Genomic DNA, 72089 nt, shown 5'->3' with positions numbered 1-72089 from the left:
TACTGGCATGTCCAAACACAGACCAGAACAACAGAACAGACAGGTCCGATGGGTCACCATGACATCAATTCTAACATTGTATGTCAATCAAGTCAGAAATGATCACTGGTATATGTGAAATAGTTATTCTGGTTGATTTTGTTATGTTAGTTTAGAGAACAGGGATACCAGCTGACTGTCCCCATATGTTTGGTATATTTGATTGATCTAATAATAGTTTGGCGATATGGGTGTGACATTTTATCACTGCTACTCTCATGAAAACTATTTAATTCTGAAATGACTTACTGCTTGCAACAGAAATATTACATCTCATTCATATCAATAGTCAACAAATAGTTGATAAATATGTTGATTAAATAAATGATATATTGTTTTTTGTGCTGACCTGCCTAAAGATGACTGATATTTCTAGCCCCTGGGCTAGGGGCGTGAGATGGAGCATCTGTGCGGCAAGACAGAGGTAATGAGACATTTGGCTGAATGGTGACCTCAGGGGGAATGGGATGAGAGGCAGCACAGCAGGCAGATGATGTCATCACTAACAATAGATTTTTATAAGTGTGGTCATTTTTTTGATGTATTTGGAGCTGCCATGATTTTCATTCAGTGTGCAAGACATTGTTGAATCCATTTAGCCTCTCTTCACACCCTCTCTCTCTCTACCCTAATGACCAGACAGGAATTCCACTCTCTCCATCGCGGCTGCTTCCCTGCTGCTGCCCTCAAATGGGAGGTCCTTTGCAGAGTGTCTTCCAAGGTTGCTTTGGCTCACATTTCGGCTTTATTTCTACTTAAATGATACAATCAGTAACTGCATGCAATCACCTGCAAGACAAAGTACCTTATATAACTGGAGACTCCACTGCCGGGAAGTAGCGTTGTCTGTCTGTTGTTTTTGGGTCATTGGGGTGTGTGTTATTGACTTGCACTCAGCTGTAGAGAGACTGGACATAAGGAGAGTTCAAAGTTTAGAGGACTTAGAGGCCTGACCACTTAGTATGATTAAGCACATTTAGAAAATAACCTCTGCCAAAACTGAAACATATTTGTCCCTTTTAATGCATTCGAGATATTTTTCTGTCTACTATACTACGGGTGTTTAAAAAAATATGCTGCATACTGCTATGACAACCAAACTATATCCCAGGAAGGCTATTTTAGATGGTTGTTGTATTGATATAAAATCCAGTATGTCATTTCCAGATTTTGTATGTGGCCATTGTCCAATCTCTAGGGCCAATACTTCTGCAGCAGTGATGAAATAGGCTTCATTCTGTTGCTCAGACCCATTGACAGAAACTGAATTACAGGTTAATCCTCACTCCTCCAGGCATATTCTAAGATGAATGTGTTTACATCTAAATGTAAACGATTTCTCCAACAGTAATCATATGTTAATAGTCATAGACCAGCGTACAGCCCTCCAACACTCTAAAACAACAATGTAAAAGCCCATGTTTACTGAACTGGGAGCCAGCTCCTGACAAGAATAATATATTCTGCTGGTGGACGTGCTGTTGGGACGTTGCCTAACACTTACGTCCTCTATCATGGGCAGCACAAGACCCTCTGCCTCGTGGACAATGGAAATGAGGGCACCATGTTGAAAGAAAAACAGTGAGTGCGAGCAAAAAGGAAAATGTCCACTTGACGTTTCTTTTCCTTGCTTGTAGATAATAGACATTTCTTTGTGAAACTAGGAAGGGAGATAATGCAGTGATCTTCATGGCATCAGTCTCTTCTCCCACTGATGAAATCCTCTAATTTGATTGGGCGACAGAGATTGTTGCGCCATCTGAACCAGTTTTCATTGTGCCAACTCTGGGAGGCCCCTAAAAATAGAACTGCCAGTCAGAATTCCCAATGACAGGATTGGGAAAAGAACCCAAGGTGGTGTAATATATTTTGCTAACAAGCTTCCAATCAAATTTGGTATCTGTGCCAAATGGGAGTGTGGGGGCTGATGTCAACTGCTCTGCCTGACGCACATCGCCTGGCTGCTGATGTCGTTTGCAATAGACTCATCAGAATACCCCTCCTTATCCTAGATTTGGAACAATATGCACAATGGGTTTAAAGTGCATTGTCACAGATCCCTCTGGAACTTTCATTGCGCACACCTGGCCCCTATCCCCACTGATTGTTTTTGTAAATATGTGCCCTTTGTTCACCATGGTGCTGTCGATTATTGTTACTATGTCCGTTGGTGTGTGTGTACCTGTGCTGTGTGTTTAGGGCTTTTGTGCCCTTGTGTATTGCGCAGATGATTATGGGTCTCGTCCCGTGTGTTAATCATTGTGAGCGTGTGTATTTATTTGAGGTTCTCCTCGCTCTTTTGTTTGGGTTTCAACCCTGTGTTTTGTACATGTTTGTTTGGTCTTCATCCCCGTGCCTTTACATGGAATGCTGTAATTTGGGGCTTAATTTTAAAAAACTATTCTGCATTCCTGCGTCTGCCTCCCGAATCATATATACCAGAGTGACATGCATTGTATTTTGAATATTCAGATTGTACAGCTGTTGTCTACATATTTTAGGTTGAAATTGTTCCTTTGGATTTTGACATATACAATAGGCAAATGAGCAAGTTCTTCAGTTTTGTCTTCTAGATTGGATACTTAGTATCATCATAGCATATTTAAGCAATAAGGCCCAAGGAGGTGTAGTATATGGCCAATATACCACGGCTTAGGGCTGCTCTTAGGTAGAATGCAACACAGAATATCTGGTCACAGCCCTTAGCCATAGTATATTGGCCATATCTCACAAACCCCCAAGGTGCCTTATTGCTATTACAAACTGGTTACCAACGTAAATAGAGCAGTAAAAATACATGTTTTGTCATACCCATGGTATATGGTCTGATATAACACGGCTGTCAGCCAATCAGTATTCAGGGATCGACCCACCCAGTTTATAATGAATAGTAAACACCATGAAGCAATCCCAAGTCATGCTGTTGTTTTGGCTGGACCAGACAGGCAGCTAATGGAAACCCTGCTCTATGTTGTCCACCAGCCACAACACTTCACCCCGCAGCCCTTCTGATGAAGCGCCAGTCAACGTCTAACTGGTTCCATTAATATATTAGTAGCAGTGAGGTTTTCTGTAACCTCAGAGCAATGATGTTATCCAGCCCCCACCCTCGTGCTTCTTGTTTGCCATGGCAACATTTCACTCAAGACAGATTTGTTTCCTAGCATGCTTTTGGATATGACTACGTGCTCGCCATTCAACATTCATTCTACGTTCATGAAAACCCCTGAGGAATAGAGATTAGGGCCTAATGTCACTGCACTCCAAAAACAAAGTGCTATCTAGAACCTAAAAGGGGTTTTCGGCTGTCCCCATTGGATAACCCTTTGAAGAACCCTTTTTGGTTCCAGGTAGAACCATTTTGGTTCCTTTCTACTGAGGGAACCCAAAATGGTTCTACCTGGAAGGAAAAAAGGGTGCTCCTATAGAGCCAGCTGAAGGGCCCTTTCAGGATCCTTTTTTCTAAGAGTGTGGAATTAATATTGCTAGCTGCAGGTGAAAGACTCCCTCTAATCCTCTATGTAGTCTATTTTCCTGTGCTCTATTTTCTCTCCAGACTTCTTCCCACTATTTCCTGTTTATATTTCCTCCGGCTCAAGATCACAGGGAAACATGAACCCCTTTAACAATACCCTCATGCTGGGAGATATGGGTAATGCATTATCTGAATCACAAAGTGCTTTGTTCATACAGAAGATTTTAGTTCCATGCTGAATTACTGTGGTTCCATGAACTATGATTCATTCTTAAGAATTACTTCAATCACGTTACAGAAACTGTGTGGAGTACATACACTACCAGTCAAAAGTTTTAGAACCCCTACTCATTCAAGAGTTTCTCTTTATTTTTTACTATTTTCTACATTGTAGAGTAATAGTGAAAATATCACAACTATGAAATAGCACGTGGAATCATGTAGAAACCAAAAAAGTGTTAAACAAATCTAAATATATTTTATATTTGAGATTCTTCAAAGAAGAACACTGGCATTTTCTCAACCAGCTTCATGAGGTAGTCACCTGGAATGCATTTCAATTAACAGGTGTGCCTTGTTAAAAGTTCATTTGTGGAATTTCTTTCCCTCTTAATGCATTTGAGCCAATCACTTGTGTTGTGACAAGGTAGGGGAGTATACAGAAGAGTTCCCTATTTGGTAAAAGACCAAGTCCATATTATGGCAAGAACAGCTCAAATAAGCAAAGAGAAATGATAGTCCATCATTACTTTAAGACATGAAGGTCAGTCAATACGTAACATGTCAAGAACATTGAAAGTTTCTTCAAGTGCAGTCGCAAAAACCATAAAGCGCTATGATGAAACTGGCTCTCATGAAGCCTGCCACAGGAATTGGAAGACCCAGAGTTACCTCTGCTGCAGAGAATAAGTTCATTAGTGACCAACCTCAGAAATTACAGCCGAAGTAAATGCTTTACAGAGTTCAAGTAACAGACACATCTCTACATCAACTGTTCAGAGGAGACTGTGAATCAGGCCTTGCTTTGGCTAAGTAACACAAGCAATGGACATTAGATAGGTGGAAATTTGACCTTTGTTCTGGAGTCCAAATTGGAGATTTTTGGTTCCAACCTCCATGTCTTTGTGAGATACAGGGTAGGTGAATGGATGATCTCTGCATGTGTGGTTCCCACTGTGAAGCATGGAGGAGGTGGTGTGATGGTGTGGGGGTGCTTTGCTGGTGACACTGTCAGTATTTAGAATTTAGAAGTATTTAGTATTTATTTAAAATGCAAGGCACACTTAACCAGCATGGCAAGCACAACATTCTGCAGGGATACACCATCCCATCTGGTTTGATATTAGGGGGACTATCATTTGTTTTTCAACAGGACAATGACCCAACACACCTCCAGGCTGTGTAAGGGCTAATTTACCAGGAAGGAGAGTGATGTAGTGCTATATCAGATGACCTGGCCTCCACATTCGCCCGACCCCAGTCAAATTGAGATGGTTTGGGATGAGTCGGACCGGAGAGTGAAGGAAAAGCAGCCAACAAGTGCTCAGCATATGTGGGAACTCCTTCAAGACTGTTGGAAAAGCATTCAATGTGAAGCTGGTTGAGAGAATGCCAAGAGTGTAAAAAGCTGGCATCAAGGCAAAGGGGGGATAGTCTCCACTGATGTGTCTGTTTCTTGAAATCTGTGAAGCATTTATTTGGGCTGCAATTTCTGAGGCTGGAAACTCAACCTCTGCAGCAGAGGTAACTCTGGGTCTTCCAATTCCTGTGGCAGTCCTCATTAGAGCCAGTTTCATCATAGCGCTTGATGGTTTTTGCGACTGCACTTGAAGAAACTTGAAAAGTTCTTGACATGTTCCGTATTGACTGACCTTCTGTAACGGTCGCCGTATGAAGGAGAAGAGGAGGACCAAGGTGCAGCGTGGTATGTGTCCATATTTATTCAAATGAACGGAAATAAAAATAATAATAAAGAGGAACAACCGAAAACAGTCCTGGCTGGTGCAGACACACAACAGAAAACAATCACCCACGAAACACAATAGAAAACCGGCTACCTAAATGCGGTTCTCAATCAGGGACAACGATAGACAGCTGCCTCTGATTGAGAACCATACCAGGCCAAACAACGAAATAGCAAATCATAGAAAAACTAACATAGACAACCCACCCAACTCACGCCCTGACCATACTAAAACAAAGACATAACAAAAGAACTAAGGTCAGAATGTGACACCTTCATGTCTTAAAGTAATGATTGACTGTAATTTCTCTTTGCTTATTTGAGCTGTTCTTGCCATAATATGAACTTGGTCTTTTACCAAATAGGGCAATCATCTGTATACCACCCCTACCTTGTCACAACACGACTGAATGGCTCAAACGCATTAAGAGGGAATGAAATTCCACAAATGAACTTTTAACAAGGCACGCCTGTTAATTGAAATGCATTCCAGGTGACTACCTCATGAAGCTGGTTGAGAGATGCCAAATGTGTGCAAAGCTGTCATCAAGGCAAAGGGTGGCTTCTTTGAAGAATCTCAAATATAAAATATATTTTGATTTGTTTAACACTTTTTTGGTCACTACATGATTCCATATGTTTTATTTTATAGTTTTGATGTCTTCACTATTTTTGTACAATGTAGAAAATAGTAAAAATAAAGAAATACACTTGAATGAGTAGGTGTTCTAAAACCTTTGACCGGTAGTGTACATATAATATAATGTTTACTCTGATAGGTCAATTGCAGACATAGCCAGTGTACATACGTATTAGATCTGATGAAATGGAACAGCGCAGTAGTTTTACTACAACTCTGCATTCTGTTTTTTTTCCTCATTATTAACAGTTGGGATAGTTTGGTGGGTTTCAGCACCATAGACAGCTCCACCCATGTCATTTTCCATGGGAGTGATTTCAGCACAGTTCCTCCAATACAGCTTTTCATGACAGAGGTCAATGGTCCATGTTTTCTTCATGCATCATATGCATCAAAGTCTTTTTCACTTGTAGCAACATACTTTACTGAATATAGAGTCATCAATCATTTTGTGTTTGTTCATATTGGAGTTTTGTTATACAGTCATTTGGTCTAATGTAATTTTGAGTCTTCGTCTGAAACCATATGTACACAATCATCGGTTAAGCCTGTTAAGACACAGCAAATGGATTAGCTTGTTAATCTACACCTTAACAAATTTGTTAAAACAAATCAGGGTGGCAGGTAGCCTAGCTTTTAAGAGCGTGGAGCCAATAACTGAAAAGTTGCTGGTTCGAATCCACCAGCCAACGAAGTGAAAAATATGCCGCTGAGTCATTGAGCAAGGCACTTAACCCTGAATGCTCCTGTAAATTACTCTGGATAAGAGCATCTGATAAATGACTCAAATGTAAAATGACAATTAGTCAGTCAGCAATCCATACCAAGTAATGCGGACAGGGCTGGATTAATTCGTATCTTGGAAGTATCGTAGTAGATCCACGTGAAAATGGAAAGGCCATTTCCGTTTGGGCATACAGTGGGGCAAAAAAGTATTTAGTCAGCCACCAATTGTGCAAGTTCTCCCACTTAAAAAGATGAGAGAGGCCTGTAATTTACATCATAGGTACACTTCAACTATGACAGACAAAATGAGAAAAAAAATCCTGGATTTTTTATGAATTTGCACAATTGGTGGCTGACTAAATACTTTTTTTGCCCCACTGTGCAATTTAAATTGTCATTGCATTTAAATTTCAATCAAGCTATAACGTGGACCTTCCGCGATACTTCTGCAATATGAATTGAATCCAGCCCAAGGCACAATAATATAGATACATTTAAAATCCATAATAACTTGTGTAACAGAAAATCTGTCAGATGTATCTGTAAAGCCTCATAATGACGGTCTTCCCAGCAGCAAGCCAATGTTCCACCCAAAGCAAATGACTTATTCCACAGAGGAGCTTATTTTGTCATATGTCAGGAAGATTCAGCCTGCTTGTCAATACAGCCTAGCAGCTTCAAAGCTCATGATTATGATGAAAAAATATGTAATGAATGTGTAATTGATGGATAGTATTTTGCCAGTCTATTTTTTTTCCCAAAGTGAAATAATCAGTGCTGTAAATGTCATAGGTGTGTGTATAGGTGGCAAGGAAGTCAGGCGCAGGAGAATGTATCTTGGTAAAATGGAGTAGTTTAATGACGTAAAAACATAACTCCAAGACCATGAAAAAATACACACAAAGTGGGTATGAGGACCCGACGCGCACCAATACAAAAACAACATGAAAATAATAACAAACAATCTCTGAAAAAGACATGATGGGAAACAGAGGGTTAAATACATAACAGGTAACGAATGGGATTGGAACCAGGTGTGTAGGAAGACAAGACAAAACCAATGGAAAATTAAAAATGGATCAATGATGGCTAGAAGACCGGTGACGTCGACCGCCGAGCACCGCCCGAACAAGGAGAGACATCGACTTCGGCGGAAGTCGTGACAGTAAAGTACTTAAGATTAAATACTTTAAAGTACTACTTAAGTCATTTTTGGGGGTATCTGTACTTTACTTTGCTATTAATATTTTTGACTACTTTTACTTTTATTCATTACATTCCAAAAGAAAATATTTTACTTTTTACTCCATACATTTTTCCCAACAACCCAAAGTACATTTTGAATGCTTAGCAGAACATGAATATTTTGAAATATACACACTTATCAAGAGAATACATGGTCATCCCTACTGCCTACAGTCTGGCAGACTCACTAATCATAAATGCATCCTTTGTAAATAATGTCTGAGTGTTGGAGTGGACCCATGGCTATCTGTACATTTTAAAAACAAGAAAAGGGTGCTGTTTGCTTTGCTTAATATAAGGAATTAAAAATGATTTATACTTTTACTTTTGATACTTACATATATTTTATCAATTACATTTACTGTTGATACATAAGTATATTTAAAATCAAATATTTTTTTACTTTACCAAAGTAGTATTTTACTGTGTGATTTTCACTTTTACTTGAGTAACTTTCTATTAAGGTATCTATACTTTTACTCAAGTATGACAATCGGGTACTTTTTCCACCACTGGAAATAATGGCTAACTAGTTCTGTTATGTAGTAGTTCTCACTCATCTCTGATGACTACCCTTCCTAAAAAAATGTTTGATAGCATCTAAAATTATTATTTATATTTAAACAATAAGGCCCGTGGTGGTGTGGTATATGGCCAATATACCACCTCTAAGGACTGTTCTTATGCACAACGCAAAGCGGAGTGCTTGGATACAGCCCTTAGCCGAGATATATTGGCCATATACCACAAACCCCGGAGGTTCCTTATTGCTATTATAAATTGGGTACCAACGTAATTAGAGCAATAAAAATAAATGTTTTCTCATACCTGTGGTATACGGTCTGATATACCACAGCTGTCAGCCAATCAGCATTCAGGGCTCAAACCACCCAATTTATAATTAGACATATTACATAGTATCTGTTGAACCTGTGTCTAGGTCATCGGCAGCAGTTGACTTCAGAAAACATGTACCTTTGCATGGTTTACATGGTCCTTACAATCAATCACTATTTCATTATGTATTTTCATGTTTCCTCATGAACTTGCAAGAACTTAGAGATAACTAATTCACTGGCTTCACCCCTGCAACTGTAAACCTAAAGAAAGAGGTCTCCGTCCCCCGTCCCAGGAAGACTGCAAATGTATTTGGGAGACAAAGATGTACTGACCCAGATTTGCCCTTTTGGATTTATTGAGCGGAATCCCGTAACAGCAATCGTGTCATCTTTAAGGTGGTGGGGTGGCTTGGTAGTATCAAATGCAGAACATGACATATTTAAAGTCTTACAAAGTAGTTGAGATTAAAGGCTGGTGGTGTGAATATGTTCCTGTGGCGTTGGAGGGCCAGGAGAGAAGAGGAAGCTCTGCTGATTGGATAACTAGCACGGTTAATCTTTCCCCCTCAAGTACTCAGAGCCAAACCTATTCTTCCACACTGAGAATGGATGATTAAGCCCAGTCCATGGACCTCAAGCTGGCCAGAAGGGCAAGAAGCTGAGCTCAATCAGATGAGATAATGTTAAATCACTTTTTAAATTATAGGAGTTGAAAGTGCTTCTCTCCCTCTCTTCATTGACACTGTTTTAAAGACATACTCCAGAGGAATGAAAACAACCTTGTTATTGTTTAAACCTCCCGTTGCATCAATATGTTTTGACCATGTCAGTTTACAATGTATGGCTCATACATGCATAACAAATCCATTTACAGTCCTTTCCCAGCAGGAAATGGCACAGAATCTTAACATTCTAACCTGCCATCATTTAGATCATGAGATCTACAAACTCGTTCCTGTCATGGAGTAAATGCGCACTCTGAGTGGCTGCATGCGCTCACAATTTTTTACTTTGACAATAGTGAAAATACACTGAATATATCAATCAAATCCATGCATCATAAATTAGAAAACATCCACAATTAGAAGTTGTATTATCTATTAGACCTCGGTAGTAGTGTAACTTGTCTCTTTCAATGCATTTCTCTGCAAACTAGAACATTTTGTGTGCTAAAGATGGTGTTTCTAATCCGATTAGAAACACTGTACTGACAATCTTTCGCTCCTAAATGGTGTCGCAGGTGAATTTTGGAATATATTGCACACACAGGAGGTTGGTGGCATCTTAATTGGGGAGGATGGGCTGGAGTGGAATCAGTGGAATGGTATAAAATACACCTGGTTTCCGTTCCAGCCATTATTATGAGCCGTCCTCCCCTCAGCAGCCTCCACTGATTGCACAATAGGCTGAAAGGTTTTTTCAAGGCATGCGTCCATTCATTTGTCCCGTTCGCCAATCACGACAATATTGACGTGCTCGAGAAATGCATGCAAACTTTCACCCACTTTTTAGACAATAAATTACTACTAAATTACTACTTTTCTGTTGTGTCAACCATCCCTCAAATAAAAATAATTCCATGTGTCCACCTTTTGTGCTTATAAACATTCACACATTATTTGTATTTTACTTTTTCGGATCCTCATTAGCTGCTGCCAAGCAGTCCACACAGGAATAAAACAATGACATCGTAATAAAACAATACATCATACTCTATTATTAGTGTGTGTGTGTGTGTGTGTGTGTGTGTGTGTGTGTGTGTGTGTGTGTGTGTGTGTGTGTGTGTGTGTGTGTGTGTGTGTGTGTGTGTGTGTGTGTGTGTGTGTGTGTGTGTGTGTGTGTGTCTTCACAATCTGCGTTGTGCCGTGAGGATGTTTTATCCGTTTTTTTATCTGATTTTACTGCTAGCTTGAGTTACCTGATGTGGAAGAGAGTTCCATGTACTACTGTGCATGTTCTGAGAAAGGAAGGCTATTCCATGTGAGAAATTGCCAAGAAACTGAAGATCTCATACAACGCCCTTCACAGAACAGCACAAACTAGCTCTAACCAAAATTGAAAGAGGAGTGGGAGGCACGGGTGCACAACTGCTCAAGAGGACAAGTACATTAGAGTGACAGATGCCTCACAAGTTCTCAACTGGCAGCTTCATTATATAGTACCCGCAAAACACCAGTCTCAGCCTCAACAGTGAAGAGGCGACTCCGGAATGCTGGCCTTCTACGCAGAGTTGCAAAGAAAAAGCTATTTCTCAGACTGGCCAATAAAAAGAAAAGATTAAGATGGGCACAAGAGCACAGACACTGGACAGAGGAACTTTGCCTAGAAGGCCAGCATCCCGGAGTCTCCTCTTCACTGTTGACGTTGGTGTTTTGTTTTCTTGAGAAAGGCAGCTCCAAAATCCAGGGGGATATGTATACAGTACCTAAGAAAGTAATACTAAGTGTAAGATGTTAGTAGCCCATGTGCTTCAACCTAATAATTTGGTCAATTTATCCCTCTTAATTTTGCCTAATGTTCTGACTTGGTGGTGCACATGTAGCATATAACCTGTTTTATAGAAATGTAATCATAAAATATTGTAAGAGCTTACATTGTCTGCTTTATATGCCCCCTTTATTTATTTATCCTACAGTTCTGACTTGGTGTACATGGAGAACACTGTAAGAATGGCCCATATTTTGAATTCTGTCACTGTACATTTCAAAAGTGCTAAACAAATAGTTATATTGACTACGTCCATCCTAGCTCACTCATTAATGTCTTAATTAATTGAAATGAAGGATTTCCTCTTATCTGCTTGTTGTCGCCTTGTGCCATAGTTTGTACATCTCAATTGTCATTAGAAACCACATTTGTTTAAGCAAGTCAGCCATGTCAACTATGTTTTTTTGAAAGACAGTAAATGAGGCTGAATTAACTCTTTCGCTGACAGAAAGGCTCTGCTGATAGCCAGGTTTAGCAGTGGTAAGATGTTGAGACAGCTTTTTGTGGGCACCGTTTGTCACCGTTATAATGGAATTAATGTGTTGTGTTGTGTCGTGGCTTTGCTGGCATGCATCCCACTTTATTTTTTTTTGCCCCACCAAGATTTACATGCTAAAATTGCCAATGGGACAGATCTTTCCCCATCTTACCAACCATTGCATCAATATGTTTTGACCATGTCAGTTTACAATCCAGGGTTACACCAAGCAGTTCATTTTCCTCAACTTGCTCAATTGCAACAGTATTCATTGCAACATGTATAGGAGGTTTAGGATTAAGCAAATTATTTGTCCCAAATACAATGCCTACAATTCCTATAGTTTATATATATACAGTGCCTTGCGAAAGTATTCGGCCCCCTTGAACTTTGCGACCTTTTGCCACATTTCAGGCTTCAAACATAAAGATATAAAACTGTATTTTTTTGTGAAGAATCAACAACAAGTGGGACACAATCATGAAGTGGACCGACATTTATTGGATATTTTAAACTTTTTTAACAAATCAAAAACTGAAATATTGGGCGCGCAAAATTATTCAGCCCCTTTACTTTCAGTGCAGCAAACTCTCTCCAGAAGTTCAGTGAGGATCTCTGAATGATCCAATGTTGACCTAAATGACTAATGATGATAAATACAATCCACCTGTGTGTAATCAAGTCTGCGTATAAATGCACCTGCACTGTGATAGTCTCAGAGGTCCGTTAAAAGCGCAGAGAGCATCATGAAGAACAAGGAACACACCAGGCAGGTCCGAGATACTGTTGTGAAGAAGTTTAAAGCCGGATTTGGATACAAAAAGATTTCCCAAGCTTTAAACATCCCAAGGAGCACTGTGCAAGCGATAATATTGAAATGGAAGGAGTATCAGACCACTGCAAATCTACCAAGACCTGGCCGTCCCTCTAAACTTTCAGCTCATACAAGGAAAAGACTGATCAGAGATGCAGCCAAGAGGCCCATGATCACTCTGGATGAACTGCAGAGATCTACAGCTGAGGTGGGAGACTCTGTCCATAGGACAACAATCAGTCGTATATTGCACAAATCTGGCCTTTATGGAAGAGTGGCAAGAAGAAAGACATTTCTTAAAGATATCCATAAAAAGTGTTGTTTAAAGTTTGCCACAAGCCACCTGGGAGACACACCAAACATGTGGAAGAAGGTGCTCTGGTCAGATGAAACCAAAATAGAACTTTTTGGCAACAATGCAAAACGTTATGTTTGGCGTAAAAGCAACACAGCTCATCACCCTGAACACACCATCCCCACTGTCAAACATGGTGGTGGCAGCATCATGGTTTGGGCCTGCTTTTCTTCAGCAGGGACAGGGAAGATGGTTAAAATTGATGGGAAGATGGATGGAGCCAAATACAGGACCATTCTGGAAGAAAACCTGATGGAGTCTGCAAAAGACCTGAGACTGGGACGGAGATTTGTCTTCCAACAAGACAATGATCCAAAACATAAAGCAAAATCTACAATGGAATGGTTCAAAAATAAATGAATGGCCAAGTCAAAGTCCAGACCTGAATCCAATCGAGAATCTGTGGAAAGAACTGAAAACTGCTGTTCACAAATGCTCTCCATCCAACCTCACTGAGCTCGAGCTGTTTTGCAAGGAGGAATGGGAAAAAATTTCAGTCTCTCGATGTGCAAAACTGATAGAGACCCCAAGCGACTTACAGCTGTAATCGCAGTAAAAGGTGGCGCTACAAAGTATTAACTTAAGGGGGCTGAATAATTTTGCACGCCCAATTTTTCCGTTTTTGATTTGTTAAAAAAGTTTGAAATATCCAATAAATGTCGTTCCACTTCATGATTGTGTCCCACTTGTTGTTGATTCTTCACAAAAAAATACAGTTTTATATCTTTATGTTTGAAGCCTGAAATGTGGCAAAAGGTCGCAAAGTTCAAGGGAGCTGAATACTTTCGCAAGGCACTGTATACTAGCCACCCGTTTTAAGACTGAAGCTCTCCGTTAAGATAGATTTTACTTGCTGTTGCAGCTGACATGCATAATCCTGAGTCATCAGGCTACACCGCCTTCAGTGCCAGGTGTTTTGTCATTATTGATAGACAGACATATTTGTTTTTATACAGGTATGGGGTAATAATCCAACATTGCAATTGATTTCCAGCGATCATCATTCATCATGTAGGCAAATGCTATATATAATCAATACACAACTTTCAAGGAATAGGAAATGTAATGCAAACATATAACTATAACTTTTCCATTGTATAAAAATACATAATCACATTCACTTGCTTGTTTTCCGTACTAGTCTGATGAGACCATACTTGCAACTACGTAAAGTCAGGAACTGGCCTGCAACAATCAAACGTGATAGACAATATTGATTGGCAAGTGGAATGATGTCCAATGAGTTTGCCAGGTTAAAGTGGAAGGCGGGGATCAGGTCGGCCCAGTGTTGTCCAATGAGGTTGCATGGGGTGAGACTAACATACACACCCAACATCCACACCACAGGAACACCATAGAGTTTTTTAATCTCTTTGGGCACACGCTACAGAGGCTTGAGAGCAATGACGTGATGGGGTTGTACACAATTGTGCAACATTTTCGGGGAGCCGTTTTGGCTCTTGAGCTGTACTTTCAAAACTACTGGCTGAAATTATACGAAACTTCCAGAAAATCTCTTTAATGTGCTTGGGTTTCTCACAGAGTGTCTCTCTTTGTGCAGTTTTTATTGGTCCCTCAGGGCCCACTGTATATATTTTGATAGAAGATCGAAACAGAAGATGACAAATGGTTCAAAGTTTGTTGTTTGTTTGCTTTCTTGCTATACAACATTTCCCCAATTATTTTGCAGCCTGAGACTTAGGCCCCAATCAGTGTTGAATCATTATTGGCTGGATTGAGGCTATAACTGCTACAATGAACTCTCTGACTCTCCTCCCCATCAGGGTATCTCTGTGTTCACACCCGCTCTCATTTATGGCTAAATTTCTCTCATAAAAGCAGTGTCTTCTTTTTCATTTAACTCTCCTCCCTGTTGGGTCAGAGAGCTACCATGGTGATTTTATAAAGGGAGAAAGGGAGGCCCTATGCAGTATAACCATCCCACTGAATATGGGATGTTGGATGTGGTAATGAAATGTAAACAAGTAGCCTCCTCGCTGCGTATGTTCTTTATCTTGAGATTGTAATGTTTTAATACTTTGCATTTCAGACAGCCAAGGGCACTTTAACAAGTCATGATATATACTGTAAAAATGGGTAAGACCTCCTTTGACAACATACAGTGTCTATGAAATCTGTTGTTATGATATGTAAACAAGTTTGTAAGCAAGCTATTGCAGCTGGCCTCCATGATAGTGCCTCCACCATGGATCAGCTGTGGAGTGGAAGCCTTCTATGTCCCGCAGACAGGATGGTGGTCCCTCGTGGAGCAAATGGATTCACAGCTGTGCAATGTCCTTGGGGAGGAGAGAGTTTGAGAGAGAAAGAGAGGTTTATTTCAAATTCAAATAGCATCAATAGCACTTAATGCTGAATTATTTGACACAGCATACATAAATACACAATACACATGAACACCATCAACACAATAAAATATACAACTTATGAGAGGGGGGAGGGGCGTGAAGAGAGAGAGCAAGAGAGAGAGGGGGGGACGGACAGAGAGAGAGAGCAAGAGAGAGAGGGGGGGACGGACAGAGAGAGAAGGGGAATCATTGAGACAGAGATAGGGCCAGGGAGATGAACAGAGGGACAAGAGAGAGAGGGGGGGGGGCAGAAAGGGGGAGTGCAGAGAGAGCAAGAAAGTTGGATTTAAAGTGGAAGAATGGGGGAAAAACATTCAAATGCTTAACTGAGCAGAGGTATTTTTGACTGCTTTGCTGATCACTCATTTCTTATATGGCCACCCTCACTGCTTCTTGACACAGTGCTCGCTTAACTAGCGACTGTGGCAGTGCGCATGAGCCCAGCCCGCCATAGGAGTCACTAGAGCGCGATGGGGCAAGGACATCCTTGCCGGCCAAACCCTCCCCTAACCCGGACGACGCTGTGCGCAACCTCATGGGTCTCCCGGTCGCGGCCGGCTGCGGGATCGAACCCGGGTCTGTAGTGACGCCTCAAGGGATGCAATGCAGTGCCTTAGACCGCTGCGCCACTCTGGAGGCCCAGTGAAATTCCCTTCAAATAATGGCAGTCTTCTGGGTGTGTGTTGTATTGTCTGTGTACTTGTAGTCTGTCCAGTATCCCCCTCCTTCCCCATCCTCCTCATCCCCCATATCCCCCTCGGGAGCTGCACGGATGAACGAGTTCATTCTACTCGCTGGCTGTTCCCCATGCATGACTGATGTTCGGTTGGATATCCTTGACTGATTCCTGTTCTGCGGTGAGGAAGTGTGTCAGAGCACAGCCATCCCCCCAGCACCCCATAGATTTAAGCACCATCATGACCACCATAATCCTCAAGACTCTCCAGATACTGGGGGGGCTTGTCCACTTGGCAGCATCCCCTCCCTTGAGGCCCAGCTGTAGACACATACCCTGCTAAGATGGTGTGTCTATCCTCCTCTGCCCTCTGCATAGGGAATACTGTTTGGATACTGTATGTGGTATAATCTATTTTTCACTATTTATTTCTCACTGGGATCCTTGAGGAGTTTCATTCAAGGTGCTGGTAGAAATGAACCTCTTTACAGTCTGTTAGAGCTCCAGTGTCTCATGTCAGTTTTTCTGTTACTGTTTTCACTCAGTTTGAAAAACAGACCATTGCTGTGCCTATTACAACCATTTTCACCTGAAATCACACAGGATTAGATCTTTCTCTGAGCACTCCTCTGACACGGAGCATAAAAACAACCGCAGTCTCAGTGGCCAATGAACCTCAGAAAACTAAAGATCAATAAATGGGCAAGAAGAGGAAGAGGGGAATGTCTGGCTATTTTCATGTTCTCTTTTCATATTTCCCCCTTTACATGAAAAACCGGAAGACGGAATATACTGTAGGCGCTGGTTAGGTGTGTGTTTGGACCAAGAGCAACATCTTCTGGTGAGATTTGATAGTGGTGAGCGGATGATACCATTCTGATGAACAAATCTCCCAAAAAGAACATGAGAGAAAAATTTGCCAACACTTTATTTTAAGGGTATCTAATAAACCTTTAAAAAAGAATGTACAAATTCTGTGTTCACCATTTATTACTCATTACTCCCACATTACACATTACTCCCACATAAACCATTTACTAATCATTAGTAAAGTCTTTTTGCAGTCCCTAATCTAAAGTGAGCCCTAGATATACTTAATAAATACTTTATAAATGTTGTGAGTGACCAGTGTAATTTCTCACAATAAGATGGTTATGCCTTTGGTAGACAATCCATTAGTACCACAACCTGGAAAAAGAATAAGCAACAACACAGGATCTTTAAGGAAATATACCATTTATAAATGCCTTCTAAATGGTTTATTAGGTACCCTTAAAATAAAGTGTTACCAAAAATTCCCACTTGCAAATCCTATCCATATGTTTTACATCATTCAACATGAAAAAACAAGCAAGTGATGTTTCTTGAAAAGCAAGCGTTGTTTTTTAAAATACCATCTGTTTGTTGGACATAATAACCGTTGTATGAGCTATGGCCAGCAATAAGAGCAAGACTTTTTCATCAAAACTGAAAAATGAGCTGTCATCAGTAGGGGTCATACTATTAGTTATAGCCGGCACACAGCTCTGCTTCAAATGACCCCTCACCATGCACTGGAACTTCTAATGTAATCAGAATGATGTAATCCACTGACCAATGCCCCCCCCTATTCTGACGTAATTCCCGTTCTAGAGCCGAAATGCTTGTTTAGGTTACATCTCTGAAGAATGACACAAGCAATACATATTCACGAATTGGGGGTGGGAAGGAACATCAAGGTGATTTCCACGTAGAGTGGAGAAACATCATCAAATACGCTAGCTGGCACGCTAACCTTATCTAGCTAACACGCTAACCTTATCTAGCTAGCTAATGTTATCTGTTGTTGCTGGGTTTGTTTAACTACACTGTATTCAAAAGAGCTAGGCTATGGCTGGTTCTGCAGCTGGAGTTGTCATAAACATTTAGGGAAAACCAGTATCTTTGACTTTGCCATCTATTGATATCTCCAAAGTGTTAACATTTTCCATAAATTGCGGCCTCGAATCCGCAATAGAAATAGTAATAAGATGAAGCTCCGGTAATATGGATTACTATTGAAAGATTTAGAGACATGCGCTTTTCCATATTGTAATGGACAGCCTTTGTAGGTAGGCTGCTGGGAGTATTCAGCTGCGATACAGCGAAGCCAAATCAGACCCTGATTTGGGAAGTAAAATGATAGGCTACATACATGACTTTGCTCATGATGCAAATGATGTATCCAGGGTTGCGTAGGTTACGTTCTAAATGTAATTTTGTTACAGTTACTACTTACCTCTCCAAAATTGTAATCAGTAACAGTAATATACCTTTGGATTACCCAAACTCAGTAACGTAATCTGATTACTTTCAGTTACTTTTAGATTACTTTCCCCTTAATTGGCATTAGAAGGAGACAAAAATAAATATTGCCAATTGAAAGAGATCTAGGCTATTGCAGGATAAATAAATGTTAAAGTTTACATAGCTGGCCATTAATAGATGTTGCATTTTACTTTATGGGTTGGTTATATAGGCTTCTTCTAATCCATTGCATTCTACTTTAATACAGTAAACAATACGATTAGGTTATATCTTTACATTAAAAATCAGGTTTGTCAAATTTCCATTCATTCCAATGAATTGAATAACCCTTGATCTTCAAGAATAGCACTTGGAAATATAGATTAGCCAAATTGTTTAACCTGAGCATGACCCACAACTAAGGACTTATTATTGTTTATGATTATTTTGTTGTCATGGAGGACCAATTGAACTCATTGCTTCGAGTTAAAAAACAAATGCTGCTCTCATGGAATGGCATCCCTAGTCAAAAAATCCTATAGGATTAGTGATTTTTCCAATAGAATCCTATAGGATTCTTACAGTCCTATTGTCACGCCCTGACCTTAGAGATCCTTTTTATTCTCTATTTTGGTTAGGTCAGGGTGTGACTAGGGTGGGTAATCTACGTGTTCTATTTCTTTGTTGGCCGGGTATGGTTCCCAATCAGAGGCAGCTGTCTATCATTGTCTCTGATTGGAGATCATACTTAGGCAGCCTGTTTTCCACCTTAGTTTGTGGGATCTTGATTTTGTTAGTTGCTGTATAGCCTGCAGAACTTTACATTTGTTTTGTATTTTTTTTTTTTAAATGTTGGTGTTCATTTTCAATCAAAGTAAGATGTTTGCCTACCACGCTGCACCCGTCTAATTCATCTAACGAGCGTAGCACCTATAGGATTTTGTGTCACCTCTATCAGAATCCTATTGAAATCCTATTGGAATCCTTTTTTTTCTTCTATTGGAAATAAAAAGTAATCATTGAATACTATAGGATACTTGCAGTTCTATAGGATTTTTGGTGCGAAAGTGCAAATCAATCCCAGAACAACAGCAAAGGACATTGTGAATATGCTAGAGGAAACATAGTACAAAAGTATCTATATCCACATTAAAACAAGTCCCATAACGACATAACTTGAAAGGCCGCTCAGCAAGGAAGAAGCCACTGCTCCAAAACCGCCATAAAAAAGTCAGACTACAGTTTGCAACTGCACATGGGGACCAATATCGTACTTTTTGGAGAAATGTCCTCTGGTCTGATGAAACAAAAATATAACTGTTTGGCCATAATGACCATTGTTATGTTTGGAGGAAAAAGGGGGAGGCTTGCAAGCCAAGGATCACCATCCCAACTGTGAAGCACGGGGGTGGCATGATCATGTTGTGGGGGTGCTTTGTTGCAGGAGTGACTGGTGCACTTCACAAAATAGATGGCATCATGAGGCTGGAAAATGATGTGGATTTATTGGAGCAACATCTCAAGACATCAGTCAGGAAGTTAAAGCTTCGTCGCAAATGGGTCTTCCAAATGGACAATGACCCAAAGCATATTTCCAAAGTTGTGGCAAAATGGCTTGAGGACTTAAGCCCTGACCTCAATCCTATTGAAAATGTATTGGCAGAACTGAAAAAGTGTGTGCGAGCAAGGAGGCCTACAAACCTGACTCTGTTGCACCAGCTCTGTCAGAAGGAATGGGCCAGAATTCACACAATCTATTGTGGGAAGCTTGTGGAAGACTACCCAAAATATTTAACCCAAGATAAATAATTTAAAGGCAATGCTACCAAATACTAATTGAGTGTATGTAAACTTCTGACCCACTGGGAATGTGATGAAAGAAATAAAAGCTGAAATAAATCATTCTCTCTAATATTCTTCTGACATTTCACATTCTTAAAATAAAGTGGTGATCCTAACTGACCTAAGACAGTGAATTTTTACTAGGATTAAATGTAATTTATTCTGAAAAACAGAGTTTAAATGTATTTGGGTAAGGTGTATGTAAACTTCCGACTTCAACTGTGCATTTGAAATGAGTAAAACAGTATGTTAACATAATTAAAGTGACCAGTGATTCCATGTCTATGTACATAGGGCAGCAGCCTCTACTATGGTGCAGGTTTGAGTAACCGGTTAGTATCCGGCTAATGACAGTGACTAAATTCAGGACAGGGTACTTGGTAGAGGCCGGCTAGTGATGGGTAAAGGCCAACAGTTTGATGGCCTTTAGATAGAAGCTGTTTTTCAGTCTCATGATACCAGCTCTGATGCACATTTACTGCCCCCGCCATCTGGATGATAGCGGGGTGAACAGGCTTGGGCTCAGGTGGTTGATGTCATTGTTGGTGATTTGTTTGGCCTTCCAGTGACATCAGGTGCTGTAGGTGTCCTGGAGGGCAAGCAGTGTGCCCCCAGTGATGCGGTTGTGGGCGGTAAAGTTGCCGTACCAGGCAGTGATACAGCCCGACAGGATGCTCTCAATGGTGCATCTGTAAAAGTTTGTGAGGGTCTTACACGCCAAGCCAAATTTCTTCAGGGTCCTGAGGTTGAAGAGGCACTGTTGCGCCTTCTTCACCACACTGTCTGTGTGGGAGACCATTTCAGGTTGTCAGTGATATGTATGCCGAGAAGCTTTTCACATTCTCCACTGTGACCCTGTCGGGGGCTGAGCACACACTCTTGTGGAGCCACTGTGATGAGGATCAGCATAGTGGAGATGTTGTTTACTACCTTCACCACTTGCGGACGGCCCATTCAGAAGTCCACAACCCAGTTGCACAGGGCAGGGTTCAGACCCAGGTCCCCAAGCTTAATGATGAGCTTGGAGGGTACTATGGTGTTGAAAACTGAGCTGTAGTCAATGTACATCATTCTGACATAGGTATTCCTCTTATCCAGGTGGGATAGGGCAGTATGCAGTGTGATGGCCATTGCATGGCGTGGATCTATTGGTGCGGTATGCAAATTGGAGTGGGTCTAGTGTGTCAGGTAAGGTGGAGGTGATATGATCCTTAACTAGCCTCTCAAATCTCTTCATGATGACAGAAGTGAGTGCCAAGGGGCAATAGTCATTTAGTTCAGTTACCTTTGCTTTCTTGGGTACAGGAACACGGGTGTACATCTTGAAGTAAGTGGGGACAGCAGACTAGGACAGGGAAAGATTGAATATGTCCATAAACACTCCAGTCAGCTGGTCTGCACATGCTCTGAGGACGCGGCTAGGGATGCCGTCTGGGTCGGCAGCCTTGCAAGGGTTAACACGCTTAAATATCTTACTCACGTTGGCCACAGAGATAGAGAGCCCATAGTCCTTGGGAGCGGCCCCCGTCGGTGGCACTGTGTTATTCTCAAAGCGGGTGAAGAAAGGGTTTAGCTTGTCCGGCAGCAAGATGTCGGTGTCCGCAACGTTGCTGGTCTTCATCCTTTGTAATCCGTGATTGTCTGGAGTCCCTGCCTCAGACTTCTCGTGTCTGAGCCGTTGAATTGCGACTCCACTTTGTCTCTGTACTGGCGTTTTGCCTGTTTGGTTGCCTTACGGAGGGAATAACTGCACTGTTTTGTATTTAATCGTATTCCCAATCACCTTGCCATAGTTAAATGCGGTGGTTCGCGGTATCAGTTTTTTGTGAATGCTGCCATCTATCCAAGGTTTTTGGTTTGGTTAGGTTTTAATAGTCATAATGGGAATATCCCCTTCCTGATGAACTCAGTCACAGTGTATACGTCAATGTTATTCTCAGAGAAATAGTAACCCAGATCATATCCCAGTCCACGTGATCAAAACAATATTGAAGGATGGATTCCGATTGGTCAGACCAAAGTTGAATAGACCTTAGCAAGCATACTTTCTGTTTGAGTCTCTGCCTATTGGAATAGACGAGCAGAATGGAGTTGTGATCTGATTTTCTGAAGGGAGGACAAAGCTTGAAGAAGTTTTTAAATAATAATGTGCAAATATTGTACAATCCAGGTGTGCAAAGCTCTTAAAGACTTACCCAGAAAAACACAGCTGTAATTGCTGCCAAAAGTGATTCTAATTCTAAGTGATTCTATTCTGTATTGACTCAGGGGTGTGAATACTTATGTAAATTAGATATGTATGTATTAATTTTCAATACATTACCAAACATTTAAAAAAATATGTTTTCACTTTGTCATTATGGGGTATTGTGTGTAGATGGGTGAGAGAAATAAATATATTTAATCCATTTTGAATTCAGACACAACAAAATGTTGAATAAGGTCAAGGGGTATGAATACTTTCTGAAGGCACTTTGACTAAAATGTTAACTTATTGACTTAAATCGTTGTGCAACATCATGGGTAAGCTTTGGGCATCGTCTTTAAGTTATAAAAAAATAAATAAAACATGTGCTGTTGTGGTACTTTAAAGATATGTTGTTTACAGAGGAGGCTGGTGGGAGGAGCTATAGGAGGATGGGCTCATTGTAATGGCTGGAATGGAAGTAATGAAAAGGTATCAAACACATCAAAGATATGAAAAGCATTTATTCCGTTCCAGCCATTACAATGAGCCCATCCTCCTGTAGGTCCTCCCACCAGCCTCCTCTACTTGTTTATCAATCAATAGTAAATTACTCTCACATCTTGACATTCTTAGTTGGCAACCTCAATCACCTGCACCATTTGTCAATAATAGTTGTATGTATGCCTGTTGTCATACATGCAGTACCTTCAACTATACACCTCTGCATTCCACAGATCACTAATACCTTGCTTGAATAATACATTAAAACTGCTGTATGATGGTGTTTTCCCTTAGTTCCCTACAATGGCACCTTTCCTCCAGGGTGGTCTTGACCTGCAAGTCTGTTACAACTGTAGCACCCCCGGGGGTATCAGGTTTGTCATGGCATAAACCAGAGTCAAGGCCCTCTATCCTGCTGAACAAGCTGCAGCGCTAGCACATAGCTGAGAGGTCCCAACTTTTTATCGAGGTAGTGTCGGGGGTCACTAATGTGGAATCCCTTCTTGGGTCCTTTTCTCAAGGATTCCCAGTCCCACACCGTCTACACAGAGCTAAAAGCTCCACAAGACTCTCTCAAATATTAAATCAAATCACAGGTCACATGTCACCAATCACGCACAGCCTCTAAGTGATGAGCTTAGCAACTCTGTTCTTTTCCATTTTGATGAATATACTCCCCTGCGTATGTATTTGGACAGTAAAGCTTTTAATTTGGTGACGGTACAGAATGTCACCTTTTATTTGAGGGTATTTTCATACATATCTGTTTTACTGTTTAGAAATGAAAGCACTTCATGTATCTAGCCCCCCCATCTGAAGGTGTCACAAGTATTTGGACAAATTCACTTACAGTATTAAATTAGGTCAAAAGTTTTGTATTTGGTCCCATATTTCTAGCACGCAATCAAGTACATTAAAGCTTGTGACTACAAACGTGTTGTATGAATTTGTTTGTTTTGGTTGTGTTTTGGATTAAGCTGTGCCCAATGCAAATTAATGGTACATAATTTATTGTATTTTGGAGTCACTTTTATTGTAAATAAAATATAATATGTTTTTGAACACTTCTACATTCGTTCTACATGGGGTGGAGATACATTTTTGCAGTTTTAAAGCACATTCCCTGCAATTCATGACTTACACCATGGAGGTCAGGGCCCTTGGGCATGTGCCTTGCGTGCCCGGTCGGTATTCGGCCATGACAACTACAAGTTTGCTGGCTAGACTAACTACCAATCTAAAAATTGTTAGCTCACATGGCTAATTGAGTAACTGTCAGTGACTGACATAACAAGAGAAAAACTGCTGGTCCACAGACAAATTTCAAAATCGCACGGGATGTACTCCACTATTCTTACTTTTAGTAGTAAATTGAACTACTGCTGATGTCGCTTATGCCTAGGACCGGCCCTAATGTGACAACAGGAGGTGGGAGCTGCATGGAGAAGGCTGGTCTGTCCTCATTACCAGTTTAATACAGCAGAATGGAAAGCCATTCTCCCCTGGCCGCCAGTAGCTTCTGGGGATGGCAAGATCCACCCGTCTGTAAAACTTGTCTCCGCCACACTGCAGGACACAGAGAGAGCTACATAAATTCTATCCTTGCTTGGCTGTGTGGCTGCAGGCTGCTGCTCCGCATCAGAGCACCTCAGTCTGTGCTGACTGGGTTACACTGAAAACAGGCCCTTCTCCAGGAAGTCCCACCCAGCCAAGGGGGTGAGGCGACCGTGGGTGAAATTACTGCAGATGCAGCCCCTTGGTTATTATTAATGAGAGGACAGGAAGAGATGTCAGGAGAGAGTGAAGACATGAAAACCCATTCATGCACCTCAGCACAACAGAGCCACATTAATCCTCCTAGTCATATACGGTATCTTATCCTGCAAGGTACACCATTTCAAGCCTCATTGACAAGAGACCATTTTTCACAAGAGACTATAACATTTTCTGGGAAAACGTAGTATCATCGCAACTGCCTATATCTGAATGGTGTCCTAATTTTTACTGGACTGACTGACTGTTGACACGAGAGAGTAGAGGACAGAAAGCATTTAACCCGTTTTAACTCCTTTTTTACCTCACTCCCCTACCAGTCTATCTTCCTCACTTGAGAGACCTTTAAATCAAGATGAGGAGCCCAATGGAGTGCATCTGAGCCAATCTCCTGCCTTGTGACAGGGTATCTATGGATGTGTGAGGGGGGCGGACCTTCTCGCAGGCCCTCCTCTCAGATTGATGGTTCCCGCTCCCATAGTTTAAATCTCTACAATCGCCATAGTTCTTGTCATGAGTCGACACATAAAGACTGGCTGTCAGGGTGGCCAAGTCTACAAGCAGGTGATAGACCCTTACAGATCACAGCATTGGAACACATCAGAAGAGAGTTAATGGTTACACCTACATTTATCGCAGTAACATACTTTAAATTGTGGGGAAGTGGTATACTGTCTATGCAAAGGTCCTCTGTAATCACTGTACACTGAGTTTTTCCCACATTAAACAATTTCATAATTAAGTTACTGCTGTCCATAAATACCAGCAAATGTGTAACACTGCTATCATTTCATGCTTATGTAGCCATAATAAACAGGCTTATGGAGGGTTACCAAGTAAAACTGCTCTTGGAATCAGAGAAAATGTGAATGTGTGCATGTGTTGCTGTGAGAACTAACATGCGTACACGTGGTTGCTAGAGCGTGTGTGAATGGAGTTGGATCGCACATAAACGGAGGGACTTAAAGGTCCAATGCAGTCGTTTTTATCTGAATATCAAATCATTTCTGGTAAACAATTTAATTGCGTTAATGTGATTGTTTTCAATAAAAATGGTCAAAAAAGTACAACAAAAAACTTCTCAGCAAAAAGCTGAGAAAAAATAATTTTGCTAGGACTGCCTGGGAGCGTTCTGAGTGGAGAGGTGAAAAGTGAAAAGTAACTTTTATTGCCCCAGGTTTGGAAATCTCTTTCTTATTGGTCTATTAACTACTTTACCACCTGGTGATGTCATCCCACCAAAAAAGGCAGAAATTTCAGGGGGCCTTTTCAAACAGCAATTACACAAAGGGTCATTACTGTATTTGTAACTGTATTTGTCACATGCGCCGATTACCTTACAGTGAAATGCTAACTTACAAGCCCTTAACCTACAATGCAGTTTTAAGAAAATATCTCTTACTTTTTGGGGGAAAGAAAAACAAATAATATAAGACCAGCAGAAATAACAATAGTGGGGCTATATACAGGGGGTACCGGTACAGAGTCAATGTGTCAATGTGCCGTGGCACCGGTGTCGAGGTAACTGTGGTAATTATGTACATGCAGGTAGGGTTATGCTATTATGGCTACAGTGGCTATTGCATAGATAATAACAGAGAGTAGCAGCAGCATATGGGGGGGGGTGCAAATAGTCTGGGTAGCCATTTGATTAGCTGTTCAGGTGACTTATGGCTTTGGGGGTAGAAGCTGCTTAGAAGCCTCTTGGACCTAGACTTGGGGCTCTGGTACCACTTGCCGTGCGGTAGCAGAGAGAACAGTCTATGACTAGGGTGGCTGGAGTATTTGACCATTTTTAGGGCCTTCCTCTGGCACAGACTGGTCCTGGATGGCAGGAAGCTTGGCCCCAGTGATGTACTGGGCCATATGCACCACCCTCTGTAGTGACTTGCAGTCAGAGGCCGAGCAGTTGCCATACCAGGCAGTGATGTAACCAGTCAGGATGCTGATCACATTGAGGGAGAGGTGGTTGTCCTGGCACCACACGGTCAGGTCTCTGACCTCCTCCCTATAGGCTGCCTCACTGTTGTCGGTGATCATGCCTACCACTGTTGTGTCATCTGCAAACTTAATGATGGTGTTGGAGTTGTGCCAGGCCGTGCAGTCATGAGTGAACTGGGAGTACAGGAGGGGACTGAGCACGCACCCCTGAGGGCCGCCCGTATTGAGGATCAGCATGGCGGATGTGTTGTTACCTACCCTTACCAACTGGGGACGGCCCGTCAGGAAGTCTAGGATCCAGTTGCAGAGGGAGGTGTTTAGTCCCAGGGTCCTTAGCTCAGTGATGAGCTTTGAGGGCACTATGGTGTTGAACGCTGAGCTGTAGTCAATGAATAGCATTCTCACATAGGTGTTCCCTTTGTCCAGGTGGGAAAGGACAGTGTGAAGTGCAATAGAGATTGCATCATCTGTGGAGCTGTTGGTGCGGTGTACAAATTGGAGTGCATCTAGGGTTTCTGGGATAATAGTGTTTATGTGAGCCATGACTAGTCTTTCAAAGCATTTCATGGCTACAGTCGTGAGTGCTACGGGTCGGTAGTCATTTATGCTGGTTACCTTAGTGTCCTTGGGCACAGAGACTATGGTGGTCTGCTTGAAACATGTTGGTTTTACAAACTCAGATAGGGAGAGGTTGAAAATGTCAGTGAAGACACTTGCCAGTTGGTCAGCGCATGCTTGGAGTACACGTCCTGGTAATCCGTCTGGCCCAGCGGCCTTGTGAATGTTGACGTGTTTAAAGGTCTAACTCTCATCAGCTGCCGAGAGTGTGATCACACAGTCATCTGGAACAGATAATGCTCTCATGCATGTTTCAGTGTTTCTTGCCTCGAAGCGTGCATAGAACATATGTTATTCGCTTGTATTTAGCTTGTCTGGTATGCTTGTGTCACTGGACAGCTCTTGGCTGCGCTTCCCTTTGTAGGCTGTAGTAGTTTGCAAGCCCTGCCACATACGACAAGTGTCGAAGCCGGTGTAGTACAATCCGATCTTAGTCCTGTATTGACACTTTACCTGTTTGATGGTTTGTCGGAGAACATAGCGGGATTTCTCCTTGAAAGCGGCAGCTCTACCCTTTAGCTCAGTGCGAATGTTGCATGTAATCCATGGCTTCTGGTTGGGGTATGCACATACAGTTACTGTGGGGACGACATCCTCAATTCACTTATTAATGAAGCTAGTGACTGATGTGAAGTACTACTCCTCAATGCCATCGGAAGAATCCCGGGAACATTTTCCAGTCTGTGCTAGCAAAACAGTCCTGTAGTTTAGCATCTGCTTCATCTGACCACTTTTTTATAGACCGAGGGAGAGCTTTGTATGCGTCTCTGTGTGTGGAGTAAACGTGGTCTAGAATTATTTTCCCTCTGGTTGGACATTTAACATGCTGATAGAAATTCAGTAAACCGGATTTATGTTTCCCTGCATTAAAGTCACCAACAACTAGGAACGCTGCCTCTGGATGAGCGTGTTCCTCTTTGCTTATGGCGGAACACAGCTCATTTAGTACGGTTTTAGTGCCAACCTTGCTCTATGGTGGTATGTAGACAGCTATGGAAAATACAGATGAAAACTCTCTAGGAAGATAGTGTGGTCTACAGCTTATCATGAGATACTCAACCTCAGGCGAGTAAAACTTTGAGACTTCCCTAGATATCGTGCACCAGCTGTTGTTTACATAAATGCATAGGCCCCCGCCCCGTATCTTCCAGAGGCTGCTGCTCTGTCTGCCGATAGAGTGCATAACCTGCCAGCTATATGTTCTTGATGTCGTCTTTCAGCCACGACTCAGTGAAACATAAGATATTACAGTTTTGAATGTCCCATTGGTAGGATATACGTGCTATCAGTTCATTCCATTTATTTTCCAGCGATTGATCGTTAGCTAGCAGAACGGAGTGCAAGAGCAGATTAGCCTCTCGTCATCTGATCCTTGCAAGGCACCCTGATCTTCTGCCTCGAAATCTCAGTTTCCTTCTCCAGCGAATGACGGGGATCAGGGCCTGAGGGAGGGGGGGGGGTCCAACTGTACTTGTTCTATTTCTGTTCTGTTCCTCTCCTTTCTGGCATAATTGTTGCAATTGGGAATTCCTGTTGGAAGCCATGTACAACATGTTAATTTTAGAGTATTTATTATTTCTCTGTAAGACATAATCTATAAATATCATACTGGTATTGAGGGAATTCAGGGGGAATGTTTCACCAGTAAAACCTTAACATGAAACATTTAAGAATGGGTGTAGATACTGTATGTCATAGGAGTATATGGAGTTTGGCAATTATGTCTCTGTGTACTAACAGATACCAATAGACTTCCAGTCACTGAGCTAGTTAGCATTGGCCCCCGAAATTACATCGAATTTCCTTCATACTGGACAAAGAGACATAACCATGGTATCCACGAGTGCATCTGACTCTGGGAAAGTTGATAAAGGGCCTCATTGCCAAAATCCCGAAGTATCCCTTCAAGGTCAAAAAGGTTCAGTGGTTTGTCTGATTGGACAGGTGTTATTAATAATTCCAATGATACATGGAGGGTGGCAGAGAGACTTGGCTGGGAACGATGGAGTGTGGAAGTGGAGCATCATGCTGCAGCAGCTCATAGAGCCCAGGTCTCTTTCTGTCTCATCCCTGCTGCCTCCTGAGGAGCAGACGGAGGGAACTAGGGACAGGCCGTTCCGCTATATTGACTTTAATTTGTTGAAAGTGCCTGATACAGCAAAACATATTTTATTTACTTGCTTGGTAAAGCCCCATCCATCAAATAAACCACTGAACCTGAGAATAGCCTGCCAGACGCTACTCAAATCTCTCCCGTCCCATTTTTTTTCTTCCATGAGTCACCTTTTTGTCTCTTTTGTCTTCAAGGAGAGGCTTTTGGACAACAGGAAAGAGAGTATGACAAGCAGCTCTAATTCCTCATTTTACATGCAAACATCATTGGTGATATAACATTCTCTCTGTTATTAGACGATAACCATTAGGATATAAATATACACTGCTCAAAAAAATAAAGGGAACACTTAAACAACACAATGTAACTCCAAGTCAATCACACTTCTGTGAAATCAAACTGTCCACTTAGGAAGCAACACTGATTGACAATACATTTCACATGCTGTTGTGCAAATGGAATAGACAACAGGTGGAAATTATAGGCATTTAGCAAGACACCCCCAATAAAGGAGTGGTTCTGCAGGTGGTGACCACAGACCACTTCTCAGTTCCTATGCTTCCTGGCTGATGTTTTGGTCACTTTTGAATGCTGGCGGTGCTTTCACTCTAGTGGTAGTATGAGACGGAGTCTACAACCCACACAAGTGGCTCAGGTAGTACAGCTCATCCAGGATGGCACATCAATGCGAGCTGTGGCAAGAAGGTTTGCTGTGTCTGTCAGCGTAGTGTCCAGAGCATGGAGGCGCTACCAGGAGACAGGCCAGTACATCAGGAGACGTGGAGAAGGCCGTAGGAGGGCATCAACCCAGCAGCAGGACCGCTACCTCCGCCTTTGTGCAAGGAGGAGCAGGAGGAGTACTCCCAGAGCCCTGCAAAATGACCTCCAGCAGGCCACAAATGTGCATGTGTCTGCTCAAATGGTCAGAAACAGACTCCATGAGGGTGGTATGAGGGCCCGACGTCCACAGGTGGGGGTTGTGCTTACAGCCCAACACCGTGCATGACGTTTGGCATTTGCCAGAGAACACCAAGATTGGTAAATTCGCCACTGGCGCCCTGTGCTCTTCACAGATGAAAGCAGGTTCACACTGAGCACGTGACAGACGTGACAGAGTCTGGAGACGCCGTGGAGAACGTTCTGCTGCCGGCAACATCCTCCAGCATGACCGGTTTGGCAGTGGGTCAGTCATGGTGTGGGGAGGCATTTCTTTGGGGGGCCGCACAGCCCTCCATGTGCTCGCCAGAGGTAGTCTGAGATGATATCCTCAGACCCCTTGTGAGACCATATGCTGGTGCAGTTGGCCCTGGATTCCTCCTAATGCAAGACAATGCTAGACCTCATGTGGCTGGAGTGTGTCAGCAGTTCCTACAAGAGGAAGGCATTGATGCTATGGACTGTCCCGCCCGTTCCCCAGACCTGAATTCAATTGAGCACATCTGGGACATCATGTCTCGCTCCATATACCAATGCCACGTTGCACCACAGACTGTCCAGGAGTTGGCGGATGCTTTAGTCCAGGTCTGGTTGGAGATCCCTCAGGAGACCATCCACCACCTCATCAGGAGCATGCCCAGACATTGTAGGGAGGTCATACAGGCACGTGGAGGCCACACACACTACTGAGCGTCATTTTGACTTGTTTTAAGGACATTACATCAAAGTTGGATCAGCCTGTAGTGTGGTTTTCCACTTTCATTTTGAGTGTGACTCCAAATCCAGACCTCCATGGGTTGATACATTTGATTTCCATTGATCATTTTTGTGTGATTTTGTTGTCAGCACATTCAACTATGTAAAGAAAAAAGTATTTAATAAGAATATTTCATTCATTCAGATCTAGGATGTGTTATTTTAGTGTTCCCTTTATTTTTTTGAGCAGTGTATAATTCCACAATGACACATAATTTAGGTGAACAAGAACATTGAACCCTAGACGATTACATCCAAGTTTGCATACTATAGCATGTACCATTACATTTTTACCCCACTCTCTTCCCTGGCCCAAATAGAGAAATGGCATCCCCACAAATGAAGCTACAATTCTGACCCTGGGACCTCCATTGATTGTGTTTGGTATTGACAACAGAGGCTGAGGGAGATCCGGTCGGCGTGGGGAATACTGTTTCTCCTGGGTCTGTGGTATGATCTCTAACTGCGGCTCAGTGAAGCGGCCGCCATATCGAACAAGGCCAAACACCCCATTTTTGTCGATACAAACACAGGGTTGACTGAGGCACAGGAGGGAGAGTTAGGGAGGGAGTGCCCTGTTGACACACCGATGGACCTGTAGAGCTGCACAGTTCATGGTTCTGAAACAATCCCTCTGTAGAACAGTTATGTGGCTTAACCTGTCTGTTGCACACAAACACATTTGTCATGTAAGGAACAATTAGGATCAGACACACCAGAGACTGTCCGCCTAATATTGTTCTGCTGGATTTCACTGTATTCAAGTTTAACCAGGTGTTAGGGATATTCCATTTAGTAAAAAAACTTATGAGGATGTAATTTCTTTCAGAAGTATTTCTTTGCAAAGAGATTTTAACCATTCAATCTACCCATTGGGCACACCACGTCATTTCATTGTGGAAATGTGGGTAATTTTTGACATTGACCAATGAGATTTCAACCTTTACTCAATGGATTGACCATGCATGATGTGCTTCACTTGTTGTCTGCAGTGGTACTAGTAGGGAATCGATACCAAATATTGTTGTTGTTTGCTGCTACAGGATGAGTGTCACAGGACAGAAGTAGAATTGAGTGACAATTTTTTTTAAATGATATTGAACACTGCCATAATGTGGAGTGCATTTCACATTTTGTTGCTGATCATGCCAACAATAAGCCTTGAATGATTCTTTCCAGAGGAGAAATAGTCTGTGGCTACTGGCTGGTGCTGTCATATGTCCTATACATTTTCAGGGTTAGAAAGCTCTTTACATTACATCCGTCCAAGTCAAATAGCCTCTCCATTTCCAGGGCATGCAAGAGACAGTATACTATCCATCCGCCCATGTGAAGGCATACATCCCATCCCTCTCACAGATACACAAATATAAATAAACGGCCTTATCACGCACATATTCATTCTGGTCTCACATCAAACAATGATTTTGATTTCAACTGAAGACCTCTTGTCACAGTGGCCTACAGTGTATGTTCTAACCCATTTCTGGGCCATTTTTGTTTTGTTTTTGGGGGGTGATGGGTGTCCTAATTCAAAGTGACACCTAGTGTTCGTGACACAGGAAGTTCAGTTACTGTGGCACGCTTGGGGCACAGTGGTTGCCTTGCAGAGTTCACAATAGGCTCCTCTACTTCGCTCTATTATTTGGGACAAGTTGATCTGTGTAAGAGGGATGAATGGCCCTTCCGCTTCATGTTTGCATGGTGTTTAGTCACAATCACAGTAATGGCCTCTGCAGTCATAAATGTGATTTCTCCCTCATGATGAAGTGGGTTTCCTGGGCTGTGACAGGGCATTTCTTAAACACAAGTGGGGAAGAGAGTTACTGAAGTTAGGATTTGCCAACTTTATGAATCAACGAAAGTGTTTACTTGAATTCTTGTAAGAGCTTACTGTTGACGCTGTCCTCACAGATTGCCATAGAGCGAGCGAGGTCAACATGTTGATTGAGCTTTTATTTATATTTTTACTGCCACCAGAGAATAAATAGACACACACACACACACACACATATAAGACATACACACACCAACCAAGGTTTCAGATGTTGGACTTTAATGTGGTCCTTGATTCATCATGGTACCTGGGAGGCACATTTGGATCCTTTTCAGCAGGGTAAACCAAACAACTGTGAGTTCCTCTATGCTTGGTAGTGACAGCGTGACAAAAACTCATTTTCTTTCATGCATGGAGCCACTTAAGTGAAATGTTTAAAGGCTCAGTGCAGTCAAAAACATGATTGTCCTGTATTTTTTGTATATTTCCACACTATGTGAAACTGTGAAAATTCTGATAATATCCATTTAATGTAAGAGCTGTTTGAAAACATCGCCTGGAATTGGTACCTGTTTTTGTGGGATGGAGTTTTGGCCTTCCTGGCGGTAAATTAGTTAATAGACCAATAAGAAAGAGAGTTCCAAACCTCTGCCAAAAACAGCTCGTTTTCAGTTGTATCCCCCTCCCCACTCCGACCACTCCCAGGCAGTCCTAACAAAATTCTTTCTTGAGAAATTGCTCTTTGCTAAGAAGCAACAGTATTTTTGTTTCTTTTTTACCATTTTAATTGAAAACAATCACTTTAAGGTACTTAATTGTTACCTAGAAATTATTTGATATTGAGATGCATTTTTTAAAAAACAGCTGCTTCACATATTTCAAAAAGGAGACTCATGACACCACACCCCAAGGGTAGATAGAATGCATTCTTTCATTTCAGCTTAGCTCAACACAGCTCACTGCAACAAAAGGCAACTGTCTGCAGCCCAACTGAAGTTACAAGAGCCTGTCTGGGCACCAGTGTTATCTTCCGTCCAGACGACCACAAGTGAACCAAGCAGCCACATTTCAACTCATCTGACTGAACACACATAGGCACCTTTCCTGCATTTCTGGCCCAAACACAATTCACTAAACTGGGGAAGTTTGTCAAGCAGAAAGGCTTGCCTGGAGGAGCATGGGCCAGGGTTCAGGGCTGGGACCAGAGAGACATACTCCTGAACAAAAACAAGGGGAAGTGTCACGGCTCACTCATCCTCTTACTGTCGTGTTCTATCAGGGGAGCTGCTGCTGGTGTGTCTGAAGGGTTCAACTGTTCATCTTCTCTCTCATATCTCATTTTATATACACTACATGACCAAAAGTATGTGGACAACTACTCATTGAAAATCTCATTCCAAAATCATGGGCATTAATATGGAGTTGGTCCTCCCTTTGCTGCTATGACAGACTCCACTCTCTGGGAAGAACAGTGCTGCGGGGACTTGCTTCCATTCAGCCACATGAGCATTAGTGAGGTCGGGCACTGATGTTGGGCGATTAGGCCTGGCTTGCAGTCAGCGTTCCAATTAATCCCAAAGGTGTTTGATGGAGTTGAGGCCAGGGCTCTGTGCAGGCCACTCAAGTTCTTCCACACCGATCTTGACTAATCATTTCTGTATGGACCTCGCTTTGTACATCGGGATATTGTCATGCTGAAACAGGAAAGGGCCTTCCCCAAACTGTTGCCACAAAGTTGAAAGCACAGAATCATCTAGAATGTCATTGTATGTTGTAGCGTCAAGATTTCCCTTCACTGGAATTAAGGAGCCTAGTCCGAACCATGAAAAACAGCCCCAGACCATTATTCCTCCTCCACCAAACTTTATAGTTGGCACTATGCATTGGGGCAAATAGCATTCTCCTGGCATCTGCCAAACCCAGATTCGTCCTTCAGACTGCCAGATGGTGAAGCGTGATTCATCACTCCAGAGAAAGCATTTCCACTGCTCCAGAGTCCAATGACAGTGAGCTTTACACCGCTCCAGACAAAGTTTGGCATTGACCATGATGATCTTAGGCTTGTGTGAGGCTGCTTGGCCATGGAAACCCTTTTCATGAAGCGCCCGATGAACAGTTCTTGTGCTGATACTAGAGGCAGTTAGGAACTCGGTTCTGAGTGTTGCAACCAAGGACAGCCGATTTTTACACATTACGTGCTTCAGCACTCAATGGTCCAATTCAGTGAGCTTGTGTGGCCTACCACTTCGCGGCTAAGCCGTTGTTGCTCCTAGACGTTTCCACTTCACAATAACGGCACTTACATTTGACTGGGGCAGCAAAAATATTACGAACTGACTTGTTGGAAAGGTGACATCCTATGATGGTGCCACGTTGAAAGTCACTGAGCTCTTCAGTAAGGTCATTCTACTGCCAATGTTTGTCCATGGAGACTCCATGGCTGTGTGCTCAATTTTATACACCTGTCACTAACAGGTGTGGCTGAAATAGCCTCCACATACTTTTGTATATATAGTGTACTTCCATCTAGAAAATAGAAGTCATGAAATGGTTTACTGGAACTCTGATGTACCTCTCCAACCCCAAGGCTGTGAATGATGGACAATAAAACTAGCATAGAGGAAAATAGTAGATTGGCTCAGTATACAGTGCCTTCGCAAATTATTCAGACCCCTTGACTTTTTCCACATTTTGTTAGGTTACAGCCATATTCTAAAATGGATTAAATAGTTGTTTTCCCCTCATCAATCTACACCACATTAAAAATAAATACCACATAATGACAAAGAATCAGACCAGAGAATCTTGTTTCTCATGGTCCTAGAGTCTTTTAACTCTAAATGGGCTGTCATGTGCCTTTTTCTGAGGAGTGGCATCCGTCTGGCCATTCTACCATAAAGTCCTGATTGGTGGGGTGATGCAGAGATGGTTGTCCTTCTGGAAGATTCTCCCATCTCCACAGAGGAACTCTAGAGCTCTGATCATCAGGTTCTTAGTCACCACCCTTACCAAGGCCTTTATCTCACGATTGCTCAGTTTGGCCCGGTGGCCAGCTCTAGGAAGAGTCTTGGTGGTTCCAAACTTCTTTCATTTAAGAATGATGGAGGCCTCTGTGTTCTTGGGGACTTTCAATGCTGCAGACATTTTTTGGTACCCTTCCCCAGATCTGTGCCTCGACACAATCCTGTCTCGGAGCTCTATGGACAATTCCTTCGACCACGTGGTTCTCTGACATGCACTGTCAACTTTTTCTAAAAAACTGTTTTCTCTTTGTCATTATGGAGTATTGTGTGCAGATTGCTGAGGATTTGTTTTTATTTAATCAATTTTAGAATAAGCTGGAACGTAAAAAATGTTTTGAATAAGTCAAGGGGTCTGAATGCTTTCCAAAGTCACTGTATGCCCATATAAAGCCTTTTTAAAGACTATATAAGTCACAACAAGGAAACGAAACATAGATAATCAATGCAATAGGGTTGGAACAAACCCCTGTGAGGCATCAATGGGTCTCATAAGAAACCAGTGGTCTGACGATCTCTGGGAGTGAGTGCCCCGTCACCGTGGTTCAGGCCTGGGAAATGCAATCACATTTTAGTATTCACTTCGACTCCTCACCTATACAACCACCACGGGTGGATGTAACTACCACATTCATCTTTTTTTATTTTCATGTGTGCTGCGATTTACGACATCACAGGTTGTTATTAAATGTAAATAAGTAAATTAAAAAAGGGGGGAGCCGACACTGCTGCTGATTGCCAACGGTATGCAACAAACTGCTTCAGATCTTAACTAAGAGCGGAGAACCATTCGTGTAATGGAAATAATACATCTCAGACTAAATCTAAGACGTAAATACTCTTAGATCTTATAGAGTGGGATTGGGAACCAGAAAAAAGATGATGGTCCTCGTGGTAGAGGTGGTGATAGAAACACTAAGATTGTTAGAGAGCTCTTCATGAGCTGGAACTATAAATATCAGGAACCAAACAATGACAAAAGAACATGGGTTAACAGTAGTATTTTATCTATGTTTCCAAGTTATTTTGTTGTTCAAGAGCATAAATGTTCCAGTTATATTCAGCCATTTGTAGTATGTTTATTTTAGGCAAGTGTATAGCATGTAGAGTTATGTTAGTGAGTTACGTCCTTCAATATAATTATACTCCGATGAGTTCTGCCTATAACAAAATCTCTTGCATAGTTTGTTTTGTTTCGGTATGTTGCATTGGAAGTGGCTAATATTGTGTTAATTCTATAACAATTGCCACAGTAAAGGGGAACGTTGATAGTGTTAACAGAGAACTGTGGTCATCAAATTTTTCTGAGTCAAGATCACTTTCTGAATCAAATTGGAAGCCGAGATCTAAAGCCCTAATTTTTTTTTTACGTGACTTAAAAAACGTAAGCCTATGCAACATGAACCAATTAAAAACAGTACAGCAACGAGGTTTGTGCAGTAAGTTATCGGCATAATACATTATCACCGCATATTAGCTTTGCTTGAATTGCCCTGCCAATACATTGTTGTTTGTGAAATTTAAAAAAATTATATTTCAACATTTCAGGTAGGCTATATGATCACACCAGTAAAAGATCCATTGTTGCATTACTTGAGGCGCGGCTGAGTGAGTATACATTTAAATCATTTGCTTTTTATTCTACTGGGCTGTTGGTGCCTGCATCTGAAGGTCAATTTCAACGGACTCTCAACATCCCTCCGCTCTCCATCTACTGAGGAAGACCAAAAAGGGACATCGTCTTTCAGCTGATGGAAAAACTCGAGTCGCACCGCATTATTTCTGCCTCATGCACAAATTCATGTTGTTACTCCTACGAACAGAGAAAGTGAAATATTCCTCAATATTAAAAAAAGACCCAAACCGCTAATAATAACAACAACACAAGCCTATATATAGATACACACTTTCCTACTCATTCATTACTACTGCAGTGCTTGTTGTAGCGCTGAGTGGAAATAGGAAGAAAGTGCATTTTATGGCTTATTAAAGAGTTGAATACAAAATGTTGACAGTGCTGAGTAAGAACTTAAACATGAACTCAGTCATAAAAACAGCGGCTCTTTGCTGTATTCTTTGACAGTCTCTCTCTAGTCATGGTTTTAAACGTTTTGAAATCTCACAGTATCAACTTTGCTGTAGATTTCTTTTATGCCTGCTACGTTAACGCAGACAAGGTAATCTGAGCCTTCCGATTGGCCAGTGTTAGGCTTATAGTGCACTTGATTTGCTCTCTGGGAAGGCAGAGTTTGTACCTTCAGACTCCTGAAATGGTTTAAAATGGCAAAAGTCACCTACCCGGTGCGCAGGGCAGCTGAATCGGGTGCACCTACTGCCAACAGCCAGAGACAAAAAAATAAAATAAATAGGAACAGAAATCTTTATCGTTGGGTTTTTTACAGAAATGTTTGACGATTGACTAGGAATGAATGCATTGCAGATAGCGATCGACCTGTTGGTTGGTGACCACTGCTCTAAAAAGTTCTCTGTGGTCTGATATTTCTTTGCAGGGCTACTGCGCAGGTGCTCAGTTTACAGTTTGCATTATTTTGGGAAGACGAATGCATTCACATAGGGTAATTTGCCTGTTACAAACAGCCTATCTATCCTGTAGACTATATTCATTAACAAAACGGCCTTGCTTTAGTGTGTAGCACAGTGGAGATTGGCATGAAATCGTCACTCAATGATCTCTAAGCCTTTGCATTTGAACTTTGTTTGTTGTATAGTGTGTCATAAGCAGAATTCCATTTAATTACAATGCACGAACTCCCCAAAAATGTGACCCATCTCCGATTTCAACTGCTCCCTTAGTCACTTTATCTTGGTGCCGGGTCTGCATGGGATAGGTAAAGTTTATTTTAATCTAAGCTGCCAGTGGCTTCTGGTTTTCACATAGGCACTTTAGGAGCCGTGTGTGTGTGTGTGTGTGTGTTTAGGAGCAGTGTGTGTGTGCGTTTGCGTGTGTGCATGCAGAGGACAGTGTCTGATCGGCCCCTGTCTATTTCAGAGATAGTCATTAAGCACTGTCACTATCTGGTGCGTGACTGTTCATCTGAAGACAGAAATGCACCTGTGTGCCAGCCTCCCGATACTCCCTGTTGTGTCCCATCATGGGCTGGTCTTCCACCACAGCTCCCATTCCCTACCCTGCCCTCCCTACACTCTCTGATTCATAGAGCCTTGCAGTTCACACTCCATTCCTCTCTTCACACTCAATAAAAAGTGCCCTTCTGCCAGAAGTAATAAACACAGAAATGATGGGAAGGGATCTGCTATGATGGCAGTGGAACGTCACTTTCTCTATATCTTCACATCCTCCACAACCAGAGGTGCTTAATAATAATAGTGTCACTAGTCCATAGGACTAATCAGATGGTTGAGTCCGATTTTGTCGCTTTTATTCTGGTGTAAAGCTACTGTTTGAGAGTACACACAACCTACATGTGCTAAACATACAGGATCTAGTAAGAAAAAGTTTTTAAATGTGTTAAGTTATGTGATGAAAATTCAGTCCTGCATTCCTGCATGTCATGTGAGCAGCAGAAAAGACAATTGATGTGTAAACAGTAAGTAGGCTTGCACTGCCCCCTTGTGGAAATACCATTGTCATATCATTGTTTGAAATCCAGGACCACTATTCTCTGGTGATGTTCATCATCATCATAATTATTATCAACACCATCAACATAATTTCCATTGTAGGGACCATAGAAATCTAAAAACAAGATACCTTTATGCAAATTCCATGTTTTTTGGGGGGAAAAGGGGCTCTTTTAAAAGATACACTCTCCTCACCTCTAAACCTAAGAATTGATGAGGAATCTACCTGCATGTGTTTTGCACTGCCGGATTTCCACAAGATGAAGCTTCAGTAATAGTGGTGAATATTTGGTATTAAATTATATATTTCACACGGACATTTCTATTTGTTGTATTGTAGCATATTTGCAGATGTTTTTCCTCTAGTTTCGAGGGCTTTTTTAAACAATTGGAAGTGCTTCCAGCACCATCAAATGGGCTATGACAATGCATTTATTTCCATCCACAGAGCAAATTACAGCTGATGCGTATTATTATTAGCTCAGCTTTATCTTGACCTTTCCATCAAACCACTGCCATATGCTTGAGTCCTTGGGGGATGGAAAGATATGCTGTCTACTGTAAATGGGATGATGTCATGACCACTGGTCTCACACAAGGATTCCAAAGCAATAACAGATTGAGAGAAAAAAAAAGAAGATAAACAAACCTTTGAAAACTGTATTCATCAGTCCAACAAATATGTCGATGTGCCCTAGATTTTGAGTCAAAACCTCCTTCCATCAGCAAGGGCATTGAATATGAAACGTGGCTGGGTCTTTCAGCATGACAATGGTCCCCAACACAGCGCCCGGGCAACAAAGGAGTGGCTTCGTAAGAAGCATTTCAAGGTCCTAGAGTGGCCTAGCCAGTCTCCAGATTTCAACACCATAGAAAATCTTTGGAGGGAGTTGAAAGTCCGTGTTGCCCAGCAACAGCCCCAAACCATCACTGCTCTAGAGGAGATCTGCATGGAGGAATGGGCCAAAATACCAGCAACAGTGTGTGAAAACGTTGTGAAGACTTACAGAAAACGTTTGACCTCTGTCATTGCCAACAAAGGGTATATAACAAAGTATTGAGATACATTTGTCACGCCTTGGTCTTAGTATTTTGTGTTTTCTTTAATTATTTGATCAGGCCAGGGTGTGACATGGGTTTATGTTATATTGTATGTTCGTATTGGGGTTTGTAGTATTTGGGATCGTGGCTGATTAGGGGTGTTGTATAGGCTTGGCTGCCTGAGGCGGTTCTCAATCAGAGTCAGGTGATTCTCGTTGTCTCTGATTGGGAACCGTATTTAGGTAGCCTGGTTTCGCTTTGTATTTCGTGGGTGATTGTTCCTGTCTCTGTAGTTTCACCAGATAGGCTGTAATTAGGTTTCACGTTCCGTTTGTTGTTTTGTATTTTGTGATAGTTATTTAATGTATCGCTTTCTTCATTAAAGACATGAGTAACCACCACGCTGCATTTCGGTCCGACTCTCTTTCGACAAACGAAGAACGTCGTTACAGAATCACCCACCACACTCGGACCGAGTAGCGTGTTAACAGGCAGCGACAGCTTGAACAGCGAAGGGAGGACGTTATGGAAAGCAGAGGCATGGAGTATACGACGTGGGAAGAAATCGACAGGTGGGCGGCCGACCCAAAGAGAGTGCAGGAGCCCGCCTGGGATTCGCTGGAGCAGTGCGAAGAGGGCTATAGGCGAATGGAGTCGAAAAGAAAAACACGGCGGCGCAGAGCGAAAACCGAAAGTAACCCCCAAATATTTATTGGGGGAGGGCTCAGAGAGAGAGTGGCTGAGTCAGGAGTCAGACCTGAGCCAACTCTCCCTGTTAATCGTGAAGAGCAGTTGCAGTGGGAGAGGCTGCACCACTTGGAGAATTGGACATGGGAGGAGGAATTAGACGGAAAAGGACTCTGGGCTCAGCCTGGAGAATATCGCCGTCCCAAGGAAGAAATAGAGGCGGCTAAAGCGGAGAGGCGCTGGTATGAGGAGGCAGCACGGCGACGCGGTTGGAAGCCCGAAAAGCAGCCCAAAAAGATTATTGGGGGGGGGGCTTAATGGGAGTATGGCTATGCCAGGTAGGAGACCTGCGCAAACTCCCTGTGCTCACCGTTGGGCTAGAGAGACCGGGCAGGCACCGTGTTATGCTATGGAGCGCACAGTGTTTCCAGTGCGGGTGCATAGCCCGGTGCGGCACATACCAGCCCTTCGTATTGGCCGGGCTAGAGTGGGCATCAAGCCAGGTAAGCTTGGGCAGGCTTGGTGCTCAAGAGCTCCAGTGCGCCTGCACGGTCCACTCTATCCAGAGCCACCTCCACACACCAGTCCTCCGGTAGCAGCTCCCCGCACCAGGCTTCCTGTGCGTGTCCTCGATCCTGTAGCACCAGTTCCAGCACCACGCACCAGGCCTTCTGTGCGCCTCGCCTGTTCAGTACAGCCAGAGCCTTCCTTCCCTCCTGCGCTGTCGGAGTCTCTCGCCTGTTCAGCACAGCCAGAGCCTTCCTTCCCTCCTGTGCTGTCGGAGTCTCCCGCCTGTTCAGCGCTATCAGAGCCTTCCTCCTCTACAGCGCTGCCGGAGCCTCCTGCCTGTTCGGAGCAGCCTGAGCTGCCAGTCTGCAGGGAGCTGTCAGTCTGCAAGGTGTTGTCAGTCTACATGAAGCAGCCAGAGATGTCAGTCTGCAAAGAGCTGTCAGTCTGCAAAGAGCTGCCAGTCTGCAGGGTGCTGTCAGCCTGCATGGAGCAGTCAGAGCTGTCAGTCTGCATGACGCAGCCAGAGCTGTCAGTCTGCAAAGAGCTGTCAGTCTGCAAGGAGCTGCCAGTCTGCAAGGAGCTGTCAGTCTGCAAGGAGCTACCAGTCTGCAAGGTGCTGTCAGTCTGCATGAAGCAGCCAGAGCTGTCAGTCTGCAAAGAGCTATCAGTCTGCAAAGAGCTGCCAGTCTGCAGGGTGCTGTCAGCCAGCATAAAGCAGCCAGAGCTGTCTGCCTGCATGGAGCAGTCAAAGCTGTCAGTCTGTTCGAAGCAGCCAGAGCTGTCAGTCTGCAAAGAGCTGCCAGTCTGCAAGGAGCTGTCAGCCTGCATGGAGCTGCCAGAGCTGTCAGTCTGCAAGGAGCTGTCAGTCTGCATAGAGCAGCTAGATCCGCCAGTCAGCCATGATCTTCTAGATCTGCCAGTCAACCAGTCTCTTCCAGATCTGCCAGTCAACCAGTCTCTTCCAGATCTGCCAGTCAACCAGTCTCTTCCAGATCTGCCAGTCAACCAGTCTCTTCCAGATCTGCCAGTCAACCAGTCTCTTCCAGATCTGCCAGTCAACCAGTCTCTTCCAGATCTGCCAGTCAACCAGTCTCTTCCAGATCTGCTAGTCAACCAGAATCTTCCAGATCCGCCAGCCAGCCAGGATCTACCGGAGCCTACTACCTGCCTGAGCTTCGTCTCAGTACTGGGCTTCCTCTCAGTACTGGGCTTTCTCTCAGTACTGGGCTTCCCCTCAGTTCCGGGCTACCCCTCAGTTCCGGGCTACCCCTCAGTTCCGGGCTACCCCTCAGTTCCGGGCTGCCCCTCAGTTCCGGGCTGCCCCTCAGTTCCGGGCTGCCCCTCAGTCTCGAGCTGCCCCTCAGTCTCGAGCTGCCCCTCAGTCCCGAGCTTCCCCTCAGTCCCGAGCTGTCCCTCAGTCACAAGCTGTCCCTCAGTCACGAGCTGTCCCTGAGTCACGAGCTGTCCCTCAGTCACGAGCTGTCCCTCAGTCACGAGCTGTCCCTCAGTCACGAGCTGCTCCTCAGTCCAGTAGGGTTCTGGGTGAGGACTATTAGGCCATGGTCTGCGGCGAGGGTGGATTATCCCAGGACGCGAAGGGGAGGAACTAGGACATTAATGGAGTGGGGTCCACGTCCCGAGCCGGAACCGCCACCATGGACAGACGCCCACCCGGACCCTCCCTATGGTTTTGAGGTGCGTCCGGGAGTCCGCACCTTAGGGGGGGTTCTGTCACGCCTTGGTCTTAGTATTTTGTGTTTTCTTTAATTATTTGATCAGACCAGGGTGTGACATGGGTTTATGTTATATTGTATGTTCGTATTGGGGTTTGTAGTATTTGGGGTCGCGGCTAATTAGGGGTGTTGTATAGGCTTGGCTGCCTGAGGCGGTTCTCAATCAGAGTCAGGTGATTCTCGTTGTCTCTGATTGGGAACCGTATTTAGGTAGCCTGGTTTCGCTTGTATTTCGTGGGTGATTGTTCCTGTCTCTGTAGTTTCACCAGATAGGCTGTAATTAGGTTTCACGTTCCGTTTGTTGTTTTGTATTTTTTAATAGTTATTTAATGTATTGCTTTCTTCATTAAAGACATGAGTAACCACCACACTGCATTTCGGTCCGACTCTCTTTCGACAAACGAAGAACCCCATTACAACATTTTTGTTATTGACCAAATACTTATTTTCCACCATAATTTGCAAATAAATTAATAAAAAATCCTACAATGTGATTTTCTGGATTTTTTTCCTTCTCATTTTGTCTGTCATAGTTGAAGTGTACCAATGATGAAAATTACAGGCCTCTCGTCTTTTTAAGTGGGAGAACTTGCACAATTGGTGGCTGACTAAATACATTTGTGCCCCACTGTATAAGCACCCACTAAATTATTCTTGTAAAATATCCAACCTGAAAAGCATTCAACCCTCACCAACTGGGGTCAATACAATTGAAATTATTGCTTGGAAGAAATACAAATTAGTGTTCCCCTCTGCAATAACAGTAATTTAATAAATCTACCAGAAATTAGTCTGATGAACTTTTTAAAAAAATGCATCATTTGTGGCAGTGGTAGCGTATGACACATGAAACAGCATTCCCTCTGTGGCATGTTAAAAAGTCATCTGAAAGGTTTGACGGTGGATGACTTCAGTCATGTATCGTGTTGCTAGGCGACCTAAACTGGAACATGCTTAACACCCCAGTCATCCTACAATCTAAACTTGATGCCCTCAATCTCACTCAAATTATCAATGAACCTACCAGGTACCCCCCCACAGCCTTAAACACGGGCACCCTCATAGATATCATCCTAACCAACTTCCCCTCTAAATACACCTCTGCTGTCTTCAACCAAGATCTCAGCGATCACTGCCTCATTGCCTGCATCCGTAATGGGTCAGCGGTCAAACGACCTCCACTCATCACTGTAAAACGCTCCCTGAAACACTTCAGCGAGCAGGCCTTTCTAATCGACCTGGCCGGGGGATCCTGGAAGGATATTGATCTCATCCCGTCAGTAGAGGATGCCTGGATATTTCTTTTAAATGCCTTCCTAACCATCTTAAATAAACATGCCCCATTCAAGAAATGTAGAACCAGGAACAGATATAGCCCGTGGTTCTCCCCAGACCTGACTGCCCTTAACCAACACAAAAACATCCTATGGCGTTCTGCATTAGCATCGAACAGCCCCGTGATATGCAGCTGTTCAGGGAAGCTAGAAACCGTTATACACAGGCAGTTAGAAAACCCAAGGCTAGCTTTTTCAAGCAGAAATTTGCTTCCAGCAACACTAACTCAAAAAAGTTCTGGGACACTGTAAAGTCCATGGAGAATAAGAACACCTCCTCCCAGCTGCCCACTGCATTGAAGATAAGAAACACTGTCACCACTGATAAATCCACCATAATTGAGAATTTCAATAAGCATTTTTCTACGGCTGGCCATGCTTTCCACCTGGCTACTCCTACCCCGGTCAACAGCACTGCACCCCCAACAGCAACTCGCCCAAGCCTTCCCCATTTCTCCTTCTCCCAAATCCATTCAGCTGATGTTCTGAAAGAGCTGAAAAATCTGGACCCCTACAAATCAGCCGGGCTAGACAATCTGGACCCTTTCTTTCTAAAATTATCTGCCGAAATTGTTGCCACCCCTATTACTAGCCTGTTCAACCTCTCTTTCGTGTCGTCTGAGATTCCCAAAGATTGGAAAGCAGCTGCGGTCATCCCCCTCTTCAAAGGGGGGGACACTCTTGACCCAAACTGCTACAGACCTATATCTATCCTACCATGCCTTTCTAAGGTCTTCGAAAGCCAAGTCAACAAACAGATTACCGACCATTTCGAATCTCACCATACCTTCTCTGCTATGCAATCTGGTTTCAGAGCTGGTCATGGGTGCACTTCAGCCACGCTCAAGGTCCTAAACGATATCTTAACCGCCATCGATAAGAAACATTACTGTGCAGCCGTATTCATTGATCTGGCCAAGGCTTTCGACTCTGTCAACCACCACATCCTCATCGGCAGACTCGACAGCCTTGGTTTCTCAAATGATTGCCTCGCCTGGTTCACCAACTACTTCTCTGATAGAGTTCAGTGTGTCAAATCGGAGGGTATGCTGTCCGGACCTCTGGCAGTCTCTATGGGGGTGCCACAGGGTTCAATTCTTGGACCGACTCTCTTCTCTGTATACATCAATGAGGTCGCTCTTGCTGCTGGTGAGTCCCTGATCCACCTCTACGCAGACGACACCATTCTGTATGTGTTAAGAACCCTCCAGGCAAGCTTCAATGCCATACAACTCTCCTTCCGTGGCCTCCAATTGCTCTTAAATACAAGTAAAACTAAATGCATGCTCTTCAACCGATCGCTACCTGTACCTGTCCAACATCACTACTCTGGGCGGCTCTGACTTAGAATACGTGGACAACTACAAATACTTAGGTGTCTGGTTAGACTGTAAACTCTCCATCCAGACCCATATCAAACATCTCCAATCCAAAGTTAAATCTAGAATTGGCTTCCTATTTCGCAACAAAGCATCCTTCACTCATGCTGCCAAACATACCCTTGTAAAACTGACCATCCTACCAATCCTCGACTTTGGCGATGTCATTTACAAAATAGCCTCCAATACCCTACTCAACAAATTGGATGCAGTCTATCACAGTGCAATCCGTTTTGTCACCAAAGCCCCATATACTACCCACCATTGCGACCTGTACGCTCTCGTTGGCTGGCCCTCGCTTCATACTCGTCGCCAAACCCACTGGCTCCATGTCATCTACAAGACCCTGCTAGGTAAAGTCCCCCCTTATCTCTAGCTTTAAGCACCAACTGGCAGAGCATCTTACAGATTACTGCACCTGTACATAGCCCACCTATAATTTTGCCCAAACAACTACCTCTTTCCCTACTGTATTTAATTTATTTATTTTGCACCATATTATTTTTATTTCTACTTTGCACATTCTTCCATTGCAAAACTACCATTCCAGTGTTTTACTTGCCATATTGTATTTACTTTGCCACCATGGCCTTTTTTGCCTTTACCTCCCTTCTCACCTAATTTGCTCACATTGTATATAGACTTGTTGATACTGTATTATTGACTGTATGTTTGTTTTACTCCATGTGTAACTCTGTGTCGTTGTATCTGTCGAACTGCTTTGCTTTATCTTGGCCAGGTCGCAATTGTAAATGAGAACTTGTTCTCAACTTGCCTACCTGGTTAAATAAAGATGAAATAAAAAAAATAAAAAATAAATGTATCTATTCTGAAACAATACAGTATATTACAGTTCTATATAACCTTGGGCGGGCTGAGGCAGAAGTCACTATGAATTACAGCAGTTCCGGGTCGGCAGTTTATAATAATCAACTTGTCACCCAACCTCCATTTCCCAAGAATCATGGGTTTCCCCTTCCCTCCATCTCTATACTGGAGTCTCGGATGCACAGTGAACGATGCAGGCTATGCCATCCCACATTACACATTAGCAATGCTATGACGCGCAGTGAACCACCATCCACAGAGAATCACTGATGAGAGCATCTGTGTATTGGGATGTTGATGAAAATGTGATTACACAAGGCCAAGTGAGAATACAGCACATAATATTCACTTCAGTTATCTGCCAAGTCCAACCTCAGTACCTTTTAACCATGCATTTGTTTGTATTTCTGAGATGAGGAAACCTTGTATCTCTGGAGAACAATGCCTCGACATGGAGGAATAACATAGAACATTTGAGAATGATTGAGGCTGTAACGAGGATGATTGTTATTGTGATAGTGATTAGGATGACAGTCAAAGCATTTAAGATTGGCAGATTTCAAGTCAGCTCTAGAGGCGTTTACAGCTCATTTATAGGCCTTAATACTGTCTACACCATCTGCCATGCATGACGCCTTGTGCTTGTCACTGATTTTTGGTTGGTATTACTGCTAACAGGGCCCCCTACAGTTCCTCTCACAATGCAACTCTTTCACCTCACTAAAGGCTATTACAACATCGTGAGGTATCATTGAATAAGACCATAATGAAGATATGTCTCTCAGGAAATTGCTTTCCCTCTGCTCATGTGAATGCAGCAGCACCATGACAGACAGGATACTGAACCACTCCAGCAGATGGGCAGAGCTGTTCCTATAGCAACTCTCAGAGATGGTCAGATCTTTTCAAAGCATCAAAAAAAGAACATCTCTCCATCATTTCTATTGTACACACAAAACCAGGCCGTTGAGAGCCGTTGGTAGTTTGCAGAATTATTCCTGCACTAAAAATAAAATGTATGTAGATGTTTGAAATATGACTCTGAAAGCCAGTCATTTTTAAATGACTGCTCACCCAATTTGAGCTGCATACATCTGCATGTGAATGTGGTGTAGCCTAGATTTGGAACTGGTATGGCTTCATTCAACTGACACAAATACTGTAGACAGCGAGTCATGAAAAAAAAAAATTGTGAGACCTGGGGGGTTTAATCCCTCAAACAGAACCCATACAAGCATGCATGACAAGGCACACGATGACTAAGCAAGGGACTACTAAATAAGCTAAAATTAATACACCAGAATACAGATATAAAATTACATAAGAAACATCATTTAGCTAACAATGCCGTATTAACCAAACAGATATCCTAACTCTTCCACCACCCCTCCTTCATATGAAATAGTTCATTACAAATTGCCCCTACTAATGCCATTCTATCAGAATGAGAACCAACACATTCTGAGGTTATCCGACACATTTTGAGGTTATCCGACCAAAAGCCTCACATAGAACTCCAACTCTGCAGGAGCTGAGTGGGTTAATGTTTTGGAATAGAAATACAGTGCATTCGGAAAGAATTCATACTCCTTGACTTTTTACACATTTTGTTACGTTACAGCCTTATTATAACATTTATGAAATAGTTTTTTTTGCTTCATCAATCTACACACAATACCCCATAATGACAAAGCAAAAAACTGTTTAGACATTTTAGCAAATAAAAAGGGGACATTTTAGTACTTTTTTGGTTACTACATGATTCCATGTATTATTTACTAGTTTTGATGATATCTTCACTATTATTCTACCAAGTAGAAAATAGTCAAAATAAAGAAAAACCCTAGAATGAGAAGGTATGTGCAAACTTTTGACCGGTACTCTAAGTATTTAGACCCTTCACTCAGTACTTTGTTGAAGCACCTTCTGCAGCAACTACAGACTAGACTCTTCTTAGGTATGACACTACAAGTTTGGCACATCTGTATTTGGGGAGTTTACCCCATTCTTCTCTGCAGAACCTCTTAAGCTCTCTCAGGTTGGAAGGGGGCGTCGCTGCATAGCTATTTTCAGGTCTCTCCAGAGATGTTCGATCGGGTTCAAGTTCGGGCTTTGGCTGGGCCACTCAAAGACATTCAGAGACTTGCCCAAAGCCACTCCTGCGTTGTCTTGGCTGTGTACTTAGGGTCATTGACGTGTTGGAAGGTGAATCCTCGCCCCAGTTTGAGGTCCTGAGAGCTCCGGAGCAAGTTTTCATCAACGATCAGTTAACAAATTCTTATTTTACAATGACGGCCTACCCCAGCCAACCCCTCACCTAACCCGGACGACACTGGGCCAATTGTGCGCCTCCATATCTTTCCCTCGGTCCTGACTAGTCTCCCAGTCCCCTGCCGCTGAAAAACATCCCCACAGCATGATGCTGCCACCACCATGCTTCACCGTAGGGATGGTGCCAGGTTTCCTCCAGACATGACGGTTGGCATTCAGGACAAAGAGTTCAATCTTGGTTTCATCAGACCAGAGAATCTTGGTTCTCAGGGTCTGAGATACTTTAGGCAAACTCCAAGCGAGCTGTCATGTGCATTTTACTGAGGAGTGGCTTCCATCTGGCCACTACCATAAAGACCTGATTGTGTAGTACTGCAGTGATGGTTGTCCTTCTGGAAGATTCTCCCATCACCACAGAGGAACTCTAGAACTCTGTCAGAACGACCATCGGGATCTTGATCAGCTCCCTGATGAAGGCCCTTCTCCCCCGATTGCACAGTTTGGCAGGGAGGCCAGCCCTAGTAAGAGCCATGGTGGTGGCAAACTTTTTCCATTGAAGAATGATGGAGGCCACACTGTGTTCTTGGGGACCTTCAATGCTGCAGACATTTTATGTTATTCCCCAGATCTGTGCCTCGACCAAACCCTGTCTTACATTAGGTTTCTACGGTGTATTCCTTCAACCTCATGGCTTGGTTTTTGCACTTTCATGCACTGTATAGAAACAGGTGTGTGCCTTTCCAAATCATGTTCAATCAATTGAAATTTACCACAGGTGGACTCCACGGTGTAGAAACATCAAGGATGATCAATGGAAACAGGTTGCACCTGAGCTCAATTTCAAGACTCATAGTAAAGGGTCTGAATATTTACATAAATAAGGTATTTCTGTTTTTATTTGTAATACATTCGCTAACATCTCTAAAAACCTGTTTTCACTGTCATTATGGGGTATTGGGTGTATATTGAGGAAAAATATTTATTTAATACATTTTAGAATAAGGTTGTAACATAACAAAATGTGGAAAAAGTGGTCTGAATACTTCCCAAATGCACTGTACATTTCCATAAACTCATGAAAACATTCATAACTACAAGTAATCAGAGAGTGAATGAGTCATCTCCTTTGACACCTAAGAGCACAAATAAAGAAGCATGAAACATTAAAAAATAATTTAATCAGCAAATACCTGGATATACTGTGTCACATTTAAAGAAATTAGCAAATCACATGGGGACATCCTTTCATAACATAAATATAAGTTGATGAAAATTTAAAAAACGCTTCCAATACTCAGTGCCAAGGAAAAAAAACATGTGACAATGTCTCTCAAAAATACAGTAGTGTTTATTAGTAAACAGAACATGACCTAACAGGAAACAGTGGCATTGGGAAGCAAAGACAAGCGTTCAGAGCAACAAAAAAAAAACTTTGTTACGATGGAGAAAGATTCAGGTAGATGGTGGTTAAAATTCCACGCTCACAGATCACTTAGCCATGATGAGATTCCCTTAGTCACTTGTCCTCGTGTGAGAAGATTTACGGCACTGCAAAAACAGAAGTCTTTTCCTTACCTTGCTCTCTCACATGGTTGCCAGCTCCTGAGTTAGTCTCTCCTTCACCAGCTGCAGCTCAATGACGCTCTGTCTGTTCTGCTCCAAACGGTCCTCCAGCCACTGCAGCAGGGGACCACTCACAGCAGACATCTGACTGCACAGGTTCTTAGTGAACACTGAAACACACACACACACGTCAGGTGGAGAAAGCAGTCCAGAAACATGCACCGTCTGTGATATTAATGTGCATGCTGATACAATCAAATATCAGTTGTCAACAAATACATGACACCAACCTGAGCCATTGTGTATCTTTGTGATCGGATCCAGGCGAGTTAAGCTGCAAAAGGAATGAAATACTACAATTATTCCATTAACAATGAGCAATACACAATGAGTAATACACAATGAGCTTCCCTGTGTCCTGTGTGTGCAGCAAGACAATTTTGTATATTATGGTAGACAAAGGGGAAATGTGTTCAGCGTGGCAGAGGCAATTGCAGGGGGGCTCAAAACACACCAAAAAGAGGTACCAGGGAGCTCCTCCCTCACTGGCTTCACCCGCTCATGTGACGGGCAATAGCCTGGTACAACCCAGGCCAGTTTAATCAAATACATTCAATGCATCACTAGTTTCAATCAAGACTCCACCCCTTTTATTGTCTTCCTGAGAACTTCCACAGGCTTTCGAACAAAACGTTAGAAGCCTGGGGTGCGTTCAGTACGACAGAACAGTGTTGAAGGTTAAATTCAATGGAACTGTACTAAACAACCAGTTGATGAATGACGTGATTATGGTGTCCCAGAGGGCAATTGTGCATAGCGTGCTGCAGGAGTTTTGCGGTCTCAAAATGGTCACCACCATATTGATCAGGCCACTGCGCACCACAGCCACCAAACGTACCTGTTGAAGAACGATGTGTACCGTTGTGTGTTTCCCGGAAACCTGACATTGAATTCTACGTCAGTCAGAAATGTGCGTTTGACACAGGAAATCTTCCGCTCACGACTTCTACTAGCCAGAATGTTGAAAAAAAAAATACATTTTGACAGATTTTACCGGTTGTCCGTACGGTCGGTCCTTTTAGAGGTAGTAATGAGAAGACATATCTACAGTAAAGTATAATCAAACTTTGTCACACCTTACTATGAAATGCTTACTTAACCAACAGTGCAGTTCAAGAAAGAGTTAAGAAAATATTTACCAAATAAACTAAAGTAAAAAATAATCAAAAGTAACAAAATAACGAGGCTATATACAGGGTGTACGGGGTAATTGTGCGGGGATATCAACTTGTCAAAGCCCTGGTAGTGCTTTCAGATCTCTAGCAACTGAGGCATGCGCACAACAACCATGTCAACACGTGCACGAGCTCAGAAATTATGGATGTCTCGTGCATGTAGTCTTTTCTTGTGCACATGCTGCAGGTGATAGAAATCGGAACGCACTACCAGCGATTTGAAAAGTTGATGCAATTATACTCTCCTGTGGATACATTGTCTCACATTCCTACCGCCAATATGACCAGCCGCACAGACAACTGGTAAAGTACATTAAAATATAACTTTATTCTACATTGACTTGTAGAGGTTGCGAGAAGAAACTTTCCTGATTCAAAAGCTCATTTCTGCCCAACGTAGAATTCAATGTGATTCAACATTAGGTTTCCATGTAACATTTTGGCAAAACGTATCGTTCAGTACAGTCACAACAAAGCAAACATTGAATCAAAATAAACGCACCCCCTGGGCTTGCGAGGCTACATACCTGTGAATCTTTCTGTAGGTATCCTGCTCTTCCTGGCAGAGGATTCTTGGGAGCTCCACTGCTGATTCAAGGCACACTTTCCCAATGGCCTCATGCGGGACCACATGAATTGGGATCTCAATTCTCTCGTACCTTTATCAACACAGATCAGGTATGCAATTCAGTATTTGTGCCGATATTGTCAAATGGCTTATTTTTGGGGACAACTGCTCTTAGAAGGACTGAATCAACTGAATATTCCTCTAATTAGTAGTCATGAGGGAGAAAAGATAACGAGAATCTAATAACACCTCATTTAGTTGAACAGAGAGTTGGATAGGGTATTAATTTCCCTGCAAACAGTGGTTTCAAAACAGGGGCACACTTACTCAGATCCTTTCTGGGCTTGTACAGACTGGAAGCAGGTGTAGAGAACTCGACCAGTCTAAGAGAAAATGATCATTGAATTCATTCAATGCCCCTTTGTATATCAAAATGACTTTCTATATTTCAAATTGCTGTCATTTAAACCCTACTTTTGTGTTCTTATCCTCAATGAAACAGGAGAATATCAGCCCAACAAAGCCCTGGTCCATCATTTGGTACATGGCCTGTGTCCTTACATCTGTTGTAGAAAATTAATGACGCAGACACACCAACTGAAACAGTTTGCCATGACAGTGAAAACTAAAGTTGTGGAACTGATGTGGTAGAGGGGTGCTCTGGTTCTTACCCACATGTGATGGCCACACAGTGATGTGGGGGTGAGAGTGGTACCAACCAACTACACGCATAGGCCGTCCAGTCATATCAGCCAACCTGTAGCTCTTACTAAGGAAACAGATTACCAAAAATAATACAATGGCTGTGTCCCCCAGGAATCCTATGAAACCTCCACCGGTCACACTGACATTTGTGACACTGACTTTGTAACACTGATCTCCTACAAGACAGAGATTTGTTTTTTCATGAATGAGACATGTTGCACAAAGGATATCTCAGCTTCGGTAGCAGCTGAAGATAGCTGCTCAGGCGAGATTTCCACGCGATCCTTCCTCTTGTCTGAGCGTCGCAGAATAATAACAGAGTGAATGTGGACGATGCGGTTGGTGTCCACCTGTGTAAACAAACCAGATGACTTAGAAAGCAGAACACTTAGTATACTTAGTAGGGTTGTTAGCGAAACAATGAAATGTGTCACTATACCAAGTTGGAGACATATGCCAACTGAAAATATAAATGCAACAAGGGATACATACGCATGCATGTAGTCTGATTAATCAGGCTGGAATACACAATTAAATTGTACATACCAAGTGTGTATTACAGCCTGATTAATCATACTAGAATGCATGTAACGTTTTCTATTTATCGCGCTAGTAACACAAGCATTTCGCTGCATCTGCTAAAAACACCTGCTCAACGTGTACGCGACCAATAAACTGATTGATAAAGTTATATAGCTAAATTGCTAGTAAACGTAACTTTACCTCTCCGATGCAGAGTCCCATTACTTCCTCCTTCTCGGTACTTAATGCATGATTCATGCAAACCAAAAAGGCATCTGATTCGAGGTGAACTGCGCTCACTGCCATGTTATAGGACTAGCTAGCTATTTGTCAAACTCCACAAACTAGAGTTAACTATCTACTTCCTTTTCAAAGCGTGTGTTACATCAATAACAGTACGGTTTTGCAAGGTGGCGGCTTATTCCATGGGTGAATCAGTGTCAACTCTTCGCGTCCTCTCTCCTTCAAACCTATTGGACGACACGACCATAGGGGCGGGACCAGTAGATTTCTCATCCAATGGGGTTTGAGAAGGAGGCGAGGAGAGAGGACGCGAGAAGGCTGGAATCGAGATCCCCCCATGTGGTCCTAGCTACATAAGTGTGCCAAAGTATTTTACCTCTTCGCCCTCAAAATCCTACATTTTTTATACAGTCGTGCGTTTTCCACAAACATAAAATACATTTATAGACATCACAAAATAATATTGTTATAATTATCTGCAGTTTAATCAGCAAAGTCCATAGGGCAGCCAATCAAGTCGGACGACATTTGGTAAACACCCGGGTTTCCGGGGACGTTTGTATCGCTCTTGAAGAACGAACAGGTATACAATCATGACAGTTCAGTATTGTAGGCAAATTGCAATATGTACAGGTGGTTAATCGTTTATGCTGATTGTCCAAGTAATCAAACTGTCTGTGTTTTCTTGATAGTGGTAAAATGCCACAGAAAGATCCTTGTCAGAAGCAAGCATGCGCAATTCAGAAGTGTTTACAAGGTGAGGGTTTTCCACAACATAATCTATTTCTGATTTCTAACGTGAATAGCTTTTGATATCTGATTGGGTTTCTTGTATTACACGCACTTAGCCCACTGTCTTTGTCTTCCAGCAAACAAGTACATAGAGAGCAGGTGCGAGGATGTAATAAGAGCTATGCGTATGTGCTGTGAGCACGCAGGCGAGAACTCCATCTGCTGCTCAGGGTTCGCCAGGGAACAAAGGTCTACAGAGCCTAAAATTCCAGGTGCATCCTGACCTGATTGTGGACACTGGACAACGGTCTTATTTGTAAATTGTACATAATGACAATGCTTCAAATGTAATAAAGTTGTTTATAATGACAGTAAATTATCCTACAGAGATGAAGTCCAGTGTTGTTCAAGTACTGTAGCCAGGGGTACAACTTCCACGGGGGGGGCATGACCCCCCTCACATTCTGAAATTGTATTTTTGTCCCCCTCAGTTTTATCATTGCACTGTGATACAAAACGCTGCTCGGGTGTGCTTTAGGACCATGCAGATGCCTCAGAGCGGTCAGGCATATAGGACCAGCACTGGAGAGCTGAACAGAGGCAGCTATTCTTTAGTTGACTGATTTAGCTGGCAATGTAACTGCTGTTTGACAGAAAATAATCTATATTCATAAACTGGGTGGTTCGAGCACTGAATGCTGATTGGCTGGCAGTGGTGGTATATTTAAGCAATAAGGCACCTTGGGGGTTTGTGGTATATGGCCAATATACCATGGCTAAGGGCTGTTCTTAGGCACGACACAGATTATAATAGCCTTGTTGCTATTATAAACTGGTTAGCAACGTAATTAGAGCAGTAAAAAATGTTTTGTCATACCTGTGGTATACTGTCTGATATACCACGGCTGTCAGCCAATCAGCATTCAGGGCTCGAGCCACCCAGTTTATAACAGACTATACCACGGGTATGACAACATTTATTTGTACTGCTCTGATTGAATTGGTAACCAGTTTATAATAGCAATAAGGCACTTCGGGGGTTTGTGGTAAATGGCCAATTTACCACAGCTAAGGTCTGTATCCAGTGCTGAGCTAGTAGTGTAACTGACATTTTACGTTAGCTAATGTTTCACCCCCTCTCAAATTAAGTAAATGAAAAACTAGCAGCTAGCTAGTAGCTAAGTACCACAGTCAGTTCAGCTCTAGCTAGCCTCTAGCTAGCTGTCAGGTAGCAGTATCTTAACAGCTGTTGTGTGTATGGAAATGTCTTGTAGCTTTTTTTATCACGTTTCAACAGAAGTACATTTGATGATGTACCATTAGCTAGCAGAGCTAGCCAAAAGAGCTAACGTTAGCTAGCTAGCTCATTAACTTTAGCGATTATTTTTGCCTCAATCACACGACCTGAATTAAACGATGAAACCAGCGGCCAAACGAATGAAGACTGATATTCTGACTTTTTTCAGCTCAATGTGAGTTCTTAGTCAGTATACCACTAAGGTTATTGATATATCAGTTTCCCTAGCTAATTCCCTACTTTTCACTGACACGGTGTAAACATCTTTAGAGGCTTCACTGTCATGGTGCAGTCAGTACACAACTCATCATGTCTTAGCAGGATCAGATGGTGACAGATGTCCCTGCAGGGTCAGACAGCCAGAGAAGACCAATCTATGGAGGAGTTTAGGGACATTTTGCAGTATAATATAATCAATGAATGGATGCAAAGTTCCATCTTGAGTTGATAGGTAGGCTAGTCTGGGATCCGTGGTAATTCCAATTGTTGATCCATTGATTCTATTCATGTATAATATAAATGTTCACCAATACAATTCTTTGTCATGCCTCATCTGAGCAGGATCAGATGGTGATAGTGGTCTCGTCAGGCAGCCAGGGAAGACCAGTCTGATGGAGCGGAGGTGACTTTCTGCAGATACAACACTTTTTTTCTGTGCCGCAAACACTGTAAAGAAAGAAGCTTCAAAGATAAACTATTTTAAGTCCGTCTGACAAACCAATAAAGCGTCGATAAGAGGCTTTTCCCGATGACACAGAACTTGTCATACAGAAATGTGAGAAAGACCTGGGAGACAATTAATGAATGGATACAGATATGTTAGAATGCCCAGTCATGTTCATATAATCTCTGACATAAATTACACTTTAAGACAATCCATAGAATGTACAATATGCCAGTGAAAATGAATATCATGCACTCAGAAATGTAATTATTCTGCTGGAGGTGTAACACAAAAGGGGACATATTTGCATATGACCTTTTGAAGGCTTGCTGAATTCTGCCAAAGAATATGTTCTATCTCAACATGTCTATAGATTCTCCCTGTTTTTGTTTGCTTGGAAATGTTGATACTGGAGACATCAGAAAAAACTGTGTAACCTAGCATTTACAGTGGCTAAAAAAATGCATTGCCATTAATTGGAAGGTTGGTTATCCTCCCACAATGGATGGAAGAAATGTCAAGTTATGTAGATAATCTTGTAATTAATCAAATCTATTTAAGAGTATACTATACTGTGCAACTTTCATAACGTCTGGATGCCTTATGGAAAACAGTACGACAAAAGGAGTCTATATAGAAAACATGCCCATTTAGGCGCTGCTGGGCTGCCTAAAAATACCTATTTAGGCGCTGCTGGGCTGCTCAATCCTGGCCCTGGGTGTCTGCAGTACTATTGGTTAGCACTTTGGCCAAACACCTGAAACCAATAATGAATGTTTCACTAAGATCCTCAAGCTGAGTAGTGTGTTGAGTTGGGGTGCTGCAGGGTCGTGGACCCCTAGGGACAGGGTGACCCAGCTAAATTGTGTGCAAGTAAAAAAAGCTCTAGAGTACTATTAGGCCTATGAATTATATGGAGGGTGTACTGTTTGAGTGTTAATGTGTAGCTGTTTTATAAAACTTGTTTTCCAACCCTTTCCTTGAGACAAAACAACAAAAAGATGAGAAGAAAGTGTTGGGGGGAGAGTTTAGTTATTGACTAGACTGGTGGGTGTCAGACATGCAGATGACTCAGGCTGGCTGGCTGAGATGTGATAATCAAAAGGCGTTGTACTTTATTTGTAAGAGTGGTTAATTTGTTAGGCTATTGATTAAAAGTGCAACACAATATTAATTATTGATCTAGTTCAGTCTTATCAATCACTTAAACATATTTAATGATCTCTTACCAAGCTTGATGACAGCATTTTTGCTTACTTTATGTTGTTCCAAATAGTGATGAAGGGCCATATTAAATTGTGTAGAAATGCAGGAAATTAGCTTGAGATGCCCCCCAAAAATGGGAGGGCCCCCAGACAGACCCTCCACCAAGTTGTCCCCCCACTTCTAAAACAAAGTTGCACACCTTACTATAGCTGTATTTTCAGTGAAACGATGGCAAACAAAATCATTCTAAAAAGACAGTTCACTTTTTTTATTACTTCTCCCAGAATTTTACATTTTGTTTGTAACAAAATATAGAATTTTAAAAAACGGTGAAAAAAAACACTATGAAGCTTTTGAACAGCACATTTTACACTTTGCTAAGTAATTGGGTAAGGGTTGCATTGAGGAGGACAACATTGAAGAAATAATTGTAGCAAACTTGCATTCCTATCAGTGCATTACTTCATCACATGTTCTCTACCAAAGGCTTATTGATATGTTCCATGTATTACAGTACATTCCATAATTGTCCTTAGTCATTTGTAAATACACTGGAATCTTGTATGCTGTGCGGCAGCTTTTGATCATGCAACTTTAAATCAACAATCTGTACTTGCAAACAAATCTGACTCAGGCCTCAGTCTCAAGCAGGGATTTAGAATGCCAGATATGTCCAGTCTGGCTTTCTAACTCCCTGGTCTCAAGTAAGAACTTGACACGCATCCTCATCCACTGGTAAATAAGTCACTATTTGGGATGATTAACATGCACACACCATGATTGTCCTTGAATTACACTTTGGAAATTTAGGCAAGAAAATATGACATCTAATACCATTCAAACTTGTGTTACTGCAGCCTCTTAGTCCCCTTGTACAGTACTTACTCACACATGTATTTCTGTTTGTAACTCAGACCCTTTGTTTTGAAGGAACATAAACACATACAACCTTGATCTTAAAAATTTAGAAAATGAAGGATATTACTAAACAAATCCCAAATTAGGGAAAACAAGTTAAAAGGGCTTTGCTCCAGTTCCATCTGACAGAATGCATTTCCATATATCCAGGTAGACATATTTTGGTGGATTTCAAACCATATCTCAAATAAGTACTGTATTATACCAGAATAATACATAGGAAATTGTAATAATAAATTAAATAGGTCATGCATAAGCCTCAATGATAAACATAGTATTTTAAATGGCTGTGTTTTCAATTGGACACATTCTCATGAGCCCAACAACGCACATCAAGCCTATGAGTTACAGTTTGACATATTATTGATATGTAGTCTACTTGCATATCTAGATAGCTGGTTAGGTTTAAGCTTTTTTTCAGTCTTGTATTTGACACAATATTAAATAAAGAGATTAATTTGTAGATTTAGGAGGCCAAGCCCAGCAGAAATCCCCCAGCAAAACCTCCTGTGAGGACAATATTCTTCTTCACAAATGTCTGCACCTGGTAAAAAGAAAAACACCAATGCATGGTTAAGTTTAGCAGAGTATTGATAAGCATTGGTCTTAGTATGGAAGCCCGTTCCTTATGAGCCCAAGCTCGAAATGACAAAACGTTAAAGTTATGAGTGCCATTATATAACACATAGCCTACCATATATTACGCATGGCAGCAAAACAAAACTGATTTAAAATGTCTTTAGTACATAATTGGTCTAGCTTATACTCCAAAATTAAACAGATTTGAGTAGTCACCTTTGGTTGTGGACTCTATTATTATGCATATTGGATGGACTGGTTACCTTATGCGACACTCCAAAATGTCTATCCATGAGTCTGGGAGAGAACGTATAGCCCTAAGCGATGCACTTGATTCATTGATTTTGCAGTGCGACTTAGTTAGCCCAGAATTAGTGAATTTGCATTTGATTTTGATAGCCTACTAAATAGGGATTTTTTAAATGTATTTCAAGAATTAATTGATTGACACATTACCTTCCGCTATACAGAATATCTCACCAACATGCATTTCCATCTGATCTCCTTTATTCCTTTCTTGAGTACGCAGAAGGGCTGTCAACAGTGTAGTGAAATATGTTTCCTTGTGTAAACATGTCACTATTGATGTTCCCGAACAGATTTCACTTGCCATAATTAAGCACTGGGTAGCTGCAGGAACAGGGTTGGAGAGCCCATGGCATACAGAGTTTGGGGCGGAATATCACCTGTCCGGCAGCTAGAGCATGCTCCTCAAACAGTGGTTGGTTTATGCATGGAGTGAAACTAGTGTTCTTATATTTACTCCTCAACTGCTCATATTAAGAACATGCGCCACTGTAAAACCGAAGTAGCCTACAAAGCAGACCCACAGGAAAGCGCACAGCCTTCATTTGCAATTTGTGTGCATACAGAGATGACATGTCACTTTCCCCCTGCCCATTTGATAATGGACCATTCTAAATCTAAACTAATTTTACATATTAGTAATGACAAGATTAAATTGAGAATAGTCTGATGGGTGAAAATATGATCACTTGATGAGAGGACAGCTGTGCAGCATAAGGTTTGTATCATTACTAAAGTTGCTAAATCTTGCATATAGGACCCGTTTCAAATTACCATTTTTACGCTCAACATAGCCACACCATGAGCACTCGCTCTGTAATGAGAAAAATATCATCAAATTCAATTTACTATAAAATCTGATAAAATGGCACAGGACTTAAGCATATCTTGTCAGTCAAATTAACAAGCCTACAGCATGTAGCATAGCCAGATAACATGGGCCTACAGTAGGCCAACTCATTCTGTTCTTCTGAATTACGTTTTCTTCATAGTGTAACGACCCTGGGTTTATGAGCGCGGAAATCGAACCTGCCGCATGAGCATGCTTTTGCAGCACAGTCGATAGCGCGCCGGACCTCGGGCTCGAAGGTCGAGGGTTCGAGACCTGCTCCCTGCCGTTTCATTACATTGGTGTCAGAAGTGATCGGACCTTGCATCCACAACAGTGCGTGTGCTTGGCCGGTGAGCGCGTTCCTGTAAGACAGTCACAAGCTAGCGCGAGGACACGCTCTTTGAAAGGAGGGATTAGTGTCACGACCCTGGGTTTATTAGCATGGAAATCAACCCTGCCGCATGAGCATGCTTTTGCGGCACAATCGATAGCGCGCAGGTCCTCGGGGTCGAGGGGTCGAGACCTGCTCCCTGCTGTTTCATTACAATATCATAAATGTTTTAGACCTGACTAAAATAACCAGATTTACTGTGGTGTACATTACATTTATTAATTAGACTTTTCTAAATGTAGCAGTTCCAAAGGCATGCATCAGGGACTGTATGCGTGGAGGATAAACTTTACCTTGATACTGGCAGTCTTTTGAATGACAATAACCATCAGACAAAATGTAATTAGTTTCAGGGAACACCAAAACTCAGGCTTCTTTAAAACTTAAATAAGTTGAACTCTCACCTCAGCTGATGTGAAGTGTAGCTCTCCCAAACATCTCTCAAGCTCCACTGGAACACTGGCCCAGCTACCCCTAAATAGCACCTGGGCCAACACAGGTGAAATACCTTCCCACTAACGAGATGGCAACCAGCACAGGTTTAACACATACTGACTGACAAGGTGACAAATCGGTGTGCCCTACGTGCTAAAAAGCTATACGTGCGAAAGTACAACCTCAAAACATAAATGAAAAAACCAAAGCATGTAACAACTTTAAAGGATAACCATATCTATGTCCTATAGTCAACGTGCAAGCTTTGATATTAATGAATTGGAGAGTTTGGTTGATGTGAGTTGATGACTTACCATAATTAGGGTTATTACTTTTTTCCTCAAAATGAAATTATATTTCATGTTTTGTTTGCTTGCCACGATACAAGTATTGCAATACAAAGTATCGTGGCAAGGAAACAAAACATTCAATTTCTCTAAGAAAAAAGTCAAAATGTTAGAAACAAACAGCATTGTTGTCACCAAGAGTCACATGTTTATTTTGCAAACTATAGCACCGACATTTTAAAATAAAGTAGGACCATAGAGTTAGTCTAATTCCTGTTGTTTTCTTTGTGCAATGGAAAATCTGGCGTCGTAGTATCACGGCACTGGTATCATGACAATCCTACTTATGACTTACTAGCTCACAACTCAAGTCAGATTTTCTTTTTTGGGTGGCAGGAACGGGCTTCCATATATTTGACTTTGTTCTCTTTTATACTCTGGAGTAAAAAGGTGTGGATAGCTTCAACATCATACCATTAGTCATGAGCATATTTGAAATGCTAAAATCACAACACCAAAGAGATCATACGACATGAATCAGATAGGAAACATCCACCATTTTATAGTAGACCATGATGACCCCTTACCTCATCCACTTTTGTCCTGACTTCCTTACTGGGCTTTTCTGTATTTAACTTCAGCTGCTTCTTGGCCTTGTTTACATCACGCTCCACTCTCTTCCAGTCCACTTTGATGTACCCTGTGTGGTTGGCAATCTAGAAGGAAATTAATCACACAGCAATAATGGTAATGTGACTGGGGTTGAGCCATAACACACTTCCATGTGTCCTAATGTGAAACATGAGTGTCAAATATGTGTTAAATGTAGGTAAATAAGTCGGTCAGGTGTTGTTTAGAACTATGGATTTTCAAACACAAAATAAATTAATGCAGAACATAAGTCACACCTTACCTGAAGCAAAAAGAAGCCTCCACCCACTGCTGAAGCCGCCAGCTTTCCAACTTTCTGGAACAAATACCCAGCACACCTAAGAGGAAAAACAGCTATTAAACAGAGACCTGCCAATTCATAAATGGTTCAAATTGTAGAACACCGCAGCAAATTCACATGGCTTATCCATTTATTATTTATTCATATTACACAATCAGGACTGATTGACTCACCAGCCAGACACTCCACCAATGGCAAGCTGGGTGGCAACATCATACTTCTCTGCTACTGGCCCAGAGTTCTTGCCAAAAATTTTGTTCCACCATCTCTGTTTCTTGGCATAGTCTACCACCTCCTCACTCTTATCTAGAAGAACAAATCACACAAAAAAAAAAGTCAGACCCGCCACCATGTAACTGTATCTAGTTGTAATTTGATATAGCCAATTATTATTACATTGATTTCAAAGTCATACGCTTGATCGTCCTTGGCTCACATGACCAAGCTGGACACTGAAATAGTGTGCATCTTATGCTGTGTCTGATGCCAGAAAGTAGACTACATTGAGCTTTACAAATCCAGGCTTCTGGACACTTGAAAATAGAGGCCTAAAATAGACCAGCCTAGAGAGACCAGATGGCCATCAATTTCACTTTCAGTCAGACAAACTTGTGATCAGCTCAGCAGTCAAGAGATTTGGTCTGTCTCAAGATCAAACACACTGACCTGGCAGACACAATCCTTTTTGATGCATACAATTGATAGTGAAACACTTGTTTCATGTTATGGAATTGGCCCTGTTTGTTTTAAGGTCAGTGCTATCCAGGATCCTTGTGACATCCCTACCCTAAAAGCCCATTTATGCTTGATCTGAAAATGTGGTCGGAGGCTCCGTATGGAGGATGTGACGCAATTGCAGTGCCTTCGGAGGCAGGTAAAGACCAGGATCATCGATACTTGGCTGTCATTTAACAAATATAATTGTAAAAAATTGCCTGCGCTACAGACAGCAATACCAGTCTGCTAATACAGGACTAGTAAAGGCCCAGTGCACAACTTAAAAATATATATAAATAACGCCTCCCGAGTGGCACAGCGGACTAAGGCTCTGCAGAGCAGTGCTTGAGGCATCACTACAGACCTGGGATTGATCCCAGGCTGTGTCACAACAGGCCGTGACCGGGAGTCTCATAGGGCGGAGCACAATTGGATCATCATCGTCCGGGTTAGGGAAGGGTTTGGCCGGGGGCTTTACTTGACTCATAGCGCTCTAGTGACTCCTTGTGGCGGGCCAGGCACCTGCAGGATGACTTTGGTCGTTAGTTGAACGGTGTTTCCTCCGACATGTTGGTGCAGCTAGCTTCCGGGTTAAGCGGGCGGGTGTTAAGAAGCAGGTCATGATTTGGAGAACGCATGACTCGACCTGCACCACTCCCGAGCCCGTTGGGGAGTAGAAGCAATGAGACAAGATCGTAATTGGATCGCAATTGGGTATCACAAAATGGTGGAGGAAAAAGTGGGTAAAATACAACATATTTGTACACACAGACACAGTACCAGTCAAAAGTTTGGACACAACGACTCATTCCAGGGATTTTATTTTTACATTCTACATTGTAGAATAATATTAAAGACATCAAAACTATGAAATAACACATATGGACTCATGTAGTAACCAAAAAAGTGTTGAACAAATCAAAATGTATTTTATATTTGAGATTCTTCAAAGTAGCCACCCTTTGCCAGCTTTGCACACACTTGGCATTCTCTCAGCCAGCTTCATGAGGTAGTCACCTGGAATGCATTTCAATTAACAGGTGTGCCTTCTTAAAAGTAAATTTGTGGAATTTCCTTCCCTCTTAATGTGTTTGAGTCAATCAGTTGTGTAGTGACAAGGTAGGAGTGGTATATAGAAGATAGCCTATTTGGTAAAACACCAAGTCAGTATTGTGGCAAGAACAGCTCAAATAAGCAAGAACTTTGCAAGTTTATTCAACTGCAGTGGCAAAAACCATCAGGTGCTAGGATGAAACTGGTTCTCATGAGGACCGCCAGAGGAAAGGAAGACCCAGAGTTACCTCTGCTGCAGAGGATAAGTTCATTAGAGTTAGGTTGAATTGCTGTAAAGAAACTACTAAAGGACATCAATAAGAAGAAGAGACTAGCTTGGGCCAAGAAACACGAGCAATGGACATTGGACCGGTGGAAATCGGTCCTTTGGTCTGATGAGTCCAAATTGGATATGTTTGGTTCCAACTGCCGTGTCTTTGTGAGACGCAGAGTAGGTGAATGGATGATCTCCACATATGTGATCCCCACCACGAAGCATGGCGGTGGTGGTGTGATGGTGCTTTGCTGGTGACACTGTCTGATTTATTTAGAATTCAAAGCACACTTAACCAGCATGGCTACCACAGCATTCTGCAGCGAGATGCCATCCCATCTGGTTTGTGCTTAGTGGGACTATCATTTCTTTTTCAACAGGACAATGACCCAAAACACACCTCCAGGCTGTGTAATGGCTATTTGACCAAGAAGGAGAGTGATGGAGTGCTGCATCAGATGACCTTGCATCCACAAATCACCTGACCTCAAACCAATTGAGATGAGTTGGACCGCAGAGTGAAGGAAAAGCACCCAACAAGTGCTCAGCATATGTGGGAACTCCTTCAAGACTGTTGGAAAGCCTTCCTCAGGAAAAAGAGAGGCAGAGGAAGTCAGAGAGAGGGGGGAAGAGGGTGAGCTTGAATCGGTTAAAGTGCAGGGGAAAGGGATTATTATTTTATTTTTTAAATAAGAATGGTAGAAAGTGTAAGCAGAGTGTACTGTACACCGGATCGAAGACAGGAGGAGAAATAGAAGTGATTGAGGGCAAAGTATCGGAGGGGGTAGGTGTGAAGTTCTCGGAGCCCGAGGCTTGCACCGAGAGTCAGGATAAAGAAGAGTCTGGTAGGAGTGAAATGTTTGGAAAAGTGGACCCTTTCCTTTTGGCTGATACATTTGTGGTTTCAGGATGGGTGAAAACAGAGTTGGGTGCTGTAGAATCAGTAAAGGTAACCAGAAGTGATGTGAATTGTTTTGCTCTCAGGAAAAGGACACCATTGAAAGAAGTGATTACTGGGGTAGCGGTAAATGTGAAAGTTAACCAACTGAAGGGGAAGATTCCCGGTGTCGTTTGGAGTGACGCAGAGAGGGTGGTGTGAGTGGTGAAACAGAAGAGTCGTTGTCTGTCCTTTTGAGTTTTGATGTTAATGTTGATGTCCTTACCCAAACACCTACTCATTCCAGGGTTTTTCTTTCTATTTACTATTTTCTACATTGTAGAATAATAGTGAAGACATCAACACTATGAAATAACACATTTGGAATCATGTAATAACCAAAAAAAAAGTGTTATAATCCAAATATATTTTATAATTGAGATTCTTCAAATAGCCACCCTTTGTCTTGATGACGGCTTTGCACACTCTTGGCCTTCCCTCAACTAGCCTCACCTGGAATGCTTTTCCAACTGTCTTGAAGGAGTTCCCACATATGCTAAGCTTTTTTTGGCTGCTTTTCTATTACTCTGCAGTCCAGGTTACTACATGATTCCATATGTGTTATTTCATAGTTTTGATGTCTTCACTATTATTCTACAATGTAGAAAATAGTAAAAATAAAGAAAAAACAAATGTCCAGTGAGAGAGGCTGGTTGAGGTTTCCAGGGTTAGAGTACTGCAGAAGTTGTCATATGCTGAGGCAGTGAAGAAAGTAGAGGAAGATGGGTCAAGGGATCCTTAGAGGAGTGGTGCGAGTAGTAGATCTGTACCAGTACAGAGGGATAGGCCAACAACTTATGCTTCCGTAAGATTGGATTTTTAGCGTTTATGGCAATGGTATCAACTGTACTAACAGGGATGGAATGGAAGTTGCTGGAAACTTGAGGTTGTGGTGGCAGCTGCAGAGGTATTTCGGTGTGTGAGACTTGACGTCAGAAGAGTTACAGGGTGTGGTGGTGTCCCGTCCTTTCAGACTGTTGGCCTGAGGAAGGACTAGATAGATTTAAATAGTGGAGAAGGGTGGTGGGTTGTTGATTTATTTTCTATAAGGGAGTTATACTCCAGTCTCTTAGGTAGCAGTAATGCAACATTTGATGCCAACCGCCATTAAACCTCATCGAATAACAAAAACTAGGGGTTAGTAATACTACAAGATTGGACAAGAAAGTAGGCGGGGTCCCATAAAATGGCCTTCACTATCCCCTATAAGAGACCTCAGTAACGGCACAGTAAAGACATACCAGTCATGTATGCCATATCAGTAAAGGAAGGCTTAATGCCAACTATTATATTACAAAGTTATTAAATGGACCCAATGTGTGTGTCTTAGTTAGTAGTAAATGTTGTGTTAGCTAATGTTAGTAGTTCAGTAGCTGGTTAACCTAACTACCGACCAACACACCCAGGGGCATTGGAAGTTACGTTAGCCAACTACCGTTACAGCTGCTAGATGAATAGCAGGCGTGGTGACTTGCAAACGGAGGCACGCTGATGCGCATTTCACACCGAGTTCTTTCTATCTAGCTAGCTAACGTTAACTAACTGCGATTTTTAGCTAGCATAACATTTTGCACATGCTAGTTAACTTTCTGAAGGGCAGCGTTCAAGTGCATTAACGTAAAGAAAGGCAAACGCATGCAGTTTGCGTGCCAGCATTTTATATTTTCAGTCAGATTAAAGACTTTGTGGATAGTTACCTAGATCAATATATTTAAAATATGTATTATATTTCAAATTTTTGTTGCTAGCTTGTTTCTCACCTTTTTTCTTCTCGGCCATTTTTGCTCAAGTCACTTCGTTTCAACCCGGATTTGAATCGAGAGCCCATCCGGAATATCACGTGACGGAGCAGAAAACTGGCCTCGTAGAAGAAGAGGCGAAGCGAGACATTCTCCATGTACGGCTGACTGCAAGTGTGCGATTCGGCCCACGTTTGACCCCGCACACCTTTTTTTTGGCCCATCTGAGGTTTGACAGTCACACTGAATACAAACACACACGTTTGCGCAAGGCACACGTTGAATAAAAGCGTATTTCATTTTTGAAGATCGTAAGAAATATTATATAAAATCGAATGTTATTTGTCACATGCACCGAATACAACAGGTGAAATGTGAAATGATTACAAGCCCTTCACCAACTATGCAGTTTTAAGAAAATACCAAAATAAATTAAATTTAAAAAACAGTAAGATAGGAAAAACAAATAATTAAAGACCAGCAGTGAATAACAATAGTGAGGCTATATACAGGGGGTACCGGTACAGAGTCAATGGGTCAATGTGCGGGGGTACCGGTGTCAAGGTATTTGAGATAATTATGTACATGCAGGTAGGGTTGTTAAAGTGGTTATGCATAGATAATAACAGAGAGTAGTAGCAGCATGGGGGGAGGGGGGCTGCAAATAGTCTGGGTAGCCATTTGATTAGCTGTTGAGGAGTCTTATGGCTTGGGGGTTAAAGCTGTTTAGAAGCCTCTTGGACCTCGACTTGGTGCTCCAGTACCGCTTGCCGTGTGGTAGCAGAGAGCACAGTCTATGACTAGGGTGGCTAGAGTCTTTTACGATTTTTAGGGCCTTTCTCTGACACTGCCTGGTATAGAGGTCCTGGATGGCAGGAAGCTTGGCCCCAGTGATGTACTGGGCCGTACACACTACACTCTGTAGTGCCTTGCGGTGAGAGGCCGAGCAGCTGCCATACCAGGCTGTGATGCAACCCATCAGGATGCTCTCGATGGTGCAGCTGTAAATTCTTTTGAGAATCTGAGGACCCATGCCAAATCTTTTCAGTCTCCTGTGGGGGAATATGTTTTGTTGTGCCCTCTTCACGACTGTCTTGGTGTGCTTGGACCATGTTAGTTTGTTGGAGCTCTCAACCTGCTCCTCTACAGCCCCGTCGATGAGAATGGGGGTATGCTCGGTCCTCTTTTTCCTGTAGTCCACAATCATCTCCTTTGTCTTGATCACGTTGAGGGAGAGGTTGTTGTCCTTGCACCACAAGGTCAGGTCCCTGACCTCCCCCCTATAGGATGTCTCATCATTGTCAGTGATCAGGCCTACCACTCTTGTGTCATCAGCAAACTTAATGATGATGTTGGAGTTGTGCCTGGCCGTGCAGTCATGAGTGAACAGGGAGTACGGGAGGGGACTGAGCACACACCCTTGAGGGGCCCCCGTGTTAAGGATTTGTGGCGGATGTGTTGTTACCTACCCTTACCACCTGTGGTACGGGCCGTCAGGAAGTCTAGGATCCAGTTGCAGAGGGAGCCATTTAGTCCCAGGGTCCTTAGCTTAGTGATGAGTTTTGAGGGCACTATGGTGTTGAACGCTGAGCTGTAGTCAATGACTAGCATTCTCACATAGGTGTTCCTTTTGTCCAGGTGGGAAAGGGCAGTGTGGAGTGCAATAGAGATTGCATCATCTGTGGATCTGTTGGTGAGGTATGCAAATTGGAGTGGGTCTATGGTTTCTGGGATAATGGTGTTGATGTGAGCCATGACCATCCTTTCAAAGTATTTCATGGCTACAGACGTGAGTGCTATGGGTCGGTAGTAATTTACGCAGGTTACCTTACTGTTCTTGGGCACAGGGACTACGGTGGTAAGCTTGAAACATGTTGGTATTACTGCCTCAGACAGGGAGAGATTGAAAATGCCAGTGAAGACACTTGCGAGTTCGGAGTACACATCCTGGTAATCCGTCTGGACTTCTTATAAGCTTCCTGGTTAGAGTCACGCTCCTTGAAAGTGTCAGCTCTACCCTTTATCTCAGTGCGAATGTTGCCTGTAATCCATAACTTCTGGTTGCGGTATGTACGTACAGTCACTGTGGGGACGATGTCCTCGATGCAGTTATTGATAAAGCCAGTGACTGATGTGAAGTACTACTCCTCAATGCCATCGGAAGAATCCAGGAACATATTCCAGTCTGTGCTAGCAAAACAGTCCTGTAGTTTAGCATCTGCTTCATCTGACCACTTTTTTATAGACCGAGTCACTGGTGCTTCCTGCTTTAATTTTTGCTTGTAAGCAGGAATCAGGGGGATAGAATTATAGTCAGATTTGCCAAATGGCGGGCATGGGAGAGCTTTGTGTGTGGAGTAGAGGTGGTCTAGAATTTTACCTCGGGTTGCACATTTAACATGTTGATAGAAATTCAGTAAAACTGCATTAAAAAAAATGAAAACTCTCTGGGTAAATAGTGAGGTCTGCTGCTTATCATAAGAGGCAGTAATACCAACATGTTTCAATCCAAGATGGCGTAGCAGTAGGTCGTCCTGTCGTATCGTGTCCCCTGTATATATCGTCTCTTTTTCTTTTTACATATTTTTCTTCGCATATCTTTAAAAACATTTTGCTAAACCTAAGCTTCCAAATACTCTCCTGCAACCCGCTTCACCCAATGTAGCTACTTTTTCCTAAAGTATTTATATTTACTTCGGAACCGGAACCCCTCAACTGAAGCTAGCCAGCTAACCACCAGCTATGCTAGCGGTCTTCAGCTAACCGGTCATCAGCTAACCTTTAGCTCGGAAAGCTCTCGCCAGGTCGAACAACGCGACGCTAACCAGAGCATAACGGACCTATTTATTTTTTATCCCCGGATTCCCACCGCAAACGGAACATTTTTCAGGTGGATCTTCACAACTAGCTATCGAGCTAAACCGCAACCCACGACCGGTCTATCGATGTCACCGCATGAAGAGGAATAAACAGACTCACCCCATCGCGACGTCCCCCAAAGGCTAACTCTCTAGCCCTTGCTATCTCCTTTCTTGCTAATTCCGCCTGCTAACTGCTAGCTTGTTTAGCCCAGGTCCGCTAACTGCTACCTTGTTTACCCCGGCCTGCTAACTGTTAGCTTGTTAGCACAGGCCTGCTAACCGTCTGCATCGCCGCGTCCCAAACACTCAGTGGCCCATATGTACTTTCTATCTCTTCCCGATTTTTTAAAATATTTTTTTATTTGTTTATACCTTCCGGAAACCTGCCTCACCCAATGTGATACGGAATCGCTATTATTTTTAATTTTTAGAACACACTCAAGAACCTCCAGAAGCTAACCAGCTAACTAGCTACAAGCTATTTAGTCATTGTTAGTTTTTTTTTACCTGGATAACACTCGCCAGTCCAGCTCCCCTGCCCCATCCACCGCTGCCCCCTGGACACTGATCACTTGGCTACATAGCTGATGCACGCTGGACTGTCCATTAATCACGGTACTCCATTCTGCTTGTTTGTTTTATCTGTCGGCCTCGTTGCCTAGTCAACGCCATTTTACCTGCTGTTGTTGTGCTAGCTGATTAGCTGTTGTCTCACCTACTGTTTTAGCTAGCTTTCCCAATTCAACACCTGTGATTACTGTATGCCTCGCTGTATGTCTCTCTCAAATGTCAATATGCCTTGTATACTGTTGCTCAGGTTAGTTATCATTGTTTTAGTTCACAATGGAGCCCCTAGTCCCACTCCTCATACCCCTGATACCTCCTTTGTCCCACCTCCCACACATGCGGTGACCTCACCCATTACAACCAGCATGTCCAGAGATACAACCTCTCTCATCATCACCCAGTGCCTGGGCTTACCTCCGCTGTACCCGCACCCCACCATACCCCTGTCTGCGCATTATGCCCTGAATATATTCTACCATGCCCAGAAACCTGCTCCTCTTATTCTCTGTCCCCAACGCTCTAGGCGACCAGTTTTGATAGCCTTTAGCCGCACCCTCATACTACTACTTCTCTGTTCCGCGGGTGATGTGGAGGTAAACCCAGACCCTGCATGTCCCCAGGCACCCTCATTTGTTGACTTCTGTGATCGAAAAAGCCTTGGTTTCATGCATGTCAACATCAGACGCCTCCTCCCTAAGTTTGTTTTACTCACTGCTTTAGCACACTCTGCTAACCCTGATGTCCTTGCCGTGTCTGAATCCTGGCTCAGGAAGGCCACCAAAAATTCAGAGATTTCCATACCCAACTATAACATCTTCCGTCAAGATAGAACTGCCAAAGGGGGAAGAGTTGCAGTCTACTGCAGAGATGGTCTGCAAAGTAATGTCATGCTTTCCAGGTCCATACCCAAACAGTTCGAACTACAAATTTTGAAAATGACTCTCTTCAGAAATAAGTCTCTCACTGTTGCCGCCTGCTACCGACCCCGCTCAGCTCCCAGCTGTGCCCTCGACACCATTTGTGAATTGATTGCCCCCCATCTAGCTTCAGAGTTTGTTCTGTTAGGTGACCTAAACTGGGATATGCTTAACACCCCGGCAGTCCTACAATCTAAGCTAGATGCCCTCAATCTCACACAAATCATCAAGGAACCCACCAGGTACAACCCTAACTCTGTAAGCAAGGGCACCCTCATAGACGTCATCCTGACCAACTGGCCCTCCAAATACACCTCCGCTGTATTCAACCAGGATCTCAGCGATCACTGCCTCATTGCCTGAATCCGCT

The 72089-nt window shown here is 42.6% G+C and overlaps 3 protein-coding genes across 5 annotated transcripts; 1 reads left to right on the top strand and 2 right to left on the bottom strand.

Annotated features, from left to right (window-relative positions):
* Positions 1 to 15067: 15067 nt before the first annotated feature.
* LOC118385148 (lys-63-specific deubiquitinase BRCC36-like) lies at positions 15068 to 54259 on the bottom strand. 3 transcript variants are annotated; one of them, XM_052521049.1, is made up of 9 exons: positions 54014 to 54259; positions 53521 to 53640; positions 53257 to 53344; positions 53060 to 53148; positions 52913 to 52968; positions 52545 to 52676; positions 51073 to 51116; positions 50795 to 50952; positions 15068 to 15358 (listed from the first exon to the last, which is right to left on the bottom strand). In XM_052521049.1, the coding sequence occupies exons 1-8, from the start codon at positions 54116 to 54118 to the stop codon at positions 50804 to 50806; spliced, it is 783 nt and encodes a 260-aa protein (XP_052377009.1). In that variant the 5' UTR covers positions 54119 to 54259; the 3' UTR covers positions 15068 to 15358; positions 50795 to 50803. The 3 variants fall into 3 exon arrangements, with proteins under 3 accessions (XP_052377009.1, XP_052377010.1, XP_052377008.1); XM_052521050.1 differs by lacking the exon at positions 15068 to 15358 and adding an exon at positions 48156 to 50352; XM_052521048.1 differs by lacking the exon at positions 15068 to 15358 and having other exon boundaries at positions 50378 to 50952.
* Positions 54260 to 54483: 224 nt separating this feature from the next.
* cmc4 (C-x(9)-C motif containing 4 homolog (S. cerevisiae)) lies at positions 54484 to 55164 on the top strand. Its single transcript, XM_035772041.2, has 3 exons — positions 54484 to 54638; positions 54748 to 54812; positions 54925 to 55164. The coding sequence occupies exons 2-3, from the start codon at positions 54755 to 54757 to the stop codon at positions 55068 to 55070; spliced, it is 204 nt and encodes a 67-aa protein (XP_035627934.1). The 5' UTR covers positions 54484 to 54638; positions 54748 to 54754; the 3' UTR covers positions 55071 to 55164.
* Positions 55165 to 58207: 3043 nt separating this feature from the next.
* Positions 58208 to 67532, bottom strand: LOC118384839 (FUN14 domain-containing protein 1A-like). The gene is made up of 5 exons (XM_052521771.1): positions 67396 to 67532; positions 62828 to 62974; positions 62616 to 62691; positions 62290 to 62418; positions 58208 to 59416 (listed from the first exon to the last, which is right to left on the bottom strand). Exons 1-5 carry the CDS (start codon positions 67530 to 67532, stop codon positions 59339 to 59341), a joined length of 567 nt encoding a protein of 188 aa, XP_052377731.1. The 3' UTR covers positions 58208 to 59338.
* Positions 67533 to 72089: the final 4557 nt, after the last annotated feature.

The sequence above is a fragment of the Oncorhynchus keta genome, chromosome 6, assembly GCF_023373465.1.
Source record: "Oncorhynchus keta strain PuntledgeMale-10-30-2019 chromosome 6, Oket_V2, whole genome shotgun sequence".
In the NCBI taxonomy this organism is placed as follows: domain Eukaryota; kingdom Metazoa; phylum Chordata; class Actinopteri; order Salmoniformes; family Salmonidae; genus Oncorhynchus; species Oncorhynchus keta.
The sequence above is the reverse complement of the archived record's forward strand: the minus strand, read 5'-3'. Positions and strand labels throughout refer to the sequence as shown.

Coding starts and splice junctions, on each gene's coding strand:
- cmc4 (XM_035772041.2), top strand. CDS start 54,755: ATGCCACAGAAAGATCCTTGTCAGAAGCAAGCATGCGCAATTCAGAAG. Junction 54,813..54,924: donor AATTCAGAAGTGTTTACAAG/GTGAGGGTTTTC, acceptor TTTGTCTTCCAG/CAAACAAGTACATAGAGAGC.
- LOC118385148 (XM_052521049.1), bottom strand. CDS start 54,118: ATGGCAGTGAGCGCAGTTCACCTCGAATCAGATGCCTTTTTGGTTTGC. Junction 53,149..53,256: donor TGTGTGGCCATCACATGTGG/GTAAGAACCAGA, acceptor TTTCTACAACAG/ATGTAAGGACACAGGCCATG. Junction 50,953..51,072: donor AAAGATACACAATGGCTCAG/GTTGGTGTCATG, acceptor TGTGTGTTTCAG/TGTTCACTAAGAACCTGTGC.
- LOC118384839 (XM_052521771.1), bottom strand. CDS start 67,532: ATGGAGAATGTCTCGCTTCGCCTCTTCTTCTACGAGGCCAGTTTTCTG. Junction 62,975..67,395: donor AATGGCCGAGAAGAAAAAAG/GTGAGAAACAAG, acceptor TTTTTTTGTGTG/ATTTGTTCTTCTAGATAAGA. Junction 62,419..62,615: donor GAGGCTTCTTTTTGCTTCAG/GTAAGGTGTGAC, acceptor ATTTCCTTCTAG/ATTGCCAACCACACAGGGTA.